This window comes from Solanum lycopersicum, chromosome 10 (genome assembly GCF_036512215.1).
Source record: "Solanum lycopersicum chromosome 10, SLM_r2.1".
In the NCBI taxonomy this organism is placed as follows: Eukaryota; Viridiplantae; Streptophyta; class Magnoliopsida; order Solanales; family Solanaceae; genus Solanum; species Solanum lycopersicum.
Genome location: NC_090809.1, coordinates 16,740,459 through 16,812,547, shown reverse-complemented (window position 1 = coordinate 16,812,547; position 72,089 = coordinate 16,740,459). Strand labels below are relative to the sequence as shown.

At 34.1% G+C, this 72,089-nt stretch overlaps 1 protein-coding gene across 2 annotated transcripts; it reads left to right on the top strand.

Moving 5' to 3' along the window:
* The first annotated feature begins 13,336 nt into the window (after positions 1–13,336).
* On the top strand, positions 13,337–52,759 carry LOC101260484 (coiled-coil domain-containing protein SCD2-like). Of its 2 annotated transcripts, XM_010328985.4 has the most exons (17): positions 13,337–13,747; positions 13,834–13,923; positions 14,004–14,404; positions 14,487–14,562; positions 16,510–16,551; positions 16,639–16,701; positions 16,852–16,901; positions 17,100–17,127; positions 23,092–23,166; positions 23,255–23,302; positions 23,388–23,562; positions 24,333–24,454; positions 24,847–24,910; positions 24,979–25,029; positions 35,685–35,725; positions 38,878–39,004; positions 52,446–52,759. In XM_010328985.4, exons 1-17 carry the CDS (start codon positions 13,541–13,543, stop codon positions 52,562–52,564), a joined length of 1,779 nt encoding a protein of 592 aa, XP_010327287.1. In that variant the 5' UTR covers positions 13,337–13,540; the 3' UTR covers positions 52,565–52,759. The 2 variants fall into 2 exon arrangements, with proteins under 2 accessions (XP_010327287.1, XP_069146619.1); XM_069290518.1 differs by lacking the exon at positions 35,685–35,725.
* The last annotated feature ends 19,330 nt before the right edge of the window (positions 52,760–72,089 follow it).

Below are 72,089 nucleotides of genomic sequence, written 5' to 3'. Positions count from 1 at the left end.
TGGTTTACGACACTGACCTATGGACCGTGGATTGACCTACGGTCCATATGTCCTTTCTGTGACTCAAGACTTGGGCATTTTATTCAACTTCAAAATCTACAACTCTCAGTGTCAATCAAAGAACCAATAGTACAAATCGTAAATCCTCCTCTGTAGCTCCATACTTAGAATCTTCAAAATCAAGTATTGGAAGACCTTCTCTATATCACTTAAAGGACTTGCAGTATGGCCCGTAGGTTGATCTACGGTCCGCCATTTGTAACCATGGTTCAAAACATGGTCAAGAATTCCCTGATTTTCCTTCAATCCTTTCAGGCCCAACTATGCCAACCATCTATAGAGAGTGCATGGACCTATGGTCCTTAGATCACCTCCGTAGATGCCCTTTTCTGCACATCCTTCAGCGGTGTCTCTCAGTTTCGATGTTTGAACATATTTGCTACAAACCTGATAAAAATGAGTTAATACAACTATAAAATGGCCCTAGAAAGACACAACTCTTAAGTGAAATGTATTAAAAATGTCGTAATCTTACAGTATATCAGTACTCAGATAAATCTCAGTACAACATTTTATCCACAAAAATATGGTTAAGCAGAGCGTACCATTCATACCTTAGAGGACTTGTTCAGATATTGAGTGATCACTTTCATGGGTATTTTTGATGATTACCAACCTCTCATAGAGTTCTCCTATAATAATATATTCTCTTCCATTATTAAGATGGCCCCGTATGAAGCACTTTATGGGTGTAGATGCAAGTCCTGATTGATTAGTTTGATGTAGGCAAATAATCTTTGATTTGGCCGAATGTCACGATCGGGCAGCACCTTCTAGATGTAACCAGCATCGTCGTCCTCGAAGATGATTAAAACTAGCCTCTTAGCATTCATCATTACATTTCATAGGTCAAAATACGGAAAAATTTTAAAGTTTATAGATATTGAGGTATTGAGGTATACATAAACCTTTCGCTTACTTAAGATATATATACATATGGAGTTTACTTAGACTCCTCGCATTGGAAGCTTACATAGGCTTCTCATTTATTTAACATAACCAACAAATAAAGAGTTAGCCTAATCATACTATCTCACATTAAACCATGTAAATGGAATACAATATTAGGGCATAGACCTTACACAAGTACATATTGCCACACAGAGTTTACAAGAAATGTCTTGAGGAATAAGGAAGAAATGAATTTCTTTTTAGACTATATCAATACTACTTGGGTAGATCAAAGGCACTATCATCAAACTCGGAGGACTCACCAACTACTTGGAGGAAAAAGTACAAGTATCCTTGCAAAGTGGCCTAGAAGCTCTTCAATGGTCGAAACATATAATGTTGTGGAAAACTTGAAGAAATATGGGTTAGTACAAACCACATGTACTATGTATTGTTCCTATGCATAAAATCATCAATGCATGAGATAAGGCACAATTTAGTCAAAACCAAGCTTTATGTTCAATAACTCAACATGTACATATATGGAACATTATAGGTCAACCCAACATGAAAATAACCCAACATATATGCAACATAAAATAATACTTGTGCAATGCCAAGAATAGAACCTCATAACCCTATCCAAAGCTAAGAATCACATTAAGTCACTTACCACATGCATACACATAATATCATACATAATCATATCATGCTTGATTCATAAGGTCATATAAAGCTTAACATACATAGCATGTAACAAACTTAATCATAAAACTCACCACTATAGTCATCCCTTAGTATCCCACATGTGCAATGAGTATGAGAGGCACGTACCCTTCCTCACCCTATGTAGTAACCTTTAAGAAAAACCCTAATAGTAGTTCACACACTTGACTTATTCTTTTACCTTATTACATTAAGGAAGATAGTGCAATAACTGATATTAGACCATGTGAGCTACATGGAATTCGGTATTCTCCGTCCACACTGAAAAGAAAGGGTTAACACTTGATTAAGGTGTAACCAATCTTACATAGCTATCAAGGTGGATCCACTAAGTTATGGTCCAATGTGGGCATATAGTTAAGGGTCAAGGAGATTGCATCTAGAAATCTTGACTTACTAACGTGGAGGCTTCCATCTCATGAGATAACACATATCTTGGGAATCCAGACTTACCAAACGTGAAAAAATCCATGTGGGAGGCCGTACTTACTAAACCTGAGACCTCCATCTCATTTTCATGCCCTTGCGGTGCTAAACATCTATTCCCTTTAGTAGTCATCATACTCTTCATACAAGATCACATTAGTCACTTCTAGACCTCTATGTGAACAATTCATCATAATACCTCATAGATATTCATTAGAGAGAACTTTCCTTTCACTTCTGAAGACCACATACAAGTGAGTAAACCTTTCACTCAACACTTAATCATAATCATAATAAGTTACTTTCAATCATATAATAATCATATCATAACATACTTGCATACTTGATAGACAATTCAATAGTCTAGGTAAAGGATGAGAAATAATTGTTATCAACATCACAACCACAGACTAGACATAAGAGTATTACAATATAAATAACTCATACTTCATAATTAAATTCAAGAAGAACCAATCTTCATACCTTTTTCAGCTTTCATTGCCTTCGCGCTTTAATTACCTAGAATTTCATATCCAATGCATAAACAAGGTATATTCAAGAATAAATACATAGAAAGTATTATCCTACACATTCATATAATCATCATCTTTCAAAATTACAATAGAACTACAAGACATAATGAGTGTAGGGAAGAACAAGGGTTCAAAGAGGCAATCTTGAGTGATTAAAAACAATGTACCATTAATACTTAACTAAATAATGAAAAAAAAGACTATAATTCATTACAATTGATTAAAAATTTCGTTTTGAAAAGAGAATCCATGTTTAGATTGAAACCCTAGTTTTGGGGAAGTTGAAAATCATCTTTGAAAGGGCCTTTTGGGGATAGGAATCCCAAGAACGAAAGAAACTACAACTTAGTAATGATCTTGCCATGAATTTTAGATTTAAACCATGGTAAATTTTTCCTTGAATTGGATCACTAGTGTTCTTCAAATGAGGTTGAAGTTTGGGGAAGAGAGAGACTAGAGTGATGTTAAAAGGATATGCGTTTTGGGAATTAATAAGGTGTTAGGTTAGTTAGTTGACTTAGGATGCTTATATAGTCATTTATTAATTAACTAAAACTGACCTAAGCCCTTAATTAATTAATTAATTTCCTAACCACCCCTAACTAAAATGTCTTTGGACAGTGAAGTAAAATCTCAATCAACGAGACCCCACTGACGCCACGTAGCTCCATCGACAGCCTGTGCTGGCAAGTAATCGAAGGTGAAAGAGACTTGGTTTTTTGAGATTTCTTGGAATTTTTAAAAGTGCCAACAAAATTACCCAAACGACGGAGCATCTTCCAATCGACGTCTCATCGTGGGTACTCATGGTTGCACACTATAAAATGGGGCAGTTTTGGGGCCAATGGATAGGTCCTCCTCAAGGACCCCTAGGTCTGTCCTTGGGGAGTCGTACTCGTACGTTTCGACCCTAAACACACTCTAACACATTTTAATACCTTTATACCAAGTTTCACTAATTTTCGACTCTTAAAACCCCATGAAACATGCCAAGGCACACTAACACAAATTTCACAATTCAGCGGACGTCATGGACGTTTTGACTCTAACACTTCCTAATTAGTTTAAATACATTATTTTAAGCTTAAAAATAGTGTTTTTAGTCTTATATCATCATGTCAGTCTCTAAACCAAGTCATGAACTTCCAGAATGTTACATTATCCCCCCCTTAGGAACATTCATCCCCAAATGACACTAAAATCATTTGCAGGGAAAGGATGACTCAAGACTAGCAGCCCAACCAACAACATAATAACATTAGGGGTCACAGTCCACATGAGTAATTTACAACTCAAATCAACACATAACCATGACATTTCACATAACATCTCAAAACTCAACTTACCACATATTAGAGCTCTATTTCACAACATGAGGAACTACTTCTCATTGTCAATAGGAACTCAACATAACATAAAGTATCACTTATGAAAAAAATTCAAGGCACATTAAAAATGCTCAATACCTTTTCATAAAAAATAATTATACACAAAATCACAAATAAGTGCAAGTTAAGCAAATGAGCATATTTTCATGAAACCCATTCTAGCATGAACCTTTATCATAATTATGCACATATTAGCAAATCAAGCCAAATTCAATATTATTAATACTTTATTTTAAGAGGATTACTAACCCCAAATTTGGCTTCAATTTTGAGGAAAGAGGTGAGGATAGAGGGACTTCATGTCGGCCTCGGCCTCCCATGATGCTCCCTCAAGTAGGTGATTCCTGACTTTTACAAAGATCACCTCCTTGTTCCTAAACTTCTTGACTTGGCGATCTAGAATTTCCACCAGAACCTCTTCATAGTAAAGGTTCTCATCTACACTTAACCCTTCAATAGGGAGAATGGATACGGGATCATTAATACACTTCTTAAGCATGGAGACATGAAATACGGGGTGAACTGTGGATAGTTCACTTGGTAACTCTAACTCATAAGCCACCTTCCCCACCCGTTTCACAATCTCATAGGGCCCCACATAATGGGGACTAAGTTTCCCTTTTTTGCCAAATCCTATCACCCCTTTCATGGATGAAATTTTTTACTAAACCTTATCCCTTACTTCAAATTCAAGATCTCTCCTTCCATTGTTGGCATACAACTTTTGACGACTATAGGTTGTTTTCAACCTATCCCTTATCAACCAAATTTTCTCTAAGGCCTCATAAATCATCTCGGGACCGAGGAGTGAAGACTCCCTAACCACAAACCACCCAACAGGAGATCAAAACCTCCTACCATAGAGTGCTTCGAAAGGGTCTATGGAAATACTCGAATGGTAACTATTATTATAGGAGAACTCAATCAACGGTAGGTGATCGTCCCAACTTCCCTTAAAATCAATGACACAAGCTCTTAGCATATCTTCTAGGGTTTGAATGGTGCGCTCCGCTTGGCCATCCGTCTGAGGATGAAAAGCAGTGCTAAGCTTCACTTGAGTATCCAACCCTTTTTGGAAAGATCTCCAACAATGAAAAGTGAATGGAGCACCTCTATCTGAAATGATGGACAATGGGATACCATGAAAACTCACAATCTCGTCAAGATACAACTTTGCATAGTCTTCCGCCGAATAAATAAATTTAACGGGAATAAAGTGAGAGGATTTCATAAATCTATCCACAACAACCCATATTGAGTCATTTTGCCTACGTGTAGGAGGCAAACCCACTACGAAGTCGAGATTAATGTCTTCCCACTTCCAAGTAGGAACATTCATTACTTGAGTCAAACCACTTGACTTCTATGTTCGGTCTTTAGTTGTTGACAGTTTGAGCACCTAGCTACAAATTCCGGTTTATTCCTTTTCAAACATTCCCACCAATAGACTTCTTGAAGATCACTATACATTTTTATGGCACCCGGATGAATAGAACATCGGGACCCATGAGCTTATTCTAAAATTTTACCCCACCAAGTTGTCAACATTCGGTAAACACAACATACCTTGGTTCGTGAGTACACCATCCCCTAGGGAGAATGACTCATTAAACTTGCCAAGTACCAACTCCTTCAACTCCATCAATAGAGGAACAAGATGTTCATTAGACTTCACCTCAACCACTAAAGACGATTCGTAGTTATGATGGACCACAAAACCACCATTTGGAGAATCTTCGAACAGAAAACCCAATCAAGCCAACCTACGAACATCTTTTACTAGGTCTTTCTTACCCTCTTCCACATGAGACACACTTCCCATGGTCATACGACTTAAAGCTTCTGCAACCACATTGGCTTTGCTGGGGTGTTAGATAACAATTATGTCATAATACTTCAAAAGTTCCAACCATCTTCTTTGTCGGAGATTCAAATCCTTTTGGGTGAACACATATTGAAGACTTTTATGGTCATACAAGTAATGCCTCCATATTTTCAAAGCAAACACTATGATCGGTAATTAAAGATCATGTGGATAATTCTTATCATGCACATTGAGTTGTCTAGAGGCATCGGCTACTACCTTCCCATGTTGCATAAGGACACAACCCAATCCCACTCGAGAAGTGTCACAATATAACATAAAACCCTTGGTACCCTTTAGTTAAGTCAACACCGGAGAGGTAAGCCTATCTTTCAATATTTGAAAGCTTCTTTCACATGCTTGTGACCACTCAAATTTAACACTCTTTTGGGTCAAGGTAGTCAAAGAAGAAGCAATGGACGCAAACACATCCACAAACCTCCTATAGTACCCAGCTAAACCGAAGAAACTTCTAATGTGTGTTGGAGTCAATGGTCTAGGCAATTCTTAACCGCCTCGGTATTTTTGAATCAACCTTTATACCCTCACTTGAGATAATATGACCAAGAAATGTCACCGACCTCAACCAAAACTCATAATTGCTATACTTTACAAATAGTTGGTGTTTCTTAAAAACTTGCAACACTAACCCCAAATGATTCATATGTTTATCTTCACTCTTTGAGTACACCAAAATATCATCAATAAAGACAATCACAAACGAGTCAAGGTAATCTCGGAAGGCCCTATTCATTAGTCCATGAAAGTCGGCAGGGCATTGGTTAGACAAAAGGACATGACTAGGAACTCATACTGATCATACCTAGTTCGAAAAGTTGTTTTATGTATGTCCTCTTCTCTTACCCTAAGTTGGTGATAACCCGACCTCATGTCAATTTTATAAAAGTAGCTCGCCCATTGTATGATCAAACAAATTATCGATCCCAGAAAGAGGATACTTGTTCTTTATGGTAACCTTAATTAGTTGACGATAGTCAAAGCACATCCTAAAGGACCCATCCTTCTTCTTTACAAACAACACCAGAGCTCCCCAATAACCTTTGTCAAGAAAATCCTTGAGTTTAAAATTATGTTATTTTCAACTCGCCCGGAGCCATCCAGTAAGGAGGGATTGAGATAGTTTTTGTATCCGACAACAAGTTTATGTTGAAGTCTATTTCCCGTTCGGGAGGAACTCCGGACAAGTCATCGAGAAAGACTTTCTTAAAATCTCTCACTACGGGAACAAACTCTAACGGAGGAATTTAGGATTCAATTTCCTTGACCCTTACAAGATGATAAAGACATTGTTTAGAGATCATTTTGTAAGCTTTAAGACACGAAATAATTTGACCTTTAGGGATTGAGTTACCCCCCTTCTATTGTAAGACGGGCTCATTTGGGAATTGGAACTTGACCACCCTTGTTCTAAAATCTATGGAAGCAAAACAAGCAAGCAAATAATCTATCCCAAAGATGTCATCAAAATTAACCATATGAGGTTCTACCAAGTCAACCAAAGTAACTCTATTGGGCAATGATATAGGATAATTCCTAGAGACTCTTCTAGCCACAACGGAGTCACCCACTGGAGTTGTAACCGAAAAAGGCTCCATTTGAACATCGGGTAACACATTAAACTCCCAAGCTACTAAAGGAGTTATAAATGATTAAGTAGCACCTAGATCTAGTAAAGTATAAACATTAATAGAGAACACTTGTAACATGCCGCTGACGACATAGGAAGACTCCTCTTGTTCACCTCTACAGCGGAGAACATAGAACAAATTCTTCTTAGGAGCATCGGAATTGGGATCACTTGCTTGTGCTTGAAAATTTTCTCTCCCTTGAGCCTTTATCATAGGACAGTCCCTCTTCATGTGAACACTCTTGGCACAACCATAGCAATTTTCCGTACATACTAGACACTTGCCTTAATATTTTCTACAACATTTAACGCAATTAACCTTTTTAACATAAGGACCACTACCTTTATCCTCCTTAGGCTTATGTGTACACCATTTACCTTTGTTGACCCTTGGAACGGTAGAAGGAATTTGATTGGGGAACCTTTTCTTGAACCTTGGCTTATCTTGCACCTCAAATCTATTCTTACAAGAAATTCCATCTTTGGCCCTTGTCCTCTCAATTCTCTACCAACATGCTTAAGCTTTTCCTCCTTAATTTGTTCGGCACGAACCATGAGACAAGAGATGTTCATGCTAGGAATCAACATAGACCACCAACATTCACACAAGGTCGGATATCCCCATAACAAATTTACTCATCTTAGCCCTAGAATATGCCACAATAGTAGGAGGATACTTGGATAGTTGAGTGAACTAGAATCTATCAAGTAAGGTTTTCTTGAAATCTCCCTAAGTAATCTAGCCTTCTCTAACCGACTTCTCATCCATCCATTGCTCATACCAAACTTAAGCCACATCTTTGAGTTGGTAGGCGGATAGTCCGCCTTTTCTTGATAAGACACACTCATAGCATCTAATACCTTGAACAGTTCATCAATGAGCCCTTGCGGATCCTCCTCCAACTTGGAGTCAAAGAAGTAGTGGGATTCATCCTTGTGAAATACCTTATCCTTGATGGGGTGGTGCTAGCATTGGGGTTCACTTGGACCCTAGCATCTCTAGAAACTTAAGTAACCAACACTTGGGTCAAGCTATGAATGTCCTCCCTTATCTCAACATTAGACATAGCCCCTTCTTTAATAGAACTTGAGGGTTTTGAGGAGTTGGAGGGGGAACCGCCTCATTTTCATTCTCCTCAACCCTTCGAGCGTTGTTCTTTCTTGTATTCATTTCCTATAAGCACAAGAAAGAGATTAGAAGATAAGGATATTGAGAGTTAAGACTCTAGAGGCACAAATTCAAGAATACCAACAAAGTGAGACTTTTCTAAGCATCACATAGCCCCTCATTCATAATTGTGGCGCGCTTCACAATCATGAACAAGACTCTATTTGATGTGGTTTACTGAGACATCAATCCTAAGATTATTTAACCTCGTCCTCTGATACCAAGTTTGTCATCTTCGGTGAGCACCCCTAGACGTAACTGGCGTGGTCGTCCTCGAAGAGGACTAAGACTAGCATCTTAGCATTCATCATTACATTTCATAGGTCAAAAAGCGGAAAAAATTGAAACTTTATACATATTGAGGTATACATAGACCTCTCGCTTAGTTAAGATATATACATATGAATTTTACTTAGACTCCTTGATTAGGAAGATTACATAGGCTTCTTGTTTAGCTAACATAACCGACATATAAGGAGTTAGTCTACTAATAATGTCTTACATTAAACCATCTAAACGGAGTACTATATTTGAGCATAGCCCTTACACTAGTAAATATTGCCACATAGGGCTTACAACAAATTTCTTGAGGAATAAGAAATAAACTAATGTCTTTTTAGACTATATCAATACTACTAGGCGGTAGATCAAAGGTGCCATCCTCAAACTCAGAGGACTCACCAACTATTTGCAAAAAGAAGTCCAAGTATCCTTGCAAAGTGACCTAGAAGCTCTTCAATGGTCGAAACCTACAATGTTGGGGGGATATATGGGTTAGTACAAACCACATGTACTAAGTATGATTGCTATGCATAAAATCACCAATGCATGAGAAAAAGTACAATTTATTCAAAACCATGCTTTATGTTCAATAACTCAACTTTAACATATATGGAACATTATAAGTCAACCCAACATGATAACAACCCAACACATAAGCAACATAAATAATACCTATGCAATGCCAAGAATAGAAACCCATAACCCTATGCAAAGATAAGCATCACATTAAGTCACCACATGAATGCACATGATCTCATACTTAAACATAACATATTATAAAGCACAACATACATAACATGTAACAACCTTGATCATACAACTCACCAATAGAGTCATCTTTTGTGATCCCACGTGTGCCATGAGTAAGAGAAGTATCATACCCTCCCTTACTCTATGTAGTAACCTTCAAGACAAACCCTAATAGTAGTTCACATACTTGACTTATTCTTTTACCTTATTACATTAGGCAATAGTGTAATAACCGACATGAGACCATGTGATCTACATAGAATCTGATGTTCTCCTCCCACACTGAAAAAAGAGGGTTAACACTTGCCTAAGGTGTAACCAATCTTGCATAACAATCTGGGTGGATCTACTAAGCTATAGTCCTATGTGGGCACATAGTTAAGGGTCAAAGAGATTGCTTCTAGAAACCTTGACTTACTAACGTAGAGTTTTTCGATCTCATGAGACAACACATATCTTGGGAATCCAGACTTACTAAACATGAAGAAACCCATGTGGGAGGCCAGACTTACTAAATGTAACACCTCCATCTCATTTGCATGCCCTTTCGATGCTAAACATTTATTTCCAGTCACAATTGTTTCTGCAGGTCAACACCTGAAACTCCAAAATTTTCAACTTTTTGTACTTTAATATGTGTTTAACGTACAATTATATGTATAACTACATCTATCTTGTATGCCACTTCCATATGTTACTAACTTAAGCTTCAATTTTCAATAATATTTGTTCTAATGTGTTGTTTGTATGTTGGTTTTGTATATCCGAATAAGTTGTAACTTAAGATTTTAAATTTCTTGAACCTTATATATGGTTCAATATCTGGTCCATATATCTAATATTGGGACCTTATATGGACTGCATCTCAACTCAGTTATTCTAACCTTGTTTCTTTCAATTCGTCTCAACTCCAATTGTTTATGCATTTAGATATTGACTATCATATGTGCATGTGCAATATTTATCATGGTTCGAGTCTAACCACAAGCATTTAATGAGTTCAAACCTACACAGAATTTATGAGGTGCTACAATAATTGTGGTTGGTATGATAATTGTCATTGGTGATTGGTGGTTGTTGTAGTAATAGCGGTGATGATAGTGATAATTATTTATAGTCACAAGTGATTGTGATGATTGATTATGCGTGATCGATAGTGGTAGTAAATATTGAAGGTTGCGGTCGTGTGTGATGACAGATACAATTGTGGATGATAAAAGTTGGTGGTGAAATTTCACTTTTACCAATAGTCTTGAATGTATTACATTTTAATGATGTTAACACTTTGCTACAAATTATAACAATTTGAGTCCATTCAAACCCTTTAAATAGTTTTTTAAAAAGTATTTATAACTAAGATATGAATAATTTAGTTTGAGACCTAACAAAACAAATACACTTAGGGCTTATTTGGAAAGTCATCGTGTATTAGTGTAGTATTACTAGACTAGCAATTACCCAACCCAGTTATTAGGTTGACATGTTAGTTTGCCACAGTTAGGAGTGGCAAACGAGCGAGTCGAGTCGAATATTAGTCGATCAAAAAATGAATTAAATAAAAATGGGTAAGTTATCCGACTCGACTCATATTTTAAATTGGTAAATGAGTTTACCCAATGAATAATATGTGTAACCATATTACCCATATTATATTAGACATCTTGTTAAAAGCTTTTTTGAAAAAAAAAGAAATATCACTTAAATCCACCCCTACCAAACCCACCCACCCACCCACCCCGCACCTCCCAAAAAATGTAAACTGTAAAAAAATAAAAAACTTCACTCAACCACTACCACCCCCTCCCACCCCTACCCGAATTAACAAAATTTTTAAAAAATTTCATTAATCTTTTTTTAAAAAAAAAAAATTATCACCCCACCCCCTACCAGCCCCCCACCCACACCTCCTACCCATTGCAGCCCCACCCCCACAACAATCCCGTCCGGAAAAAAAATATTTTTTTAAAAAAAAATTATAACATTTATTTTTAAAAAAATTACCACACCCCCTACCCCCTACCAGCCCCCCTAAACACCCCCAACCCCTACCCCCTAACCACCCCAACCCCTACCCTCTACCAGCCCCCCTCACCCCCCTCAACACCCCATCCCAAAAAAATTAACAAAATTTTTAATTTTTTCATTAATATTTTTTACAGCCCACCTCCTTACCCCCTACTCCCCCCCCCCCACACACACACACCCTCTTACCCCCTACCAGCCTCCACCCCACGCCCTCTTACCCCCTACCAGTCCCCCCCCCCCCCAATCCCTACCAGCCATCCCCCTCCATCCCTACCACCCCCTATCCCAAAAAAAAGTTTCATGTTTTTTTATAAATTTTTTTAAAAAAAAAAAAAAACTTTCTTACTAGCCAACCCTGAATCATTTTATGTTTTGTTTGCTTTTACCCATTTTATCCATTTAACTATCCATTTTCTAATGGGTAATATGGTTATTACTTGTTTTTTATCCATTTCCAAATGAGTTGGATACCCAATTCATTTAATATGGGTAATATGAATGGATACCCATATTATTTACCTATTTTGTCACCCCTAGTCACACTGTAATTATACGAAAATTACAAGTGTATTGTTTGGTTGCACAAGTGTAATCATAAGATTATATTGAATTTTAAAAATAAAATTAAAAATTTATATTAGACAAATAACAGTCTTTATAAATGCTATTGAATTAATTATTTAAGATATACATATTTTGTCTCTTGAAAATACAAATTAATAAACATATGTTCTTAACTAATATTTATAAAAAAATTAATTTACATTTTCCAATTTAGTATATTTTAATTAAATTAATCATAAAAACAAAAAATACATAATTTCTATGAACATCACGAAACATATGTTGACAAAAAGATCAATATTATAAATATAATGTCATAAATTATAAAACATCTGACAAAAAGACAATCTTATCAAGTCTAACTTTAAAAAAAAAAACAGCTTGTAATGTAAAATCTCGAGTCAACACTCATAAAATAAATGAAGTTGAAAATATAATATAAGTTCTAAACTAAAATCAAAAAATTTAGCATACTACACTAATGTCAAATTTCAACACATAACATATATGACTAAAAAGAAAAGGAAAATGTAAGTTCATAACTTTATTCAACAATGAATTTTATTCTAATTTAAAAATTAGAATACGAACAAAATCATACGAATGATTTTCTTTAGAAGATACGAAAAATTGCATGGAATCACATGAAGTAAAAGTTGAGAATAAGAAGGAAATGAAATATAAATAATATTAAAAATATTTAAAAATATTAGAATGATAAGAATCTAAAACAATTTAAAATAATAAAAATAGAAAATACATTAAAACGAAAAAAAATAAAAATAATGAGCTTGTAATTATACTATGTAACTAATTATCAGGAATTCACATCCTTCCCATGTGAACTGGATACGGTAACTACACCCAATAACTTGTTAACCAAATAATTACATGTCCAACCAAACATGACAGAAAATGTAATTACACCAAATTCAATTACAAGGTTAGCTTGTTAATAATTGTTTCATTTTTAATTTTTGAAAATTGGAAGGAAAAATAGAGAATGGGATATAAGATTGAGATATAAATAAATGAGGCATTAATTATGGTTAAAGAAGCTATGTTTTGACTTGTTATACGCGATTTTAGCAGTGCTTGTTACCATAGCATTATTCGCATCTTAGATTTCAACTCTGATCTCATCTGTAAAATTTAAATTTTCATTCAACTTGTTACCAAAATCATAATTTGATGCATTGATTGATCAAAGTTGAGATGCACGGGCACGCACGGTCAGGGTCAAATGCTGGACGTCGTCCGCAAAATGCAAAGGCAGCGGCACAGAGGTTGGCACAGGTAATGGCGTGTCAACAAGCGGATGACGATGATGAGGAAGATGAGCTGTATGAGTATAATCCTGTTGCTCCTTCAACTGCTATTGGGCTTGCTGGTGGAAGGCCTAATAGAAGAAATACTCCCCTGGTAACAGTCTTGTACATGCTTAATTTCTTTGACAAATTAAAGTAAAGTAGCTTTAGTTTTTGTGTTGTTTGTATGTTTTGTATTAGTCAGTTCGTGCATCGATAGAACCACCACAGTCATCGACTACACGTCCAGCAATCCGACCCTCTACATCAACTGACCCTTTGGATCAAAAGGTGAGTACTACTGTTATCTCTTGTATCCAGGTTAGTAAAAACAGAAACAGAAAAGAGATGGTTTGCTTGTTCTGTTTCAGACAGTTCGTACATCATTAGAGGCAGCTGCACGTCCATCATCAATTCGGACAACGTTAGAACCAGCTACTACACGTCCAGCATCAATCCGTCCATCGTCATCTTCAGAGACATTGGACCAGCAGCCTTTGTCAGCTCGTTCAACCACACCTATTAGAACTTCTGGGAGTAAGCTGACATTTCAATCTAGAAACAGTTTGGAACAACCACCATCTGCTCGCACACCTACTACACCTTTGGCTGGCAGTCAAGTTTCAAGTGTCCCGGAACAGCCTCTATCTGCTCGTTCTCTTGCAGCTAATCGCTCCAGTAACTTTGGAGGAAAGCCAATTCCTTCTAGTGTGCCTCTATCACTCAGGCCACCTACAACTGAGGTTCAACCTGAAGCTCGTAAAGATAAAAAGTAATAATGATATATTCTGAATTTGTCATTTCTTAATTTGAATACTACTTCTAAATCTTTTATTTATTCGGTGATTGAGCAGGTTATCAGTTGATTTTGGTACTTTCAAGTACAAGGAACCTCCCATTCAGCCATCTTCTTCTGCTCTACAGGATGAGGTTAGTTCATGACCATAACTTATCAATCAATGCAACTATTTATCAACCTGTAAGTTTAGAGATGAATTTCCTCCATTTCGTTGAGGACTTTTACTAGCTATTTTTCTGACGGTACATAAAGCAAATTCAAGGTGTCACCAGTTACTTCCTATTTTGTCATGTTGAATAAGTGATTGCAGTTTTCTTATCGTAGTACAAGGAAAGTGTACCTATTTTAAGATCCTCTCAGTTCTTCCGATAACTTAATAGACAGAGAATCTCATAATCACCCTATGTCATAACATTAATATTTTGCTTCAGTATTTTGATTTTGTATCTACTCTTTGCTTCTTACGAGTGTACAAGAACTAGATGTAGATTTTTTGTCATATAAAGGTCAAGCTCAATCTGCGTATGTTATTTATGTAGAGGTGAGTATGCTTATGGAAAAGTAAATCTTTCCTTAGTAAACTTAATACTTCTCAATCTGCATATGCAAAATGTGAAAGACAACTTGCATATGAGAAACTCATGGATCATACATAAAAGATAAATGGGTCTTTCAACCAACCTCTGACCCTGAAACCTTTATCTGTAACTTGTGATTTCTTTGAACATGCAATTTTGCTGGCTACAAACCTACCATATCAATTTCTTTCAAGAAATTTAGAATATACTTCTTTTTACAAAAATATTCATCTTTTGTATCTACCAATCTCTATCCCTAAGAAATATTACAACTTCTTTAGATCCTTGATATCAAATTCTTTTGCAATCCACTTCTTCAATCGAGTCATCTCCTCTTTCTAATTTGTCATCTCTTATCATTACTATGTCATCAACTTAAATATTATTAGAGTGAGTTCATGTATTCATGAAGAGGGTGTGATCAGTATCTCTTTGTTGGTAACAGAAAGAGATTATCACTTTGGAGAATTTTGTCAAATGAAGCTCCATGGAACTACTTTAGACTGTATAAGGATTTCTTTGGTCTATAAACCTTTCCCTTCTTTTGTTAGGTCGAAGGAAGCCCTTCTATATACGCATATTCTTCTAAGTCTCCATGAATAAGTGCATTCTTACTTTTCACGTGTTTTAAGTACCAATCATGATCAATTGTACATGACAAAATAGTTTTAATATGTTCACATTTGTAATTGGCGGAAAATGAATCAACTCCATAAGTTTGAGAGAATCTCTGATTAGCACCAATCATTTGAATCATTCAGTTGAGCCATCAACTTTATCTTTCACAGTGAAGACCCATATATAGTCAACCAACTTTTTACCGCCAACTAATCTTTTGTTTGGTATTAAAGTTGCCAAATCTCATATTTTGACGAGACATTTGATCTACAATTACTCAAATCAATTCATGTTGTCAATGAGATTGCAGTAAGTTGTTTATGAAGTCCATATTGATGCTTCCACTCAGGGAGAGTTATATTCTGAGTCATGCCACATGGCCTCTGGTGTTCAATTTTAACTTTTGACAATTCGGACAACTAGCGACAAAATCTGTAATGTCCCTCTTCCTGTCATTCCACCAATAGATATTCCTCATGTCATGGTCTATCGTTGTGGAATCTAGATGAATCGAATACTTGGAATAGTTCTCTTTTACCATAATTCTATCTCTGAGACCATCCACATTCGGAACACAACCTGTTTTGGTATTTCAATATACCATTTCCCCCTTGTTCAAAAGGTATAATGTTTTGCTTATGAACTTATTCCTTTAACTGAAGTAGGATGGGATCATTGTCCTGCTTCTCATAATATTCCATCACTAGGGAGCAATTACTACTATCATATCATGTTGAGTATTAAACACTACACAACCAAAAACTAAAATTAATTAACACAATCAATAATATATTTGATAAATTAATCATGTTAATAACAACTCAATTGAATTGGATGTCATGATGTTTAATTACAATATCAAAGATGTGTTTCAAAATGCAGGTTGACATGCTTCAAGAAGAGAACGAAAGTTTACTGGAAAAGGTATCAACAACTTCCTTGTGATAGAATTAGTTTATCATTTCAATTCATCGCGTTCACGGGATGTGAATCATTTATATATCCTTTCAGCTTCGACTTGCAGAAGAGCGTTGCGAAGAAGCTGAGGCAAGGGCTAGACAGCTTGAGCAGCAGGTTCATTTTTCTCCTTTGCTTTCAGAATCTACCTATGTTGAGAACATTACTTAATTAATCCACTGCTGGCTGACTCGGAATTTTATACAAGGCGTTCAGTTAAAAGTTATAAGTAGACAGAATTTTCTCATTTTTCGTCTTGCTTTTTAGGTTGCTAGTCTTGGGGAAGGTGTGTCAATGGAGGCTCGTCTTATAAGCAGGTAAACGTCATGTTTTGAATCAGTAACTGTTTCCAATTTCCCCCCAAAAAATACCAATTGTATCCGGAAGAGGGGGTACATGTCAAGTATCGGGTTGGGTTCATGACTATTATGGATGTACAATTCAATTTATATTACAAACAAACAAATTTACCCTCATTCTACATTTTCATATTATTTTATTTTTTCTTTTTACAGAAAAGAAGCAGCTCTACAACAAAGAGAGGTACGTATCATACATAGACACTGATGCATTTTTCCTTGTTTCACTTATAACTTCATTGAGTTACTCTCTCACTCCCACAATAAATATCATTTTAGCTTTTAAAAAAAAGTTATTCCAAATAACTGTTAAATTTGTGCTTGTTTTTCAATTATATATACCCTCATACACTATCTTCTTAGAAGTGTTCAATTTTTAAAAGACATTTACTTAACATGGATAGCTTAGTAAACTACATATTATATTTATTAATTTCTAAATGAACGTGATTGTTGTTAAAGTAACATTTATTTTGGCCAGAGAGATTAGTGTTTTCTCATTCATTTCAATTTATGTGATACTGTTTGATTAGGCATGAAAACTTAAGAATGAAATGAAGACTTTTAATATTCTCCCTAGTTCATATTAATTGAAATATTAGATTTTTTTCATAGTTCAAAATAAGTGTATTTTTCGAAGTTTAATAGAATTACTGAGACTTTTTTTCTTAATTACTTCACATTTTTTAGGACACTAATTTAGAAATAATTAAAGAGATAGTAGTAGAAATTAGTATTTAATTTCTGTTCTAAAATATTTTTTAAACATGTATCGTACAATAATAATTCACTTAATATGAACTATAGAGATTAATATTAAACATGAAAAATATATTTGTGCCACAATAAATCTTAAATTTGACTCTCCCCATTAAGTGTTCTCTCAACTTCTCATGTGTATACATAGATCAGTTAGATGAGTGATATTTGTCCAATTCAAGTTTCAAAGATCCAGAGTACATTACCTTAAAAGTATCTTAACTACAAATTAATTAATGTTTTGAGAAAGCAATCGCTATTATTTAGTCCCTCCCAAAAAAAAATGCTACTTTTTATTATAATTAAAAATAATTTTACTTTAAAATATATTTTTTATTCTAAAAAATATATATTTTTCAGCCACATAAATATCTAAGAATTATTTTAAACCACAAGTTTCAAGAGCTTTTTGTTCTTAAACATCGTGTCAAGTTAAATTGTGTCATATAAAATGAGACGACGAGAGAAATTTAATTTACAAATATTATTTTGCAAACAAAAAGATAAAGAAAGTATTGTGTTATCATAAACAAAAAAGGAAGCAATGAAATAGAATTTGCCAAAGTTCAAGAACGGGGCAAAAGGCAGAGGCGGATGGGCTGCACGTGTATTTGTTAATTTTGATAAAATTTATATGTATATATGTTTATCTATCTTGAAAATCTAGAGAAAATAGAATATAATTAACAATGCACCCAAAATGAGCATAGAGTGTTCTTGTGTTGTTGGTACTAGAAGCCTATGAAACCACCTTCGAGATCGTGGTTTGAATCCAACTAGAGCCCTGTTCCATTGTTTTTTTATTTTATATTTAGATTAGAGCTCGTATTTGGTGCAAATGAAGTCTTCAAATTCTGAATTTGCCTCTGTTAATAGGTGTAATGTTTATTTTGTTAGTATGATGGACAACTAAATAATTGTATATATTAATGCAATTATGTATTGTTATAAATTAGTATTATTATATAGATTTGTTGTAGAATCATAAAAATAAATATTGTGATAGAATAGCTGATTTGGAGGGATAGCAAAGCAGATTTAGAGGGATTGAATAACGATTTGTAGAGATAGAATAGTTAATCTCTTGGGATAAAAATGTCGAATATTTAGAAATGTGTAATCTTAATAGTTTATATGTAATGGAAAGACTCTCTCACTTTGAAAGACATTTAATAGAAAATTGACATGGTTTTAGAGCCTTCTCTTGACTGTCTTAGTTCATAGAGTCATCTATGGTTCCTTCTAAAAAAATTAAAAATCTTGATTTTTGTTGATTGTTCGTCAACAATTTGTCTTGACACCTAGGACTTCCATTTTTTGGTCATTGTAGTTGTTCTATTGAGGCATGAATTCACATCACTTTGAATCCTTCAATATTCGTTTCACTAGAAAACAAATATTCTTCTTGGAAGTTTCAATTTCAGTTATTTATCACTGGTAAAGAAGTACAGGGTCATATAGATGGAAGTGGTCGTACTCCTACTGATCTGATCCATATGCTCGGGGTGATGGATGGATTCTAGGGTCAATTGAACCTCTTATTGTTCTTAGTTTCACGCCGTACAAGACAACTAAGGTCATGCGGGATTACTTACAAAGGATTTAAAACCAAGATAATAGTTCAAAACGCTTTCGGTTAGAGTATGAAATTGCTATTACCCTCAACAAGGTCTTTCTGTTTAGGATTGTTTTTCTAGATTTCAGAACTTATGGGCTAAATTTACAGATATTGGCTATGACAAAATACCTACTGAATATTTATGTGATTCAAGAAGTTCATGAGTAAAGCAAGCGAGACCAATTTTTGATGAAATTACTCTCCGACTTTAAGAGTGTTTGATCTAGCTTGATGTCTCCCTCTTTGGATGTTAATTTTAGAGAATTACTTAGTGAAGATCAACGTTCTATCACACAAAACGTTTTCTAGAAAGAAAATGATGTCACTAGTGCATTTGCTTCTCAAGATAAAGGGGAAGGGTGTGATATAACTAGAACTCCATGTTGCAGTTACAAGGAATGTGGTCATATTGCTAGCAATTGTAGCAAAAAATTTTGTAAGCACATTATCAAAGAGTGTCCCACGCGCCCTCAAAATCGTAAGGTCGATGCTTTTCAAGCTGGGATAAAAGGTTCCACCATTCATAACTCATCTTTAGGATAAGTTCTTACTCTTAAAATGGTACAACAAATGATCGTGCCGGCCTTTTCCGCATTTGGATTACAAGGTAATGATGTCATAACTACTTTTTGAATTGTTGATTCAAGTGCTTCCAATCATATGTCCAACTCAACGTGCATGGTAAAGAATATTCGTAAGTATCAAGATCCATCACAAATATAGATTGTCAATGATAGTAATTTATCAATTACCAAGGTTGGGGACATTACTCCAACTTTCAAGAATGATTTTGTTTTAACAAAACTCTCAACTAGTCTTATTTTAGTTGGACAATTGGTACATACCAATTGTGGTGTGAATTTTTCTCGTAAGGTTTTATTGTGTAGAATAAGGTGTCGGATAAAATAATCGTGAAGATGCTTAAAGTTGAATGATTGTCTCATATATACTTTTCTATTCCTCCTGTTCTATCTTTTGCTTTTACTTCTACTGCAAGTAAGGTTGGAGTTTGACATAAGCGTCTAGGACATCCAAATTATGTTGTGTTGTCTTATTTATCAAATTCGAATTTATTGGGAAATAAAAAATATTTTTCAGTTGCTTTCTTTGATTGTTCTACTGTAAATTAGGCAAAATAAAACTCTTTTTTCCTAATTTTCCCAATTATTTATCATGCTCATCTCAAATACTCTGTGACATTCATATATGCTTATAGTCGATTTACATGGGTGTATTTTCTTCGATCTAAATTTGTGGTATTTTCATGTTCAAGACATTTTTGGCTTATAGTGAGACATAATTTTCTACATGAATTGAATTATTAGGATCTGATTCCAGTGGAGAATATATATTTTATGAAACACTTAGAACACTCTTGTCCATATACACCACAACAAATAGAGTTGTTGAGCGTAAAAATCAACATTTTTTAGATGTCAGTCATATTTTATTGACTGAGTCATTTATACCATATTAATACTGGATGGAATCTACTGTTGTCTATTTAATTAATAGACCATCATCTTAATTGAATCTCCATATTTTTTTTAACACCACAATCCTAACTATAGTTATTTTCATATATTTGGCTGTTTTTTTTTTGTATATTTGCCTCTTTCAAAGAGCAATAAAATTTATGTACTATCTACAAAATGTACTTTTATGGGTTATAATACGTCACAAAAAAGTTTTATTTGCATGATCCATGTTGTTTACTTTGAGAATATGTATTTCTTTTCTACTATTGTAGATTCATCTTGTTTATTTGCATGATTCGTGTTATTTGCTGACTTTATCTCACCCTGACACTAATACGCTACCTAAAATTGCACCACAACTAGGATTTGAGAATTCTTCAAGATCCTGTCCTCTTGAACCTACTCGATAATCTACGAGAGTATCTCGTACTCCCAACTGGTACAACTTTTTCTCTACTCTATCCAATATTTCTGTTCCAACTTGTTACTCACAAGCTTTCAACGATGAATGTTGGCATAAAACAATGGAGGAATCTTAAAAAAAATGACACATGAGACATTGTTTCATGTCCTTCAAATGTCCGCTCAGTTTGATGTAAATGAGTTTATTCAATTAAACTTCTTATTGATGAAACTCTTGATCGGTAGAAAGTCTGATTGGTTGTTCTTGGTAACAAACAAAAGTATGGAATGGACTATGAGGAGACTTTTGCACCGTAGCAAAAATGACTACAATGCGGATTATTGTTTTCATTTTTTACTTTGCAAAATTGGTCTCTTTATCAAATGAATGTCAAAACGTTTTTCTTCATGGTGATCTTAAAGAAGATATTTGTATGAAACTTCGACTTGATTTTTTCTCATCGCATATATGCAAGTTGAAGCGGTCTTTGTGTGGATTTAAAAAAGCTCCTAGAGCTTAGTTTGATAAGTTTTAGTCTAATTTGTTACCGTTTTCATTTGAGTAGAGCAAACATGACTCATCTTGTTTCTTCGGAATACATCTACAGATGTTGTTCTTCCTTTGGTGTATGTGGATGATATTATTATCACATAAAATGATTCTTTACTAACTACTAGCCACCAACAACATCTTAAATATTCTTTTCATAAGAAACATCTTAGTACTCTTACATATTTCTTAGGTTTGGAAGTTCATAATGATGTATCAGGTTTGCTTCTAAATAAACACAAATATACTCATGAACTGATTCCTTTATCTAATCTTCAAGATTCCTCATTCATAGATGCTCCATTGAAATTGAATGTGGAGTATTGTAATGAGGAAGACGATCTTTTTATATATCCAACTATATTTTGACAATTAGTTGGGAGACTAAATTACCTTACTAGTACTCGGCCTAATATCTCTTTTCCAGTTCAACAAGTTAGTGAATTTATGCAAACTCCCCATCATCTCCACTTTGGTGGTTGTTCATCGCATCATTCAGTATATTTTAGGAACATCTACTCATGGATTGCTCTTTCCAAGTGGTTCTTCTATTCGTCTTAATGTTTTTAATTATCTAATTGGGCAGGATGTCCTAATACTTATCATTCATTCATTGATTGGTGCATGTTTTGTGAGAGTCGTTGATATTTTGAAAGAGTAAAAGCAAGATCGTGTGTCAAAATCTTCAACAGAGGTTGAATATTGATCCATGTGTATTACTTGCTCCGAAGTTATATGGCTTCGTGGATTACTTGCTCAGACTGGATTTTCTAAATCTCTTCCTACTCCCTACGGTGACAATAAAAATGCTATTTAGATTGCTACTAATCTAGTTTTTGTGAGAGGACCAAACACATCGAAGTGGTTTGCTATTATTTACGAGAAGTTGTAGATAAAGGAGTCATTACTCTTCCACATGTATCCAACGATCTTGAAATAACTAATGCGTTTACAAAATCTATGGCACGACAACGCGATCAGCTTCTAGTAGGCATTTTGATGCTTCTTGATTCACCAACATCAATTTGAGGGGTGATATTGTTAGCATGATTAACAACTGAATACTTGTATATATTAATGTAATTATATAGTGCTATAAATTAGTCTCATTATATAGATTTGTCGTTGAATTATAGAAATAAATATTGTGATAGAATAATTGATTTGGAGGGATAGCAAAGCAGATTTAGGGGTAATGAATAGCAGATTTGTGAACTAGAATAACTGACATTTAAGGATAATATGACGGATCTTTAGAAATTATAATTTTTTCACTCTCTAAACTCTCACTTTGAAAAACATTCAGCAGAAAATTGACATATTTGAATCGAAAATGGACAGGCTGCTCTAAAAGTTGCAGCACAAAGTCATGGTGGAAAGGGTGACGAGCTTGCAGCACTTCGGGCAGAAGCTGAGGTATATATACATATGTATATACTTATTATTGGTATAGATACAATATATAAGCTGTTAATTTTTTGTTTTGCAACTATGTATGTTATAGTCTCTGCGAACTATGAGCAGAAGAATGATACTGAGTGAAGAGGAGATGGTATGTAATTATTTAGTGTCCAAATTCCTATTGTTATTTAATTTTGTTTTTGCATACTTATGTAATTCACAGTTTGATACTTTAGGAAGAGGTTGTTCTCAAGAGGTGTTGGCTTGCACGTTATTGGACTTTATGCCAAACTTATGGCATTCACTCTGATATAGCTGCAGCTAAACAAGAATACTGGTCATCCCTAGCTCCTTTACCATTGGAAGTTGTGTTGGAGGCAGGACAAAAAGCTAAAGATGACAACTCATCAGGTGAGATTATTACTCTTTTCGTCCAATAATAGTAGTTTAGTATATTTCTTGAGTTTCATTTTGTGTGAGGCAATTTTGATTCGGTATATAGTTTAAAAAAGAAATGAAGATTTTTAAATCTTATGTTCCAAATATATGAGGAAATTTTTTATAGATTAAATCATTTCATGAAGGGTAAAATAATTATTTTATATTTAAATTGTTAGTTAATATAAAAATATGTCATTCTTTTCGAATTGACTAAAAAGCAAAGTAAGTAACATAAAATTGACACTAAGGGAGTACTATTTTGGAAAGTTCAACAATACTTGTCCACTTTATGAAATCAATGGATAATTTTGCACTTAGATCCTAATTTACCCTTATCATTTATTATAGCCATTTCCTTATTATTATTCTTCTATTTAAAGTTTTTAAGAGGTGCATCAAGTCAATATTGGACAATTATTATTAAATAGAGAAAATATTATTCTCTTATCATAAACTAGAGATAATAAGGAGAAGTCTGATCGGGAACAAGTTATCTCAGGATTAGTTATTTCGGAATTATTATCCTGGGATAATCTATCCCACCATGTATATGAGATTACTTATCCCACCACTATAACATAAAATGGGATAAGATATCTCAAATGTGACGACCAAATAAGATATCAAAATTTAATCTCAGGAATATTTTTTAATCTCAGAAATATTTTTTTATCTCATGGATCATGACTATTTATTCTTATCCTTCACACCAAATGACCGCTTAAAATATTAATTTATAGTTTACAACGATGGAGAAGATAGAGAAACAATTGGCAATGATTTGAATGAACTTTCCGGAGATAAGAATGTGGAGAGCATGCTACTAGTGGATAAAGCTCTTCGAGAACTCACATCACTCAAGGTACATTTTTACACCATTTCAAATATCTACTAGAGGCATTCAAACTTTTTTATATTAAGATAACTATGATAACTTTAGTTGTACATACATGAAATATTTAAATTTGTATAAATTGAACAAACAAACACATTTGTTCTACATGACACCTTACATAATAATTTTGGATTTCTACATGGCATTCTACGTGTATTATGTCATGTAGGACATGTGTATATACTTGATCAATTTTATATAAATTCAAGTGTCTATTTATGCATTTCAAAATTAGAGAACAGAGTTGTCTGTTGAAGTTAAACTAAAAATCATGTTTATGTATTATGTCAATATATAATGTGAATAGTGTGGAACAAGTGCAAAGTTGTAACATGTGTATATTCATCATTTAATAAAAGGTAGATGGAGCAGTATCCCTTGCAATGGCCCAACAAAGGCGCCCAACTTCACTGAGAGCTACAGGTAACAAAAATCATATTTCTCAATTTGTCATATCAATATTAATTTTTGTTGACTTGTTATGGCTGCAGATGACATGATCAGGCTACCAATTGAAGGACAGGGCTTTACAGAATCATATGGTGAGTTTATTAAGTCACTGTCAGTTACCAAACTCAACGTTTTAGGTTAGGTTAATTCACAAAACTTAAGCAATTCTAATTATAAGACATGTGCGTGATTGGACAACTTTGTTAGAATTTGTGCGTCCACAGCAAATCAATGGACCAGGTCCCTTGACACACAAAAATGTAATAGCTGTAAGCAAATTCAGTTTAATGACGCAAGGAGTTTTATGTGAAAACCTCCTTGCTCAAGGAATTAAAATCACAACCTGTCTCATAGGATTTTCAAAATCGTTTCCCTAATTTTCACAAGCAAAAGAAAACCGGTTACACAAAACGCGAGAAAAAGTTTTTAATCTCACTATCAAGCAATAGCTCTATTGCTTGATGAGCCTAAGTAGATATTATTCCACCCACTAAGCTATTACACTAGACAACTTAGGATTTTCTAAGCAATCTTACAGACTGCCCACTAAACCATCAACCTACTAATGATTTAGAATTTTCTAAGCAACACACAGGTTGCCCACTAAATTAGTTTAACTAACTAACTTAGAATTTCCAGATCAAACCACACTGATTCCTTTATAGTTTTAGGATCAAAACATAATGTAAGATAGGAAGAAAGTATTTCTAAATAAATACACACTATGTTCGCTTGAGCTTGAGTTGTTTGGAATATTTCTTCTTCTTGATTTTCCAAGACTTTGCAAGAGTTCTTGAATGTCCTTTTTCAAGTTGCAAAGATTGAGTGAAGTGTATGAAGATGTTGTCCTTGTATAGAAAGGTCGCTCTCCTTAAACCCATGCCATTGGTTAAGATTTATGACGTTTCTGACGCTGTCGGAACTTGTGCACCAACTATTTGTACTTTCTCTAGCTGGCAGTCAAAAAGCAGTTTGAGCTGAGAACCAGGTACCTTCATAAGGTCCCTGTGTTTTGTCAAATCATCAAAACTTCAAATAACATTTTCCCCCTTTTTGATGATGACAAACTATACTCCAGACTTCAAGACAACATCACACACTATCACAATTTTTATTGTTCCCCCTGAATTGCTTGTCCATACACCTGAAATGAAGAAAACTCACAAAACCAGAGACCAGCTGTAACACACACCAACACACCAATGTTGTTCCCCTGAAGCACACATTTCCCCATTCTCCCAGAATCACCCACACATAAAATTCCCCCTTTTGGCATCATAAAAAAGAGACACAGCAAAACCAATATTTTCAATAATACAGTCAGGTAAGATCATAGCCTTTAGGCAATCAAGCATAAAAGAGTCTATTTGACAATAGACATTGGCAAGAAAAAAATAGGAATAAGATTAATAGAAATCCAGAATTAACATTCAATACATTAAAATTAAACTAGGATTCAAAATACTTGGTAGAAAAGCCACACAAAAGACATACAGGGAGATTATAGGATAGACTATGAAGGAGGAGCCTTGTGGGAAAGGGACTGAATGATAAGAGTAAGTCGAGCATTAACACCATCATTGTCCTTGATGCTTTCTCTTGTAAAACAACAATCTTGGCCCTCAGTTCTGCATTTTCCTGCTTCAGTTCTTGAACTATAGAGGTACCAGGTCTCTCAGTCTGCGCCTTGAGTAGCTCAACCTTAAGAATAACAATTTCTGCATCCTTACTACTCAACCTCATAGTCATCTCTTCCACCTCACGCTTCAGTTGATCCTGGTCTTCAACAAGTTGAGCCAATTTGCTTTTAAGATTTCCCTTCCATTCTATGCATTCACATTCAACCAAAGTAGACTCGAAGAAAGATTGCTTCACATTACCAACTTTTCCAACATAAAGAGAAATGTTAAAGTGTTTGAATACTTCTGTTTAAAAGTATCCATAACCCATACCATGCTTTCCTTTCCGCTCAATGACAATTTTGTATATGTGTTCAAGCATAAGTCCTAGAAGATCCAGTGATTCAAATTTGCACAACGACTCCATGATAAATAAATCAGCATAAGCTGCTAAAGTTCCTCTTTTCAGTTCTTGGAAGGAGGATTTTGTTGACAAACTCAAATACCAAATGGTATTCACTCTTCATCAATTTCTTGAATAGTCCAGCACATCGGTTAGTAGGAAGCTTAGAACAAATCTTTACAAAATCCACTGAACAAGCCTTTCTAACTACGGACCTGATACCTCCTCGAGGTACTCCAAGAATTGTTCCCAGTAGGTCTTCATCAAGATGAACATCAATGTTTTTCACTCTGGTATGTATACTACCATCTTCCTGAAATGAAATATTGTAATAGAATTCATGGACCTCTTCCCCATGAAGAACGGGAGACTTAAAGTCAAATAAATGCATCCATGATTGAATCTCTAAGATATCATGAAGAGAGTCCATTCCAGGTTGATTAACAATGTTCATGTCAAACACCCTACCAACCAAGACAGTTTGCTTACTCAAATTATCAACAATTTCTTGCTTGTTGACCAACCCTTCATCCATATACACATGAGGACCAGGTCCTTGTTCAGGCTTCTTAGTTCCTCTTGCAGATGTCTTTCTCTTCTTTTTTCCTTTCCCTGCCACCTTTGTGGGTTTCATTTTTTCAGACTTATTTTGTACACTTTGTTTCATTTTTCCTGAATTTTTCTTACCAGATCCCCCTTCAGACTCTCCTCGAGAGACTTTCCACCACAACAGAAGAAGGCATTTGGAATTTTGACACTCTGAGGGTTCTTGCACTTCGATTTTTGGTTGTGGATTTTGCATTGGCTTTCATAGAATCAACTAGCATTTTCTTCGAGTCGGATCTGTTAAACGGTCTTCGTATAGAATCACCTTCAATTACCTTTTCCTTTCCCTTTTTAGAGACATTTCTCATCTCTCTTCTGAAGCAACCACTGAATAGGACGATTGTTACCCTTTGTGTCATAAGAGTCGGAGGAAGGATATCTCCTAAAGTCTGGAGTTTTGTCAAAAACAGGTTGGGTTTATCTGATGTCGTTATTCAAGGGGGGATTTCACACTCCTCTAGTCTGGCTTCTTCTCTCATCAAAGTGAGACTCTCAATAACCAGTTCTTCTCTCGCAGCCAAGATATTTGACTCAAATGTCTTGATCTCTGGTAAGTCACCCTCAAAAATGGTATCTGATAGCATTTCTAGATAGGGACCAAGTCCAAGAAGAAGACTAGGACTATTTAGATCGATAGAATGAAAGGGGTTTTGAGGATTATCTAAAGAAGGACTGATTTCGGAGGTTGTTGGAACTTTGGATTTTGAATCTAAAGATGATGGAGTGTAAAAAGATACTGGGTCAATCTTACTCAGAGATGCGAGCATCTTCTTTAATGAAGATGATGGTTCTGACATGCTTATCAGTCAAGGAGAGAAGAAGAGTAAAGGATCAACAACATAGAGAAAAGAGAGAGAGAGAGTATTTTAGGGTTTTCAGAAGAGAAATCACAATCAAGTATGAAGAGGTTTACGAAAGAGAAGGGATGTATAAAAAGAAGTGAAATTGTGTTAGGTCCCTATGATTTGACGCGTCGCTTGGAGTTCAAGTGATGGGACTAACGATCAGAATGACCGATGACTGACACGTGGCTATATCAACGGTCTCTTTAAGCCAGTTTAAAATTAATGTAAAGAAAGCTAACTTCAGTAGGGACCAGGTCCCTTAATGCAACTTAAGCACCATTCCTGAATGGTTCTGGCCATGTTTTTGCTTTTGCCAATATTTTATGAATGTATACCTGCAATAGGTACAACATTGATCTAACTGAGACAAATTATTAATAAAGAGGATACATGTACTACAAATTTTATCCACCAAGGAAATTTCATGCTTGAATGATTTTGAGATCAATTTGAATTCACTATGCCCAACTTCAAACTGTTACTCTCAAACTGATCTTTGCTGAGAGCCTTGGTGAAGATGTCTGCAATTTGTTCCTCTGTTGGGCAGTAGGTCAGCACAATATTTCCTTTTTCAACATTATCTCTCAGGAAATGATGTCTCACATCAATGTGCTTGGTTCCCTTATGGTGAACAGGATTATTTCCCATACTTACAGCACTTGAATTATCATATATAAGAGGTATTGACTTGATGCTTACTCCGAAGTCCTCTAAATGTTGCTTAATCCACAACAGTTGTTAACAACATGCAGTCATTGCTACATATTCGACTTCAACTGTTGAAAGAGCCACTGAATTTTGTTTCTTCGTTCCCCAGGAAATAAGAGAGGATCCAAGGAAATGTGCCATTCCTGAAGTGCTCTTCCTGTCTACTTGATATCCTGCAAAATCAGCATCTGCAAAGCCTACAAAGTCAAAAGATTCACCAACTAGATAGAAAAGGACCATGTCCCCTATTTTCTTCAAGTATCTCAGAATCCGTTTGCCAGCCTTTAAATGTGAATCTCTAGGACATGTTTGGAATATAGCACACATTCAACACTGTATATGATGTCAGGTCTGCTGAAAGTCAGATACAACAAGGATCCAATGATTCCCCTATACATGGTTTGATTCACAAGAAGATCAACTTCACCTGCTACAATCTTGGAATTTGTTCCCTTAGGAGTATTTGTAGGTTTGGAATCAAACATGTTGAATTTCTTTAGCAAATCCTTTGTATACTTCACCTGACTGATTAACATTCCCTCTGATGATTACTTAATTTGTAGCCCCAAAAAGAAAGTCAGTTCACCCATCATGCTCTTCTCAAACTCCTTTCCCATTATGATGAAAATTCTTCACATAAGTGCTCCGATGTAGCTCCAAAGATAATTTCATCCATATATACTTGTATGATAAGTAGTTTCTGTTCTCTTTTTATTAAGAACAAGGTGTTGTCAATTTTCCCCCTTTTGAAGCCATTTTTCAACAAGAATTTTGACAATCTTTCATACCGAGCTCTGGGGGCTTGTTTTAACCCATACAAGGCCTTATTCAATTTGAAAACATGATTTGGTGGCTCGACATCTTCAAAACCAAGAGATTGTTTTAAAAACACCTCTTCCTTTAAGTCTCCATTTAGGAACGCACTTTTGAAATCTATTTGATACAACTTGGAACACTTTAAATAAGCAAAGGCTATAAGAATTCTGATAGCCTCCATTCTTGAAACTGGTGAAAATATCTCATCATAGTCTATGCTCTCTTCTTGATTATATCCTTGAACAACTAATCTGGATATGTTCCTTGTAATCACACCATATTCATCAAGCTTATTTTTGAACACCCATCTGGTTCTTATAATTGGTCTGTCAGTAGGTCGTGGGACCAGGTACCATACCTTGCTTCTCTCAAACTGAAGTAGTTCTTCTTGCATTGAGTTAACCCAGTCTACATCACACGAAGCCTCTTTTACATTCTTAGGCTCGTTGATGATATAAAAGCTGAAAATGCAACTAGATTTTTTGTTTTTGATCTAGTATGGATCCAGAGTTCATAGGTGAAATGAGATTATCAAGTGGATGAGATGAACGATGTTCCATCCTGGTCTTGATGTCAACGGATGTAACTAATCAGTTTCCTCCTCTTCATCGACAGAATCCTCATTTTCTGGAGAGTGAGTGATATATTGATTGGCGTTCTGAACGGGACTAGGTTCCTCTTTAGTCTTATCAACTTCATCAGTCTTTTTAGATGAACCTTGATCAGCATTTTCAATCTTCAACTGATCACCTGTATCATCTTTACTTCTCTCACTTGCTGAGCTTGAAATAACTCATTTAGCTCATCTTGATCATGTGATGCTTTCCTTTTTAGATTTCCATCTTCATCGAAGACTACATAGACACTTTCTTCAATACATTGAGTTCTCTTATTGAATACTTTGTATGCCTTACTTGATGAAGAGTATCTTACAAAAACTCCTTCATCACTGCTAGGATCAAACTTTCTAAGATCATCTTTACCATTGTTCAAGACAAAACACTTACATCCAAATGCAAAAACATAGCTCAAATAGGTTTCCTGTTGTTGAGTAGTTCATAGGGAGTCTTATTTAGCAATGACCTTATCAAACATCTATTTGTGACATGGCATGATGTGTTGACTGCCTCAGCCCAAAAATTCACTACTCAGTTTTGCTGAGGAGTTCTTGGAGCTGATAAGTTGTGGTTGATGCCGTTTTTCTGACTGAATTGATCAATTTTTGAGTTTTCAAACTCAGTTCCACGATCATACCTGATCCAGCTATCACTTGATTCAATTTTGTTTGAATCATTTTGAAAAACACTATAATTCATCTGGTGTTTCTGCTTTGATCTTAAAAACCTTGTCCATATGAACTTTGAGTGATCATCAACTATCACCAGAATGTATTCCTTTCCATTTCTACTTTGAACTTTCAAGGGTCCACATAAATCCATGTGCAACAGCTCTAATACTCTTGATGAGGTAACTTGCTTCTTTGACTTGAAGGACGTTCTAATTTGTTTTCCTTTTACACACGCTTCACAAATTTTACTCTTACAAAAATTCAATTTTGGCAGACCTAGTACCAGGTCCTTAGAAACCAGCTTATTCAATAAAGATGAGCTCACATGACCTAGTCTCCGATGCCACAGATCAACATTTTCACTCTGAGCTTTTAGATATGTTAGATCATCTCCATGAGATGTAACTAAGTTTAACAATACATGTTTTTATATCTTTGAGCTGTGAGAATCACTTTCTTTGTAGTCAGATTAACTATTGTACACTTCTCAAATGTAAACTTTACTTCATTTCCCTTGTCACAAATTTGAGACACACTCAGAAGACCTTACTTCAACCCACTGTCATGGTACACATTATCAATGGATTCTTCAAAAGTTTGTCCCACTTTACCAATACCTAAAATATACCCCTTCTTTCCATCACCAAAAGAGACACCTCCACCTTGAAATGCCTTCAGCGAGAGGAAGTTTTTTGTATCTCCAATCATATGTTTGGAGCATCCACTAGTCATTTACCAACAATGACTGCTACTCCTCTTACTCACCTGCAACAAGAATCACTTATTAGACTTGGGAACCCATTTTAATTTGAGTTTCCAAAAGGCATATAAAGGAGTAATCAAGCTATTTCTTGCCAGGTGAGGTAATTTTAGATTCTTTTTGATCAAGAGCTTTTGAGCAGGACCAGGTCCCCTTTTTTAAATCCTTTTATTTTATGTATAATTTGAGATCTTTCATGACTCTCTCCAAGTTGTACATTCCCTTTTTAAATGCTCGTTTCTACCACAGTGAAGACACAACAAATTATCAGACACAAATGCATATTTGTTGTGAAGATTGAAAGGAGGAGTAATATTCAAGCTTCCTAAACCCTTTTTGTTGTAGTTGCTTTGATTTGTCATATTTGAAAGCAACTTAGAGGATTTTGTCCATTTAAGGGAATTTGCAAGTTCATCCTTAAGTTTGCCAATATCTCTCTCTAGGCTATTGTTCTTTTCCAAAGCTAAAACAAGGTTAGTCTCAGTATTTTTCAATTTTTCTTCCATTTCAACTGGTAAACTAGTAGACTTTTCTTTCTGTTACTAAGACTTCTCAGTCATCAGATGCAATTGTTTTTCGAGTTCTAGTTTTTCAGATTCTAGAACAATCATTTTTTCTTTAATTAGTGATATCTTCTTACCCATTTTATCTCTGTTTTCATTTAGACTTTCAAACTCAACATTCATGGAATCTCTTTCAGAAGTTAAATCAATCATAGAATCAATCAAAACATTTTGCTAATTTTCTCAATCTTTTAAGAGAATAAGTATTCATATTTTGCTTAAAATAAAAAAGAGTTACCTTATCCTCATCATCTTCATCATCTGACTTAGCCATGAAAGCAGACATTTCATTGAATATATTATCCTCATCATGAACCACCATCATTGATGCATCGTTGGGTTCATCAAAGTCTTCTGATCACTCGAAGAATCTCCCCATGCAGCAAGAACTTTCTTGACCACATAATCAGCTGCAACTTTTTGATCATCTTTATCAAGTACCAGGTCCTTGCACTTTTCTTTCTCGCCTCTTGGTCTGTGATATTTTTTTTTTCCAGTTTTGAGTAATGGACAATCTCTTATAAAATGTCCAGCCTTTCCACACTTGTGACATGTATCATTTGGAGTTGCAGTTCGTGGAACATCTGCTCCCTTTCTGAATCCCTTGTTTTTTCTCACAATCTTCTGAAACCTTTTGATGAGGTAAGCCAGATCATCTTCACTGGAGTCTTCTTCAGACCTGTATTTCAGGATTAAAGACTTATCCTTCTTGGCTTCCTTCTTTGACTGATCATAACTTCGATTCATCTCATGATTCTTGAGATTTTCAATAAGAGCATCCATTGTCAACACCTTCAGATCCTTTGCTTCAATGATGGCATCTACCCCCAGGACATGGGAAGGATTCGAAGAACTTCCCTTACCTGCTTGCTCATACTGATAGGTTCTCCAAGACTTCTTAACTCATTTGTGATTGATGATAGTTTAGTGAACATCTCATTAAAGGTTTCACCTTCTCTCATTTTGAAATTTTCATACTGAGAGGTAAGCATATCAATCTTTGACTCTTTTACTTATTCAGTTCCTGTTGTTTTCAAGCAATACCAAATGTCCTTTGCTGATTCACAAGCTGAGATACAATTAAACTCATCAGGACCTATACCACAGACAAGCAACTTCTTTGCTTTGTAGCCTCTTTCAATCTTCTTTCTGTCAGCTTCATCGTATTTATGTCTGGGCTTTGGAACCAGTCTAGTGATTTCACCATTTTTTTCTTCACACATTGGAACAAATGGTCCATCTAAGACGATGTCCCACAGTTCACTGTCTTCAGCCATAAGGAAATCATGTATTCTAACTTTCACCAGCTATAGAAGTGGTCATTGAAACAATGAGGTCGAGTCGAAGACTGACGCTCTTCCAGATTGAGTGGAGCATACATTCTAGAACAGGAATCACTCTCTTGGTATTAACCAGATAGAGAGTACCTGCTCTGATACCACTAGAATTTGTGCATCCACAACGAGTCAGTGGACCACGTCCTTTGACACACAAAAATATAATAGCTGTAAGTAAATGCAGTTTAATGACACAAGGAGTTTTACATGGAAACCTCCTTGCTCAAGGGAGTAAAACCACGACCTGTCTCACAGGATTTTCAAAACCGTTTCACTAATCTTCACAAGCAAAAGGAAACCGCTTACACAAAATTTGAGAAAAAGTTTTTAATCTCACTATCAAACAATAACTCTATTGCTTGATGAGCCTAAGTAGATATTACTCTACCCACTAAGCTATCACACTAGACAACTTAGGATTTCCTAAGCAATCTTACAGACTCCCCACTAAACCATCAACCTACTAATGATTCAGAATTTTCTAAGCAACACACAGGTTGCCCACTAAATTAGTTTAACTAACTAACTTAGAATTTCCAGATCAAACCACACTGATTCCTTTATAGTTTTAGGATCAGTTCACAATGTAAGATCGGAAGAAAGTATTTCTAAACAACTAAGCACTATGTTCGCTTGAGCTTGAGTTGTTTGGAATATTTCTTCTTCTTGATTTTTTAAGTCTTCACAAGAGTTCTTGAATATGTTTTTTTAAGTTGCAAAAACTGAGTGAAGTGTATGAAGATGTTGTCCTTGTATAGAAAGGTCACTATCCTTAAACACTTGCCATTGGTTAAGATTTTTTTACGCTTCTGACGTTGTTGGAACCTGTGCACCAACTATTTGTACTTTCTCCAGCTGGCAGTCAAAAAACAGTTTGAGCTAAGAACCAGGTACCTTCATAAGGTCCCTGTATTTTGTCAAATCATCAGAACTTCAAATAATAAACTTCTACTACACTACTGTACAATATTCACTTTGTTTCAAAAAGAATGAACTAGTTTTCTTTTAGTTTGTTTAAAAAACAATAATCATTTTCTTTTTTTTGGCAACACTTTAACTTTAAATTTCCACGTGACTTGTAAGGTCACGAGATTAAAGGGTCTTTGATACATTTGATATAACTATAATTTAGATTCACAAGATTAAAAAACTTTTCTTTGTTTTCTTAAACATCGTTTCAAATCATATTAAGTCATTTTTTAAAAAGGAATGACATATTATTTAACAAGGTTTTAGATTATATGTTGGCATTCCATGAATTCCATTTATCATTTTATCTGCAATTTACACTATATTTTTCCATGAGTAGTAATCAAAAATTTTCATTACAACTTTCTTTGCTTCCTAATACTCCTTCCGTTCATTTTTTCTTGTCTACTTAGATTCTTTGCACGTTTTTTAAGAAATAACAATTAATCTAAACATTTTTTACCACAATATTTTTTATATTAATTGATGTATAATCTTAAATTTTGAGAAATTATATACTAAATAAGTAATGAATGTTAATAGTAAATTAGATTAAAAAATATTATATTTTTTTAATATGCTAAAAATGACAAATAAAAATATGAATTTATATTTTTAAAATAATAAACAATTATATGTGAATGGAGAGAATATAAAAATAGATTAAAAAATATTATATTTTTTTAATATGCTAAAAATAACAAATTAAAATATGAATTTATATTTTTAAAATAATAAACAATTGTATGTGAATATAGGGATATTAATAATATATATTCTTTTAAATGAGGTGGCAACACTTCATATAACTAATCATATTATCTATACCGCAGAATTGAGTCCAGAGGAGTCGGAAGATGTACAATTTAAGCAGGTATTTGACTCTTTGATTAATTTTTGACATTGATCTTCCCTCTCTTCCTCCTTTCTTCTTCCCTTTCTTTACTGATTCTCAAACTTTTTTTAAAATGTCAATAAATTTGTATCAAATTCTTTGAAAATAGTGTGTTTTTAAAAAAATCCGACACGAATACGACATAAAAAATGAGGTGTCAGTGCAATTTAACCATCAGGATATTATTCAGTTGAATTTGAGGAAAAAAGGCCTCTTCCTATTTTTGTATGTTTCTATAAATTATTATAAGTGAATCCTACCTAACTAAGAAAAGATAATTATAATTAAGATAGAATATTTTTCCTATAATTATGCTAGGAAAAAGACAAGGTTCCTAAAACCATGCTAATTAATTATATGCAATGAACATTCACCTCAAGTTGATGCAAAGATATCACACATACCCATCTATTAATTATTGTTATATTCAATTTCATGGAGTTTGGCAAAATGAGTTGGTCCAATACAACCCTAACGTGTTAGAGAGTTAAACAGGTTGGGGTGGGATGATCTTTTTAATTAATGGGCATATGAAATAGCAGTCTAATCTATCCTTAAGCGAGCCACAGGTTGACCCTTCATAAAAAAAAATTAATATTACTCTCTTAGAAAGAGTATTAACATTGACGTTTATGAACACACCATCAATTTATACAAAAAATTATTTAAAAATCAAACGCTTCGGTGAATACAAAAATACATTTATAAATCACACACTTCGGTGAATACATACAAAATGCATAATAACCAGTAAAATTTAGTGGATAAATGTTAATCATTCTATCATTTCTCCCACAAAAAACTAGGTGGTTTTAAAAGATTTCCATCAACACAAGGCAACTCAAATACTTAACAAAATTAAATTTCTAAATATTACATGACTCATTAATTAAAGTTTTACGGCTCCGCTTCCGCCTCCACCATCGATCATATTTGAATTAATATGTGATATTATTTCCTTAAGAAGTTCATCTTCATTTGATATTGCAAAAGACTTGAATTTATATTTTTCAAAATATTTATTGATAAAATATTTACAAATAAAAGACCATTAAAAATATATATAAATATTTTTCAAAATTAATAGCCCACGGGCTGACCTCTGAGGCATGCGGGCTGAGCCTACAAGGCCAACTGCCAAATGGGGCAGGCTAAAAAGCTTCCTTCCTAAATGGGCCAAAAAAATAAAGTTCAACCCCACTTATTTCAATGATTGGGTTGAACTGGCCTCACAACAGGCCAAATTCATATTGACGGCTCTATGGCCATGCCCCAATACAGTACCAGCAGCAAGTTGTCTCTACATTCATAGGTGAACTCAGAATTTAAAAAATCCATGTCCACCAATATTAAGCTTGTTCTACTTGGGATTGAACCGTGGTTATTTGGGTGAATCAAATTATACCACTGGTACAAAGTATCATTTCATACTTCTTATGGGGGCATTATTAAATATTTTAGTTTCTGTCAGTTTTTTAAAATAAAATATATAATTATTTTTGGAAGCTAACGAGTGCATGTACATCCCACTATAGCACGTGGGTCCTACCTATGTATGTTAACATATAACAAGAGTTTATTATCTTAAAATGGGGAAATTGTTGAACAAAGAGCTACATATGATCTAAAAATAGTGACAAAACAATGACCGAAAGAAGTAATAATCAAATATGATTCCTAGCATTCTTCATATCAATTTGTTGCACTTGGAACCTCTTCCCGTTTCCTAATAGGACAACAATTTTTTCTTTTTATTTTCATTCATATTAGCATCAATGATACCCAAAGGTATGAGTTCTTTGGGAGTTTTGATAGAGTAATGGTGTGCTCAGAACTTATTAATATAAACTACACAAAAACAATCTCAAACCAACATCTCTTTTAGCATTAAACATATATGAAGAAGTGTGCTAGCTATTTTCTCTTTATTTTATTGGGAGTGGACTACAATTTCATAAGAAGGTGATGAATTTCATGAAGCTGATCATAAAGTCATCAATTTTTTTTTGAAGTGAATGCACCTCTATTATCAAGCCTAAAAGTTTTTATATCATCATAGCCTCAATTTTTTATTTTCTCATACTGTATTCCATTTATTTATTTAAAGTAATCACATCATCTTCTCCCTCTTTGTTGACGATCACAACCTTTGAATGCTTGGTGACTTTTATCTTTATTCTTGAAATTGTTGTCATAACTTGTTCCTTTTTCACGGCCTCTTCCTCATTAATTTTCTTTATAATTCATTTCACCTACATTATCTTCTTAAAATCAGTCTTCATTTTAATTAAGAAGATACTCCGGTGGCTCTTCTTATTTCCCATTGATGTTTTAGCGGGCTCGTAAAGACATGCTCTACCATTATAGAATTGGACTCATCAATAACACACATCATATAATCAAATTTAAGTGTTAAAAAAGCAAAAGAATCTTTTCTTTACTTTCTCCCTATACCTTTTATATTGATCACAATAGCCATCACTTTTTGAATAGAAATCCGAAATGAATTTGAATACTTTCATTTATAACTTACAAATAAGTCCTTATAGTTTGATGTTTTGTCGTTTTCATATTATCAATTCACTTGTGAGAATCTCGTAAAATGTACTAATGTTATCCACATTAAATAATAAGAACAAGAAGACAACAAGGACACCAAGCTTTTTTTACATGGAGAAAATAATACTCGAGCGACAAAATATAACATAACTAAAAATTTAGTATATTTCATATTCTCAAAAGACTACACAACACTAGAAAGGACCTCATTTATTTTAGATACCTCATTATAACATGCTCACCACTCAATTTTCCCTTATATAGACCTATATGTCACGAACTTAGAGTCTCACTGATATTCTGTGCGACACTGGACAACTTACTCATGATTTTAGTGGCGGGACATGATAAATAACTATCTATGTTTGAACGACTCTCAATTCTCACTATTTGTTTCATTTTTGTTTGTCAAAATAAGGAGATGAAGATCTTCTTTTATTGTCTTGCTTCAACTAATCACAACCAAATTGCTTAATTAATTCTTTTCAATATATCATTTTTATAGTTGTTATACCTAATTTTGGATTTTGTTTCCAAATTTAATTAATTTTGGAAGATTAATATTATATTAGGCATGGCTGACATACTTTTGGAGAAGGGCAAAAAATCACGAAGTGGAGGCAGATATTGCAGAAGAGAGATTACAGTTTTGGATCAACCAAAGTGGCCAACCTCTCACTTCACATGATGCTGTTCATGGTAACACTTTACCTCTATCTTGCTTAAGGCGAATAAGTTACTTTTCAATGCACGCTCAACTTATGAAAAATATCGCAAACTAAAAGAAGAAGAAAGAATGACCCATTGAGTGCTTTGGAGCTATTACTGTCGTTAAACAAAGTACAATTTTATGTCAATTTATATGAATTACTTTTCTTTTTAGTTTTTCCAAAAAAAAAGAAGAGGTATTTCTAAGTTTAGTAATAATTTACCTTTAAATTATTTATTTATCCTTAATAAAATGATTTACATCAATACAAACATCTATCACTTATTTTAGACAATAAATTTTGAAAGTATACATTTTCTCTTTAAACTATGTGTGAAGTCAAAGTAACTCATATAAATTGGGTCCGAGGAAATACATGTTTTGGTTGGCAATTTCATATTGTTGTTTTAGATTAAAAAAATATTTTATTTTTAGGGTTAAGTTTTTCAACAAACTTTTGGAAAAACAACTGATATCTTTTTATTGTACGATACGTTGTTTTGAATTTATGTTAGGACAATACTGCCCTTATTAAAAATGCACTTATCAAATATCCATGTTGAATGGACAAAATATTAATTATATGCATTATGGACAGCACGTCTCTAACTTAAGTCTCATAAACTTGCACCCTCTCAATTTTGGAATTTTAACTAATATTAAATGATGAAAATCAATAACCCATATATGACTCGCATCATATATGGTTAAAAATCTTATTAACATACTCTTAGATAGGGTATACATGGTGCGGATTTTTTTTTCAAATGGAAAAATGTACAAATTCTCCTCAATCTATGCACGAAATCTCAGAGATACTCTTATACTATATTAATGTCCTATTACCTTCCTAAACTTATTTTATAAATAATTTTATACCCTTTTCGGCCTACGTAACATTATCTCTGGGTCCAATGCGTGTTGACTTTTTTTCAAGCTAGTGTCGTAGATCGAAAATGGGTAGAAAATTATTTATAAAATAAGTTCGGGGGGAGGGGTAATAAGACTTTTGTATAGTATAAGTCTGTCTGGTGGGATTTCAGACATAGATTGGGGGTTATTTATGCATTTTCCGTTTTTCAAGTATCAAATCAAATCATTTGTATTGGGTTTGAATCTATAAACCAAATCAAACTAATGAAATCCAGGTTTTTCAACCTTGGGTTTAGAGTTTCACGATAAAGTATTCCTACAAACATATAATTTACTCGTACTTCAAATAAATTTTACTCCTATGAAAATACAACTATCAAAGGTTTTCTCAAAAAGATAACACAAAATATGATAAGTGGTAACACTAAAATATTCAACAAAAAATAATAATGAAACCTCATAAAATAAATATTACAAATAAATAAGTCATAATAAAAATAATCATAATTTAAAGTACTAAATTATACTAAGATAAGTCTAATAATATTAATTACATGACTAAATATTAAAGAAAACTAAAATTAAGTTATGTATTTTAATTGTCAAAAGCAATGTAAAACTAAGATAAAATGGTCTAACCACCACCCCCAAAAATCTATATTCGAAATTTCAACTACACACTTTAACTTTACGGATGTCCTATGACCCCCTTAAAATATTTTAAAGCTAAATTATTTGTTTCCTAAGCTAAACTATTTGTTTCCTAATGCTGACGTGATAAAGAAAATATGATTCACTGAGTGACAAAGCAATTTTTTTTATTAAAACTTTAATTTTAAAAGTATTCCCTTTTTCATATTAACTTTATTATTTTCTAAATGTTTTAATGCTACCTTTTACTCTAATGTGTTATATTTATTGTTGTTTATTCGTTTCTTTCTTCTTCTTCAAACACTTTGCCGAATTTAAGTTGACGGAAAATAAAAGAGATTATTCCGATAGAAGACCACGATCCACAATATGTCTAACTGCATTTCTTAGTGCATATATTTCACAGTTTATAGCCCTAATTGGGGGGGGGGGGGGGGGGGGGGGCGGGGGGAGATAGATTAAACTTGATTTTGTAATAAAAATTATTTTCGCTTGACAACCTGCTTGATACTTGGTCACTGCTTTTTATTTCTATGACTTTGGACGAAGCGTGCAACTCAAAAAAGAAAAAAAACAAGGAAGAGGAAAGAAATGACCAGTCAAAGAAATCCAAAGGTGGTTCCATCTTTGGCTATCTTCAGGGAAACGAAGGAGAGTACTGTAAAAATGTTGCGTGTTAAAGGAAGTTACCAATAAAACGGACAAAAAAAAAATATCAACTACAATAAACAATTGAAAATTTTGTTACAATATAGGTAAGATTAAGAAAAGTAAAAATCTTAAGGTCACAAATGAAACTTACAATTACACTTTAATGGCACACAACTTTTCTGATGCAAGAGAAAAGAAGAAAAGGGTTAAAAAGAAAAGCAAAAGACTATAAAAACAAAAATAGAATAAAGAAAAAGAACGATAATTCTCTCATTAGAAAAATGATATATATTAGGTGGCAGGAGTACGTGCATGTCACTGCCTAACCCAAATTTGGGTTTGACATTTTAAAGGGGTATATATATAACTTTTTAAATTTTCAAGGGATAAAAGGACATCCCTAAAGTATAAGTGTGTAGTTGAGAATTGACTAACAAGTTGGGGGATATTTGACAATTTTCTCTAAAACTCAAGAACACATATTCGATGTTATTGTCATTATTAATGTTGAATTATTATTCTTTTGTTATCGGTAATATTTATTTGAGCTTCATTAGAGTTACTAATATCGATGGAACGTAGCCTAGAACTTCTAAGCCAAACTTGACATAATATGTTAGTAAAAGATAAAAAAATATAAGAAATGTTTATAAATTGTATCAAAATAATACTTTTATGTATGATTTAAAACTGATATATAGAATATGGAGTTGATTTTGTCACGCCCCAGCCTACACCCTAGGTGGAACTGACACTCGGTGACCATTGCTAGCCTCGAGAGAACCCTTGGCCTGACTTACCAGGGGAATACTTAACTTAGCTAAATATAACAATAAAGAACATTGTCAAGGGGAAAATACTCAAAATGTAATAATCTAGCCAAAATGACATTTGAGTCTCAAAGTTAAAGCATCTGAAATGTAAGATAAAAGAGACATCAAACTGAACAATCTAATTGACTATCTGTCTATGAAGCCTCTAAACTGACTGAGATGAATGTTGGGGAAAATCCCACAACATTCTATTGAACTAACTAGAAAGCAATAAAAAGATCCTCCGTAATGCAAGGAGGCTCACCACTGACTCTAGAGCTCAAATTGGATCAATGAAGGATGTGTGTTAATCATGGTTACCTGCGTCTGCATCATAAGACGATGCAGGCCAATTGGAATCAGTACATGAATGTACGAGTATGCGAGTTGGATTGCTAAACACAACTGTAATGCTTGAATGGAGTAAGAATGAATTTACCTTGGCTCTCCTTAACTTAAGAGTCATAACTCAATATAAAGCGATAAATACATATGCAATATAAGAAAAACTTATAAAACAGTGTAAAAACTTAGTTCATTAAAGGTAAAACAATAATAAACTCAATTTTACTTATATATGAAAGTAATATAAGTTCTAGGGGTGATTCTCTAACCGACAGCTATCACTATGAGCCTTAGTAATGATACAACGTATAATCTCATGTTGCAAGAGGAACGCTCTATACATTTCCGTTGGTATACAACCTGAACTACTACTTGGATCCACTAGTCTATGCTAAAAGCACTAAGGAATCATCTAAAAAGTATAATCCTTTATATCTCCATGTTGACTACATGGTTTATGGAGACTTGAGTTAATATAAACTCGCGTCGCCAGATCGGTGTCAATACTACTCCCAAAATACTTAGCTCATATGTTTTTAAAACAAATTCTTCTCTAACTTGAGGTAATTGTTCAAACTTAGCTTCAAAAGCTTTCTTGGAAATCATAGTTTCCTTTATTTTTTACTAAAACCAGCCATGAGATCTGTGGAAGTCTAGCTTCCTTTCTTTCTCAAAAGATTGAAAACGTTTTGTTTAAATTCTTAGGGACTACTTAGTTCCCCTATAACTCTTGAGAAGTGAACTCAACTTATTACTCTTTGCTTAACTTGAAACTTAACTTTTAGGAAATACTTAGTTCCCTTATAGCTTTTGAAAATTTAACTCAACTCTTTTACTCTTTGCTCAACTCTTTTGTTGAACCTTAAAACAAAGTAAAAATGTTTGTTTAAGACTCTTTAATGCTTAGGAACTTATTTTGAATTGCTTCTTAACTTTTAGACTTGACTCTTAACTTCTTTGACTTTGATCTTAACTTCCCTTGAATTGAATTATGGATTCAAGGATCATGATCTCATATTTATGGATAATTTAGTGATGTTTAGATTTACTTTAGAGTGTTGGAACCATCTAGGAATAATAGGTACATCACTTAGGAACTAACACAAAAATATAGGGGAGAAATGGGATCTCCAGGTCACCCTGGCGCTCGAAAGGCGCGGGGCGCAAGGGCCTAATGGACAGAGTATGTCGTGAGGGGCTCTGATAGGCGAGGCGCTCCACGGCCTGTCAGACGGGTTTCCGACTTTTCTTCTCTGGTTTTCAACTCTAAACCTCCCAAACTTGCATGGATCTTACCCCAAAAACTTAGGATCTCTAATATTCTCAATGTGCAATAGTTTAGGCTCATAAAACAGCCCGGAAACACGAATCACAAACCACTAAAGTTACACTACGGTTCTACCAACGAGATTTCAACAATTGTTCATCAAGAACTTCAAGATTCATCATTTAATCAATACATAACTTGATGAATTTAACATATTGGTGTATGCATGAACGAATACACACAGAAAGAACTCACATACCTCAATAGAGATAACCCCCGACGAATTCCACTAGCAAAACCTTAGTGTTGTTGAAGAATTTTTTATTTTCCTCTTCTCTTCTCTTTTCTCCCAAGCCCTAAGCATTCTCAACTTTTCTAAAACTGATACGGGACTTGGTTTTATACCTAATAAAACCCTAAAACGAGTTAGGAAATACTAGGGTGAAAAAACTAATTTACGCTTACTAAAATCCTAATTGGATTTTTCCTCAATCCAACAACCCAACTTCCAAAAGGCATACCTCCCTCATACGACATCGTAAATGGGAAAATTTGATGTTGTTGGAAAGATCTTCCCAATGGATTTAAAACCATATAAATAACTCAATTTAACTCCTCCTAATATGAGAATTATGACCATTTGAAAATGACCAAAAACTCACTTTTATACTTAAGAAATTTTCCAAATTTCCCTATTTATTTCCAAAAATTACTATTCTTGGTTTCTTAGCTTATTATTAGTTATTTCAATTTGCGAGATGTTATATGTCTGATCTTGGGTTGACTGTTTCAAGTTCAAACCAACTCAATCCAAGTATTCAAATTTTCTTTCCAATACTAAATCACAGATTTTTTCTCGACATACAGCTTGGTGCAATTTTGTGTTCGATTTTGTTCACCCCTTACCCTTACAGATGATCACCCAAGCTTGTAAAGAGGTATGAGAAACATATCTAAATTGATAGGGATTCCAAGTTTTCTGCCTTTTTTTTTTTAAAAAAAAAGCAAGCTTTCCTTCAAGCTTCAAGTATGGAGAAGTGAGATTCCATGACCTTCCATGGTGAAATAAAGTTAATATAAAGAGGAATTTACTTATGTTGACCTTGTGAGTGATTGAAAGGAGAGAATTTGAGAAAACAATTATTCTAAGCACAGTCCACATGTTTCGTGCTTCGTACGCTCCACTGCATAGAACGAGAAGTGTTTCATGATGATATCTAATTTACACTACCAGTAGGTAGCAAAACCCCATAGTCCGGAACCAGAAGTAATGTGCTATCACGCGTAAGAAAACACAAGGGGAGTAGGGGACCATATAAAAATAAAAGGAGGAGAAGTAACAAATATAAACATACAAAATAACCCCAAAACCTCACATTAGTTGGTATAGGAGTATAAATACAAATACATATAGAACTATCTCCGAATTTAAAATAATGACCAGTTTTATCCAAGAGAGAGGGAGATCAGCAACTCTGAACGTCACGGGTTCACCCTAGCTCTGAATCCTAAAAGTTTCTTTGCACGAGTCCCAAATAAATGGAAAAAACTTGTACTATGATCTGCAGGATGCAGATGTGTAGTATGAGTACCAATAAGTGATACTCAGTAGGCGCAGACCGACTAAGTTCCAAAGATAAAGACAATATAAATAGCATGTAAATAAGGAAAGTGCAACACAAGTAACTAATGAAGGAGTATCATATGATAATACAAGTAACAAAGATGTAGAAATGTAATACACTGACTAAGGGACTGGGACAATGCAGTATATATGGAGGTGCTACTCTAACAACCTAATCACGACAAAGTCTCTTACGGATGCTAACTAAACAAGGATACTAATGGTAAATGACGATACTCAACATAATCACCCAAAAGGTCAATCAAATCTAATCGAATAAAAAACACCAAGATAGGAAAAATACAACTGATATACATAACTACCATCAAATCAACATAAGATACACAACCATATAATCGAACACTAACCTAATCAATCCCCCATAATCATGGAAAGTATACAACAACAAACATAATCCAGTCGACCTCTGTAAGACCAGTTGGTGCAAACAACAATCAATTATATTGATGATGTACAATGAAAATGAATGCAACTTATGTGATAGAAACCAACTAAGCCATCAAAACCATGTACCTCACAAACAAGTATATGTACCTACCTCCTACCCTTGACAACTAGGTAGGACTTATGCAACTAACCTTTTGCTGATCAATGTGTCACATGATCAGAGGGATCATAGGGGACTCAAGAAGTTTGTATACACTTTTGATCCCGATTCATGACTTTCAAAGCTTCTGTCACGGTATCAGATCTTCTCTATCATGGTATCGAAGGTAAAAGTAGCCAAATATATAGAGAAAGGCTATTATAAGTAACTAAAATCAGGAACAATTAAAAAAATACCTCCATTAACAAGAAGCTAACATTGAAGAAGAAGAGCTAAAATTGAAAGAGAGAAACTCTCATTGTTTGAGTTCAAAGATAGAGCAATACAGAGAAATTACATCAGTACTTATAGTTCACAATTTTACAATACGTAAACTACATTCTAGAATCTACTAACAGAGGATTAGTTATAACTAACTCTAGGAAAAAGACTAATATATCCGTTCTTAATCCTAACAGTTTATTTTTGTAACTGTTGTTTGTCAGCTCATTTCTCAACACTCCCCTTCAAGATAGGAAGTGTAAAGATGTTCAACACACCTAGCTTGGATACTAGATATTCATGTTGTGGCCTTGACATCCCTTTTGTCAAGAAATCTGTTTGTTGCTCTTGTGTAGGTAGATAGTTTATCTTGATCAAGACTTATTGTAGTCTCTCCCTTATGAAATGGCAATTTATTTCTATATGTTTTGTTCTCTCATGATATGCTGGATTTTGCAGTAATTTGTATGGCAGCTTAACTGTCACTATATACTTGCACTGGTAGCTTAACACCAACTCCAACTTCTTTCAACAAGCCAAGTAGCCACACTAACTCTGAAACTTTTGATGGCATACTCCTATATTCAGCTTCAGCTGAACTCTTGGACATTGTGGTTTATTTCTTTGCTTTCCAGGACACCAATGACTGATCTATCTTGATCATTTACCCTGTAACTAACCTTCTAGTTAACGAACATGATGCCCAATCAGCATCACAAAATACATAAACTAATTCATCAGATGAACTAGTTAGTAGTAAACCTTGACCAGGTTCTTTCTTCAAGTATCTCACTATCCTCAATGCAGCATCCATATGGGACCTTTTGGGTTGCCAGAGAAATTCACTAAAAGTCTGTGTGCTGTAGGAAATGTCTGGCCTTGTCATATTAAGATATAGCAGTTTACCAATGAGTTTTTGATACATTGTCTGATCTGTCAAAGGATCTTCAGACTCATTTTTCAGATTAACTTGCTCATCATACTACCTTGATGTTAACTTAACATTGACATCAATAGGTATTCCTGCAGTCTTGGTTGTTGTCATACCAACCTCAACTATAAGCTCAAGAGCATATTTCCTCTGATGCGTCAATATGTCATCCTCTGATAAACTGAACTCAATCCCTAGGAAATCCTTTAGTTCACCTAGATCTTTCATCTTGAAAGCCTTTTGTAAAACCTGTTTAGTGTCTTCTATTAATGCAAGAGTGCTGCCTATGATTAACATGTCATCTACATAGACTAAAACAATACAAATTCCAGTTGTTGACTTGTCAATAAACAATGAGTAATCATACTGACTTTGTTTGAACTTAAGGTTAACAAGAGCTTCAGTAAGCTTGTGATTCCACTGTCTTAGAGCTTGTTTGAGCCCATACAAGGACTTTGTCAGTCTACACACTTTCTCCCCTTGACTGACAAAACCTTGAGGAAGTTGCATATAGATTTCATTCTCCAAATCCCCATGCAAGAATGCATTAAAAATATCCATCTGATGAACATACCAATGCCTTGAAGATGCAAGAGAAACTATGGATCTCACAGTCACCATTTTAACAACTGATGAGAAAGTTTTTGTGTAATCAATGCCCTCTTGTTGGCTATACCTCTTAGCTACTAACCTATTTTAAACCTTTCAACTTCACCTGTTGATTTGTACTTAATCTTGTAGATCCAAAGTGTGATTTGATTGTAATGCTTGAATCTCAGATTGCATAGTAGCAACCCATCTAGGATCCTTGACAGCAACTGAACAAGAACCAGGTCTTCGCAGGGATGAGGTAACAGCTATATAATATTGATATGTGGGAGAGAGATGACTATAAATCATGTAATTGCTGAGAGGATATTTGACATCCTTATTAATGTTGAGAGATATAAAGTCTTTCAGCCATAGTGGTTTATGAGTATTTCTGGATGATATTCTAGATGCAGCAGGAAGAACCTATAAAGATTCTTCCTGAACTGTAGCAGGAGCCTGTGAAGAGGTCAAGACATCAGGATCCTTTAACTCAAGTGTATCCTCTAACTCAGTTGTATTATCATAAGGAGAAACATCAGCTTCAGTACAACTAGGTGATACAGAAACTTATGGAGAGATCCATACATAGAAAAAACTGGAGGCTGCAAAGTATCTACAAACACTGGTTGTACATCATGAGAGTCTATTTGTGGAAAAGGGAAAACATCTTCCCTAAAGGATACATCTCGATAAACAAAAATGATCTAGTAATAAGATCAAATAGAATGTACCCCTTCTGTATTTCTGAGTATCCCATATGAACTGCAGATTTTGACTTAGGCATCATCTTGTCATGTTCATTAAGAACCTTGGCAAAACACAGACAACCAATAAATCTAAAGTGAGAGAGATCTGGTTTCTTACCATAATACCTCTCATAGGGAGTCTGAAAGTTAAGCACACTACTAGGTAGCCTGTTGATAATATGTGAAGCAGCTAACACACAATGTCCCCAGTATGTTAAAGGAATTTTTGCCTGAAATCTAAAGGCCCTTGTAACCTCAAGTAGGTTCTTGTGCTTTCTCTCAGCTACTCCATTTTACTGAGGAGTGTAAGGACATGTTCTTTGGTGCACAACTCCCATCCCTTTAAACATAGTCTCACAGACATAATTCACAAATTCAGTACCATTTTCAGTCCTAATTACTTTGACAGTTTGAGAAAATTAAGTCTGAACAAATCTTGGGAACAATTTGATAAACATACTCACTTCATATTTATGCTTTAACATACACAACCAGGTCATTCTGAAAAAATCATCAACAATTGTAAGGAAGTATTTATTTCCATCAAATGTAGAAGTATTATAGGGACCCCATAGATCAACATGAATTAAATCAAAGATGTGTAAACTTATTATGTAGCTAGAAGGAAAAGTAAGTCTTGTCTATTTAGCATAAGGACAGACTAGACATTTAGACACTTTACTTATACTTTGATCATTCACATCAAACATCTTATCAAGAACTCCTGAGGACACATGTCCTAATCTTCGATGTCACACTTCCATATCAGAGACTGTTTGAGCAACTTTCAATACAGGTACTCTTTTCATCACAACTCTCCTTATCATCAATATGTTTTTGTGTATACAAACAGCCATCTTCTTTATCAATCTCCTTCACTTTTCCACTGCAAAGTTCCTGGAAAACACAATAATTAGAAAAAAAAAAGTGACTGAACACCCAAGTTCTTTTGTTAATTTGCTCACTGGCATCAGGTTGTACTTGAATTCAGGTAGATAGAAGACATTGGAAATGATACTTATAACTTATAAAGCACATGAACCAACATGAGTTACTTGTGTAGTGTTTCCATTAGGCAAGTATACACTCTTAGAAACTTCTAACTTGATCATAGATCCTCTTATAAACATGTCCAACTGAGAGACCATGTGATTTGTGGCACCTGTATCTACGATCCACACTTCACTATTTTCATAAACAAAAAAAGTTTTACCTGCAGTGTGAGCAGCATGTGCATGATAACAGCTGAAGTAGTGGAATCAGTCTTGTTCTGAAAACCTGAGAGAATATGATCATATTGTTCCTTGGTAAATGTACAACCTTGAAGAAGTTGTTTTACCTTCATCTCAGCTTGATTCACTGTTTTAGATCCTATAGATTGTTGTATCACTTCATCAGTACCCTGAGTAGTCTCTGATTTCCTTCCCCATCCAGGAACAGGAACATTAGTATTCATACCATATGAGAAGTGTTCTAGCTAATGTTGATGAGATTCTAATAAACCTTGTACCTTTCTTTTGTACTTAAATTCTGGTGGGTACCATACAATTTTATAACAAAATTCTTTGCTATGACCCTTACAATGAAAAAAATCACATATCAATATGGAATTCCTTTTGAACCTTTGAGAAGATCCTATGGAAGTACCAGTTTTAGAAAACATTGCTACAAATTCTCCTCCAACTGAATTTAACCCCATATTTCTAGAAACTGATACCACGGCCTTTTGATACTCATCTCCCACTATTATAGCATATGCATGGTTAGTAGTTGTTAAGAGATTCATCATTAAAATTTGTCTCCTAACCTGATGATAAGACTCATTTAACCCCATCAAATACTGATATAACCTTTGTCTACTCAGAAGAGTAACAAACTCTTTAGATTTATCACAGTTACAGCATGGAGCAGGAACTAAAGCCTCAAAATTCATCCGATAGAGTTTTGAGTTTAGTATAGTATACAGACACAGAATCAGTACCTTGATGTAATGAGGCAATATCCTTAAGCAAACTGTAGGTTCTAGATCCATCTACCCTGTTAAACCTTTCTTTTAAGTCATTCAAACTTGAAAAGCAATGGATGCAAAGGCAATATCACTCAGCAAACTCTTCGATACAGAATTCATCAACCACGAAAGTACAATTGCATTAACTCTTTCCCATTGTCCCCATAGTTCTTCACTGAACTTTTCTTTCATACAACTTCCATCTACTAGGCCTATCTTGTTCCTTCCTAGTAGTGCTAGTGTAATTGAACGATTCCAAAGAGTATAATTCTCAATGCCAATCAGTTGAAATGAAATAATGCTAACTCCATTATTATCAGCTGGACTAACAAAGAGAGGATGATTATAATTGATACCTTGTCCAGTTAGTGATGTAACCTGAAGAAAAGTTGGAGTTGATGTATTCTCATTCTGGCCATTGTTGAATGCTTGATCCAAATCTACAGATGCTCTGTTAGTCCCCATTTCTCTGATTCTCAATCACCAATCAATCAACAGTTTTGGAAGCAAGTGCTTAGCAGTAGAACAACAAATCTCAATCCAATTCAGATCTATGATTCTACTTTGAACTCAATGAATTTGTGAATTGAAATCTCAATTTTTTTTATCCAAACACCAATCGCCTTTCACAGAGATTACTGTGAATGGCTCTGATAACATGTAAATAACTAAAATTAGGAACAATTAACAAAATACTTCCATTAAAAAGGAGATAACATTGAAGAAGAAGATCTAAAATTGAAAGAGAGAAATTCTCATTGTTTGAGTTCAAAGACTGAGCAATACAGAGGAATTACATCAGTACTCATGGTTCACAATTTTACAATACGTAAACTACATTCTAGAATCTACTAACAGAGGATTAGTTATAACTAACTCTAAGAAAAAGACTAATCTATCCTTTCTTAATCCTAACTGTTTTATTCTTCTAACTGTTCTTTGTCAGCTCATTTCTCAACACCAACGCACTGACTGATCAAGTGAAAAGTGAGAACATCCCAGATGCCTCTAATGTCTAAAAACCAGTTTTTCAAGTGATCCAAGTGGTACGACTTCCATCAAAACAAAATTTAAAAGAGTAAAAGTGTAAAAACAGCATTGTCAAAATAGTAGTAAATATCCAATGCATGAACCAGGGTCGTACCACAAAACAAGTGAAATTGGTATCAAATATAATGTATGACATTACTAGTATTCAAACAATAGATGCTTAACAACTAGATAAACACTACTAACTACCACACTCCCAAAGCATAAAAACTACCCTTAAGTCCAACTGGTGACAATGGCCTCGATTTCAACAATCTACCAACATCCTCAACAATAACAACATAACAAGGTTAGTAGTACTCATGAAACAAATGAATCAATGAAGATTTCTACAATCAAAGGGGAGTGAATAACTCAATTATATGGAGTCAATTGTGAGTTTACGAGCTTGATGATTGTAGAGCGCATCCAGAAGAATAGACTCAGTAAACGTCCAAGATAATCTAATGTCAAGAAGCTGAGAACAATCTTTCAGCTAGTCAACAATTTTTTTAATAATAACAGTCGATTGAGATATTGTGTTTTCTAATTTACTGCTATTGACTTCCTTCCAGAGTTTTCAAACTGAAAAAATAGTAATCATAGATGTGACATAGCCAAGTTGACATAATTTGGAATCTCATGTGTTGATTTGTTTTGCTTATTTTATTTTATTTTTTGATTTATTTGCTGCCCCAAGCTGTTTTGTTCTTGCATTATTTTATATTCTTTTGGTCAAATAGAAAGGGAAAGTTTTGACTTAGGTTTTCTTCCGCTATCGCCTCGTGGTACACATTTATTTTGTGCTTCCCTTTCCCAACACTTGGGTGGGTTTTAAGATCTTCCTACTAATAAATCATAAAATGTGAAGCTATAAATATTTCTGGTCAACGAAAACTGTTTACGAAAGAAATTATTATTTACCTTTAATCTCCTTATAATTTGTTGTGCCCCCCCCCCCCCCCCTCCCCTTTTGTTTAAGGAAATAACCCATATTCACTGAGTTCTTATGCTTTCCTACAATGGGAGGGTGTCAAAATGTACATATTGTTTACTTTTTCTTCCACACTGCAGTTGAGCGAGGCCTCATAGAGCTCAAGAAATTGGGGATTGAAACCCAATTATGGCAAGAAACTCGCCGGTCAATAGATCCAGAAAATACCAAAAAAATGCAAACGGAAAATGATTTTTGACAATGAGTTGCTTCTCACTTACCAATTAGTAACTTTTTCCTCATCCCGTTTTGGCATTTCTTAGTTCAATTATTTATTTATTATTATTGCTCTTTAATAACTTTTGTTTCAAAGTTTTTATTCATGTAATGATAGAAATACTATAAGTGCTGACTGAAAGTTTTTATTACACAATGCACAATATTGTAAAATATACTAATGTGAATGTTCATGCAAATATGAAATTATTTTAAGAGGAGAAGTTAAATAGAAATATATAGACAAATTACTATTATATGGTGATATGTCCAAATTATGCCTCCATAAAATAATATAACACGATTGTTGTCAAATATAAAACTAAATTAGATTGGGTTGAACCAACTGGGAATAAGATTATTTTTTTTAATTTTCGAAGGAAATGGCAAAGTTTGTGAGAGTTAACTAATGATTTTCGGTACCAATTTGTAACTTGTAACTTTCAACAATATTACTTAAACTGAGAATTTATAGAGAGAAAAACCATGATTGTGTTTACTAGAAGTGTTTACCTTAATTCAGGTTAACATATAATATCACTTTGTAATGCTAGCATACTAGCTTATCAAACCCATGCTACATTTAACTATTTCTCAACCAAACTAGATGCATATTACTTTTATTCTGGACTAAAAGTGTTTATCTCAAATCAATGTCATTTACTCTGAGTTGGTTAATCTTACTACATCATAAATCATTAGACAATTTTTGAATCTGAAATCTACGTTTAACTCATTTCCATGTTTTACATTTTTTTACTCAAAAAAGTTAAATCTAGGGAAGATTATAACATTTACAACCATTAGAAATCATTAATTTGAAAGAGATAATAAGGTATACAATTGCAATACAAAGTTTATTCCATAAAAAACCTTGTTTAGGTCATGTACTCATGGATATACTTTTGGTTGTGTAGTTTTTCCGCTCATGATAATTGATACAAATAATGTAATTTCATTTATTATATAATAATTTACTTATAAAAATTAGAGCAACCACACAAACTTTGATTTTTAAAAAACTAATGAAACTTCGAGAAGAGAACTCATTCAAGCATATTCTGTTATTCACTAAACATAAGATCATATCATATATCATATATTATTATAAGAGAGAACCAAAAAAATTAAAAGTTGAATTACGATTTTACCCTTATTATAAATTAAAATAATATAAAAATATTTAATTATTTAATTTAAATATTAAATTAAATTATTTTATTAAAAATGTTAATGACTTTTACACTTCTTTAGAATAATTCTTAATTAAAATATCTAATTTAATTTATTTTCTTTAAATTTTTTACCCTTTAAATAGATACATGTATATGGTTTATCTTCTAAATTAATTTTATGTTCTTAATTTATATTTTTCTTTAATTTTTGTAACACTTGACCTTTCAACTTTGTAAGTGAATCTTCATATTCCAAAGCTATATTTTTTTCTATAAATACAAATCTTTTAACATTAAAGATTCATATGTGATATAATTTTTGTATGTGGAATATTAGAGAAGCTTTAAGCAAATGAAAAGAATTTCAAGGCAAGAGGATTTGTATCAAGATTACAAGGCATAATGTGATTATAGGAATGAATAATACTTTAATTACTAGAATAACGAAGCTTGATGTATTTATTTATTTTTACATATTTGTCAAGATCATAAGTATGACAAGGCCCCTCTATTTATATAGTTGAATATCATTTCTATTAACTTGTCTTTCAAAGATTTTAATTTTTTTTATGGCCAAAAGTTGAATGCTTATTATTATAACTTTGTTTCAATTTGCATTATCAATAAAAAAAAACAGGAAAAAGATTGTCTTAAAAATTTTCTATTTTTCGTTGGTAGCCTTATGTTAAACTTGCTCCTATTATGATTTTATTCTTTGTATTTGTAATTTTATTTTAAGAATATATTTGATTGAAGGGTGTGTTTTTTGCCCATATACTAGTAATAAAATAAACCCTAACAATACTTTTTATAATTTTAAGAAAAAATTGAAATTAAAAATAACAAAGCTAACTGGTGTTGTCATGCCCTATCAGAAATTGTGTCGGAAAAGCCTATGAGGTGGTTTGTCTGGCGGTCCATTATAGGTGTTACGGCTTGTCAGGTGGACCACAAGAAGCTAATTTTTCACAATGGTTTTGCTTGTCTCTGACGCTTGCCTTAACGACTCGTCACAAGTGTGACATTCTATCAATCCTGCCGTCTGGGCTCTCTTTTGCCAGATATAACTTCTTTTTGCTTCCTTTCCCATTTTGACTAATTTCCTCTATAACACCATAAAAAATCATTAATATACACTATAATTTCATAATAACTAGTATTATTCATTATTAAAACCATCAAATGTTGTAATAACCCTCCAGGTCATTTATTTTTTTTTAACTTGTTTTCATCATTTAGATCATTCTTATAGAGATATCAAGTCATTTATGACTTGCTGAGAATGATAATTCGATCACCTGGTTGTTCTTTTGATTTTTGTATACGTTTTTTGTTTTGAAGCTTTTGATACTTGAAGGATTGACGTTGGTCAAGAGTTTAGAAAGACTACATCAAAATACAATTTTAACGATTCTCTTATCTCTGGCACGCCGATTTTTGTTTGGAAGGACCTTTGGTGCGGATCCTGAGGCTCTCAGGATAATCCCGAGCCCCTTTGTGGATGATTTCGTAAAATGGAGTTTGGGTGTGAGACCCATTTTTCATTGAAACGAGATCGTTTGGGAGTTTGACATCTCTATTGAGTCCAAAATACTGAAATTTGTAAGGTAGCATACTCATTTGCATGAACTGGGTTCTGAATAAATTCCGAGCAGCCTATCGGGGATTTCAAGTTGGTGGGAAACTATTTGTGTGCATTAGCTGGTGCAGCCTCATATTACTCTTCCCATTCACTAGAACCTAGACATATTCGTGGTGACTAGTGGTACTAGTCTTCGTGTTCGCAGAGACCTAGCATGATGGTCAGCGCATTCGCGAGCCTTATGTTATGATCACGTAGGTCTAGGGGGCCCAATCATCTGCGATCGCATGCTAAAAATCACGTTTGCAATGGCTTAGATTAGGGTCAACCTGTGGCAATCACAAACTGGGTCTCGCGTTCACACATGTCATTTATTTGGTCATTTAACTAAGGCTAGAGACGCGAACTAGCCTATTCTTGAAATTTCAAAATGAATTTTATGAAGCTATACACCTTCAAATAAGGTGATGCAACTTGTTTTTTTCTTTTCAAAAAGTGTGTGGCTTCTTGTTCGAGAGTTTGAGAGAGTGCACAGAGCATTAAATTGAGGTAATTTTAATCCTATAGGGACTACCTAATTCCCATTAATGTGTTTTTGATTCATTTTTTGCATGATATTTTTGAGCTGGTTTCAGAGCTTGAATTGTGTTCCATTTTGAGACACAAGTTTAGTAGGCTATTTGGAACCATTTAGCAGAGTCAATTATGGGATTCAATAAATGGGACCCATAATTCTCTTTTGACTCAATTTTAGGTATGTCTAATTGCCGCAACTTTAATATTTGCGTCTTTATTGATATTGCGGTTATGTTTTAGATAGAGTAGCAGTGATCATAAGCCATTTTAAAAGGCAAAGTTCTAGAATCATGATTAGGGAGTGTGCACGGTCAACTTATAAGGTAGGCTATGACTTACGATTTTAGATGAGCTTCTATCGGTAAATTCACGTTGATTAGCGAGCGCTGGGATGAGTTTCTAGGTTGTTTCACGTTCGATTATTTATGTTTTAGGAATATTTTGTGTAGTTTCAGGTAAATTGAGCAAACTTATCCCATTGTAATGATTCTTTCTTGCCTTGTATTATATCTTGGGTTAATCATACTTTTATTAGTATTTGGTTATTTTCCTTAGCATAGACATAGGCTAATGATACTTTAGACTCGTGTATTAGAGCCAAAAGGATTAATAAATTATCTGACGTCACTTTGGATGACTTAGACAGATATAACAGACTAGTTCTGATAGTGTGAACCTTAGTCAGGCGTTAACTCAACTCCAATGACCTTTTAATCTATAAATCACATGTTCTTACATTAGTCTCGTAGTTTTGGTTGTGATTTCGCGCTTTGTTTGTTAATTCATATTCAAATTTGGTTCAAGCTTGGAAGTGATTTGATGATATATTTGGGTGGACATTTATCCATTGTGGCCCTATGATGGTGATAGTTTGATATTGGATTTTTTCGCTGTTGCTCGATGAGTCGTGGATTTAAGGTCCGGGCATATTGTTCCTTTAGTCGCAAGGCTTGGGAACATGCACCTTTAATCCAAATTTGGGCTCATTACTTTCAGTTAATTTGATTTATATCGGCATGGTTCTAGTAAGTTCTTTGGGTATCTTATCACCAGTTTGAGGTTCGGGATATCATCTAGATTCTAGATTCACTGGTTCTCATACTTAATTAATAGTTGTAGCTCTTTTGTGTACTCATTGGTCTTATGGGGGTGCATTCAGGTTATTTAATTAAACATGTGCATGAGTTTACCTTCTGCCTTATAGGGTTCCACTTAGGTTATAACTAGTTACTTACTTTCTTTTCCGTTCGTTCCTCAACGCATGTGCAGTCCAGTTAGATTATTGTTATCATTCCGCTCTTTTGACCTCTATTAGTGTGATTTCTCGCTTTTAATTATTTTCTTTAATTTCCAAGCTCATTCGATTTATAATGCACATTGGGTACCTATTGTTTTGGTACTCATACTACACTTTATATTTGTTTTATGTTGCTGGTGTGAGCACCAGTCACCAATGTTGATATCGAGCTGATTGCAGGACCACTGGCAGGGGGAGCTTCTGGTATCTAGCCTATCTCTTTATATTGTAGTTTTCTTAATAGTCTTTACTTATAAAACAAGCTTATATATTTTGGTCGCCTTTTAAGACTTGTACTCTTTTGTAGGGACTCTGTACATGTGACTATCAGGTTTTGGGTGTTCATCTCTTTTCTGATTGTATATATATTGGATTTTGTACCTATATTTTATTGTTTCCCTTAATGCATTTCCAGTATCTATTTTTTTTTGTTTCTAACATGTAGGATTGTTACTTGTTGTTCTATATGTTGTGAGTTGGCTTACCTACTGATGGGTTATAGTAGGTGTCATCATGGCACTGAATTTTACGTCATGACAAGTTGGTATCAGAGACTCAGGTTCACTGATGTTTGCTTGTTTAGAGCTAATGTCTAGTAGATGCGTGCACATCAGTGCAAAGACGTTTGTATCCTATCTTTGGGAGGCTACAGGGCATCATTTGGAAGACTCTCTATTTTTCGTTCATTGTTGTGTGTTGTGTGTTGTGTGTCTTATTTTGTTCCTATAATCTCACTTGTTTCACTCTTCTACAGGATGACCATGTGGGGCTTTATGGCCGGGGGTGATGCATCCAAGCTAGTAGATTAGCCTATGTGATACGCTCAAACTGCGCTAAAAATAATAAGAAGAGTAAGCGGTCTTTAGCAATAAAAATACCTAAAAAGAGAGAGTTGGGGTAGGATCTCACAAGGAATGATATTGTGCAAGGAATTTGATTAGAAAATTAAGATGCAAACCAATTCATCGTATTATTTAGAACAAGTGGGTGGATGGTTCGACCAAATTAATGAAAAAGGTTATGGTATCAATTATCACAATTAAACATAAATCGTGAATTCAAACAAGAGACTATATAGGGGTATGGGGACTAGTATTGATGTAAAATGGAGGTACATGTGCTTGCTCAATATTGCTAAACAAGAACCCAACTACAATTGATCCAATTCTAAGTGTAGGCGGCTAACAAGTATACACTCAACTAAGATTTGGGATCGATGCTACAGGAAGTGATACAATAGAGAATTCGATTAAGAAGTAAAATTGTATCCTAATTATTTACAGAAGTATAGGTTTCGTAACATTAAAGTAAATCACAAAGTTTCAATGATCAATATAAAATGGAGTGGGGAATTAGGTAACCAATTTATGACTTCTAAAATGCGATGTTTACAAATAGAGAGAATTTCGTGGGAGTGTGATAAGTTGAATACTAATATCCTGTAACGGGTGATTACAAGTTAATCAAATGTGTTGAATCTATGTGGGTAGGCCAGGTTTTGAATGCAATAACTATTTCTAAATAAACTATTGTGAATCAAGTGAGTTCTTTCGAACATCAACAAGCAAAACACAATTGAACAACCAAATTCCTTAATTAATCCACTTTTTCAAGCTCAATTTGTAAGAATGTAATCAAACCCACTTTCTCAAGCTAGATTCTTAAAGATGCAATTAATACAGTCATCAACTGATAGTTCACCTCTAATACCTCTTTCTCAAGCAAGTTTAGAGTACTAAGAATTTCATTTGCAGCTATAATTCCTCATTTAATACAAGAACAATTAATTGAACCCACTTTAAAATAACAATAAAATTAGTAACTAACAACACTAATTAGCTAATTCATGCATTCAACTACATAATCACTCCCCCTAAGAATAGGAGTTTTAGCCAATCATAGTGAAAACAAGAAATTGCTACCAACGAAGTTTCTCATTTGATTTGACAACAATTTGCAATTCCCAACTGCTGAAATTTAAGCTAAAAATCTCAAAATATCTACTCAAAAGTGTAAAAACAATGTTCTAGAATGTTAAAACTCAAAAGTGTAAAAACAATGTTCTAGAATGTTAAAACTCAAAAACCCAATAGTGAACAATGTAGGAACTCCTTCTCTTCCTTTCAAAATTGCATTTATACGTTCTCAGAATTTAAACACGGAGTCAACTCGGCGAACTAAGTCGGGCTCGCCAACCGGTCATCTATGCGCTGCGTACTCCACTTCTTACCCTTTTGGTGTGGCTTTCAACCAAATTGTTATGTAAATTTCGGTGAAGAAAGTTCGGCTCATTGAACTGGTCAGTGATTCACCGAGTGCTCCTCTTCTCGCCTTTTTGGTGTGGCTTTTCACTAATTCTTTTTGTGACTTTTGGCGAGAACAATGAGCATCGCTAATCTTTTCGACATGTCAGTGAATCACTTGTCCGCTCACCAAGTTGGGTTTGTCCATAGGCTGGCATGCTCTTACTTTAGGTGAACTAAAGGTCCACCTAGCGACTATCCAAGTGGCTTTGGCGAGTACCAACTTTGCTTTCCTTCAATTTTTTCAGCTCTTTTGATCCTATTTGCCTCATAGTGTCCTTGCCTTACTCTCTAGAGAATCAATCAAAGATATATTAAGTTTGCAACCTTATCTCATAAATTAGCCCCATGATAAATAACTCAAATCAATAAAGAAACAACACTAAAACAGAACAAGACACAAGATCGACTAAATTAAATCAACACCCAACCCCATAATCATACCCCTAGAATCAGGCTTTAGCCAATTATCATAAAAGGAAAAGACAATATATCAATTATGTTCCAGCCACTGCACAGTTAAAATTAAGCAATATTCTTCAATACCCACTTTGATTTGAACCCTCAAGTCAATTACAAGGTTGTTAAAAAATCACAAAAACTAAGAATATTTTCAAAGGTAAAAGGACTACAATAAGAAAATCTTAACACAAAAAACAGATTTCTAAAACATCATCCATTTTCTCTCCTTTGGCCTATTTATAGTTTCCCCAAAATTTCATTTTTGACCCATTCGACAACATTAGTCAGGCTCACTTGGGTCTTGATTACCTCTCATCTCGCCTTTCTTTTGCTTCAGGCTTCAAGTTTTTCAACCTCAATTGACGAACTCAATCGAGTCAACCTTTCAAATTTGGCGAATCACTGATCACCACATTGTTCCCACTTTCAACTTTCATTTTTACTCAAGAATCTATCAACTTTGGCAATGGATTTCTAGTTTGTCTATTCAGCTTTGAATAATCAACGTTTCATCATTAGTTCACCAAACTCCATTGAATATTTTCAATTGTGAACACTGGCAACTTCAACAAGGTTAGGCCAATTGGGTGATCTGCTCTTTTGGCTCGACTACCAGTTGGGAGTTTAAACTCCTTTCAATGTTTTGGCCTCTTTTTTATGATTCACTATTCCCTTATCCTTTAGCCTTCATCTACAAACACCAAAATATTATAAGCATAAGACATAAACAGGCATTGATGAGACTAACAGCTGAACTAAAAAGACCTCAAATGAGTGAAAATTTACCTCTCATCAACACCACTAACATAAAATTTTTGTTTGTCTTCAACTAAATCAAAAACACAATTAGTCGATTAGGGTGTCTAGAACAGTTTTTAATATGAATTAACATGCAAGTGCCACCATAAGATTACTATTAAATATATTCAACACTCAATCATACTCAAAAATATTCAAATGGTGATTAGCCGATATCAATCCAAGTGCAAGCTAATCCGTGCTTCCTTTCTAATGCAAAACCATGTTTCAACAAAAGTAGTCAAGTGCTCTCACATAAAAAAATTATCTCATGCTTTCACAAAGCATATCAATAAAGAATTGAGGAATCAATACAACTCTTACTCTCTTAAAGAGAAATACATGCGAGCTCTATGTCATAGGTTTGCTCATGTTTTACAATCATCATATAACCTAGCTTCTGCAAGATCTTAAGGGTCTTTCTAGGCCTGTAACGGGGCTGAGGGTAAAGGTAGGCTCTATTTGTCTTAGCATTTCAAAGCACTCTTATACTCATTTTCATATCTTCTCTGTTCTTTCCAATATTTTCACTTGGAAACCCAAACCAAAAATTTCTCACTCAATTTATTGGATACCCCTTTTGTTTCATCACACTTTATTTTTCTTTCCAATTTTCAAACTTTTGCTCACCTTGTTTTTATAAATAGGAGTTCCTTTCTTTTTTTGGCAACAAACTTAAAAGTATGAATAATTATGTTTCCTCTCAAAATTTATGCCCAAGATTTACATTACAAAAGCTAGACAAGAAAAATTCTAGGACTCAACAAACATGTTTTCAAGTAGGACCTCACCATACATGGAACTTCCAACACAATCATTTAGCATAATTCTACAAAATCAAAATACTTGTGTAAAATTTTCATTGCAAATATCACATCAATATGCATCTAGTCAACACAAGAATCAAAAGGATCAATAAAAAGCGAAGCCACACTAATTTCTTCTTGGAACATTAACACGAAACACATTTCTTATAATGAGTACTATTTAAGACATTGATAATGGACACAATTGATCCTCGAACATTAATAAAGAAAACACAAGCATTCTCAATCAATTAAAAACTCCAAAATCATGGAGCAACTCGTAGAGAGACAAAATGAATTATAACCATCAACTATCATAAAAATAAAATTATATTTGAAAAAGCAAAATGCAATCCAAAAAAGGGGACTATAGGCACATGTACCCTCACCCCATAAAAAACTAGTAGTTTTCGATATGCTATCAAAAGTAAGTATGGGAGGAAAATGATAAAAAAACATCCTCTTGACAAGCTATGCATATGAAGCACTCTAATCTGTAGTCTTAGAAGGGATGACATTATCTCAGACATTAATATTCGATATTGAAACATCAGGCTGCAATGCAGCACCAACCAGAGCATCAGTGCCCTGCACATCTATAAGAATAGTCGAGTCTGAAGTAACCCTACTAGTGTCGATTGTGGAAGACTCTAGATAATATCTCTCCATCACCACATGCATTATCAATTCCTCGATGTCCTGCATCTCTTTCAAGGTCTTCGTTATCCTCTTATCATCCTCTCTCAAGTATTTATCCCAATCTATCTCCTCAACCTTATCATCACCACCAACATTATCATCCACATCGGTTGGTTGTTCAACTATGTCACTACAACATAGATCTATGAGTGGACCTTAACTGGTTCACATCATTCCTTAGGATAACAACCTCTCTCTTTAACTAAGACAAATCAGAGGAGCTTCCCTCGCTCTTCTTCTTAGCCTCCACTCTAGTTGTGAAGTTGTCCAACCTCTTCCCATATGATGCTATAGTGGTCCCATAAACCACAACATCAGCCCTAACCGGTCACATTGATGCCTCAATAGCTCTCTCGATAATATTATGCATATTTCTCTCTATTTTATATGCCCTAGAATTCGTGGAATAGGTAAAGTTTTCCATCTTATATGTCAAGTCCTTGGTCAAGGGAGATGAGATACAGGGGTAGGTGTAGATGAGGTAAAGGGTGTGTGTGAAGTAGAAGGCATGGAAGGGTATGTAATGTTACTTAAAGGCTTCACATGTGCATGATGAGCAGGAGCATCAATCTCAAGGGTAGTGGGGTCTATTACTTGAGTGATGTCAGGTGGAGGTGGCTTATTCCTTGCAGCAGCATCTCTCAAGTAATATGACTTTATGATTTGAATTTCATGGAAGAGACATAGGTAACTCTAACGTCTGATTTGTCCTTGTATGGCACTCTGGTGGCCTCACAATGTTGTGTGATCAAAATTGTGAAGGTCTGCTTCTGGCTAGCTCTCATCAGTATCTCTTTTATGATAATGGAACCCACATTAATCTTCTCCTGATCAATGATATTACCAACTACGATTGACTTCAAATATCGAAGGATGGACTCATTCTGAGATGACATGATGTTGTTATTGATGAACTTCGACCAGTATCAAGCTCCACCATTGATATCCTTCTTCTCTATTAATTATTACCTTATTTACCATCTACGAGTAATGTCATCGACTAGAGTTTCCAATCAACACTTCAAAGCATCAAGATCATGAGTTGTGCCTCATATATCATTACCGTACCTAGGTGGAATTTCACATGCTTTTATCACACTTTGAATTCATCGAAGGGTTTCCATACGACTTCTTTTCTTTTCTTGGTCATGGCCTTGTCATAGAATGCATATAATTCACTCAGCCAAGCTAGGACATAAGGAGGTATAGGTACTTTGAAGCGCTCAAACCCATGGAACTTTTTCCAAATGATGGGATAGTCGTACATCACATCATCAATTGAAAGTCATATCTCCTCTACAATAGTACATTCTCCTTCCGCTTTGAGCCTATTAAGGGCCTTTGTCGCTATAATAGCGGCAACTTAAGAGGTACGTGACTAGGAGGTTTTTAGCACCTTAGACTAGATTCCCCTTTTTTCCACCACCTTCTTTTGATCCACACTCACGCCTGTAGAGGAGTGCGAGTGGTCAGTTGTTGAGGAGCCTTAGAGGGCTCATTAATATTGATCCCCTTATTCCCTTTTAAATGGGTGGAGGTGGAAACTTTCCATTTGACTTGGTCATTTCCTAAAAGGCACAATAATTCACAAAAAAAAACATTAAGTGAAGGTTAGTTGAGAATAAGATAAATAATAAACACGGTTAAAAACATGTTCTAAGACTTACCGGTAAGAAGGGTGAATAGCCTAACAAGTTAAGGAGCTTAGCTAAGCTCACCAAAGTTGATTATACACACAAAGATTCAACCCATGCATGAAATAAAGAGTCAACTCTAACTCGACGATCCACCAAATTGGTTTTTGGTGGGCTAAGACAAGCCCATAAAAAATGACAATGCAGAACATTTCGGGACGTGTATAAAGGTCAATGTTCATTCCAACACGGTGATATGTTGACTTAGTTTTGGCAAACTAAGATAACCCCGCTGAATGTGAAAATACCCGTCACATATTCAAACTCAGAAACAAATTAGGGTTTGCTCAGCAATTTGCCTAATCACCTTTTCGAGCTAAGATTAGCTTATCAAACAGGTAATTTCAGCCCAATGCCTTTTTCACAAATTTAACACTACCACACAACAATAACCATTACTCAATAAATTTTACAAGCTACTCACATGTTATTCTACCCATGGGTACTTGGACTTCCCAAAATATCACAAAGTATTGCCCAATTCCATGATTTTCTTTTAAAAAAAGTTGTTATTCTATCCATCATTAGCAAATACAAGTCATCAGAAAAACATTGTACTAATTAGTACTCAATTTAGACAAAACCCATTCGATTTAATACGATAATTTCAAAATTTCTAACCTTCACGGTCAAGTTCAACAATTTCAGGCACAATATAATCTATTCTAGCTCATGGGCATAGTTCAATCGATAACATTTAGCATCGCCAATTAAATAAAATAGAGCAACACTAGCATACATTAAAAGTTTTCTCCAGTGATATTTATGCTTTTTTAGACCGAAGTGTTACCTTATTGTTTATGAATTTGTATGTTGTTGTAAAGTTTGGTTTCAGTCCTAAGAACTCCTAATACCATTTTTTATTTCTACTTCAAACGGAGAGTCAGTGTTGGCTAAACTAACGTATTGGAATTTCATTACCTAGGTCCTTCATCAAGACAACACTGTTGATCTAGTAGAGTTAGATATGGTAGACTTTGATATTATTCTAGGCATGGACTTGCTACATTCGTTCCATGCCTTAGTTGAGTACAAAACATGAGTAATTAAGTTCCAATATCTTAATGAGTCATTCTTAGAATGGAAGGTTAGTTTTATGTTACCTGAGGGTCGTTTTATTTCTTATCTTATGGCCATGATGATAATCTCTAAGAATTACATTTACCATATAGTTCAGGTCAAGGATTCCAATCGTGAGACCCCATCTCTTCTATCAATTCTTGTAGTATGTGAGTTTCTAGAAGTCTTTCCAGATGATTTTCATAAATTTCCTCCCGAGGGGGAGATAGACTTTGGAATACATACTCTTCTTGATATGTAGCCTATATTTATTCCTCCACATAAATGGAATGGAGCTAAAAGAACTGAAGGAACAGTTAGTCTTCTAGACAAGAGATTACTAGACCTAGCGTTCCCCTTGGGGTGCCCAAGTCATTTTGTGCATTATAAAGATGTATCTCTTAGAATGTGTATCGACTATTGTCAGTTGAACAAGGTCATCATTAATAATATGTATATTATTCCTAGAATTCATAAGTTACTCGACCAGCCCTAGGGATCCACTTATTTTTCTAACATTTTCTTAGATTTGGGTACCATCACTTGAAGGTTGGAGAGTGTGACATTCCAAAGACAAATTTCTGAACCCAGTATGGCCACTATGAGTTTCTGTTATGTAATTTGGACTAACCAATGATTTTGCAACTTTTATAGACCTCACAGACAAATTGCTCAAGTCGTACTTCAACATGTTTGTTATTGTGTTTATAGATGATATCAAGATCTACTCCCGTAGTCCAAATGCTAGTCACCTCAGGATTTTTTTACACATAGAGGGATAAACAGTTATTCTCTAAATTCTCTAACTGTAAGTTCTTGTTGAGGTCAGAAGAATTTATGGGCCATGTTGTATCTAGTAAGGTCATCTAAGTTGATGATTAGAAGATTAATGTAGTGAAGAGTTGGCCTAGGCCTACCACTTTGAAATTAGAAGTTTTTTGGGCTTAGCTAGTTATTATAGAAGGTTTGTTTAAGGGTTTTCATCAATTTTTCCCCGTTGACCATAGTGATGCAAAAAAGGTCAAATTTCAGTGGTTTGAGCATTGTGATAAGAGCTTTCAAGACCTAAAGAGTCGATTGACTTTGCTGAGTACATACATTTTTGTATATTGTGAAACCTCTAGAGTTGGTCTTGGTTGTATTTCGATGTAGGATGAAAAATTTGATGCTTATTCTTCTAGAAGACTTAAGGTTCATGAGAAGAGTTATCCCACTCATGATTTGGAGTAAGATGCGGTATTGTTTGCTTTAAAATTTTGGTTTCATTACCTTAATGTGTGCATGTGAATGTTTTCACGAATAACAAGAGTCTACTATATGTTTTTGGTTGTGAGGAACTAAATCTTCGTCAAAGGATGGGGTTTGAGCTCCTCAAGGATTATGATATGAGTGTGCTCTAGCACCCAGGTTACGAAAAATTGTTGTGAATTCTCTTGGTAGCTTAACATTGGGAAGTGTTGCTCATATTAGAAAAAGGTAAGAAAGATCTTGCGAAGGAGATGCATAGACTTACAAGTTCATCTCATAGAGTCAGATAAGGGTGGTGTGATTGTGCAAAATGGTTATGAGTCTTTATTCGTGATTGAATTTATGGAGAAACAAAATAGTGATTCCATATAACTTCATTTGAAAGATGTAGTTCACAAGAAGATAGTTGAAGTCTTCTTTCTCGGGAAAATGAGATTCTCTGGTATCAATATAGATTATGTATTCCAGATATAGATGGGTGAAAGAATGAATTTTGAAAAAGGCTCATAGTTTTACATATTCCATTTACGCCAGTTCCACTAAAATGTACCATGATTTGAGAGAAGTATTCTTGTGGAACGGTATAAAAAAGACATTGTTGATTTTGTAGCAAATATTCCAACTATAAACAAGTGAAGGTAAACATAAGAGGCCTGATGGTAAGGCTCAACATATAAGCATTCCTATATAGAAATGGGAGATGATTAATCTAGATTTCATAAGAGGCCTACCTCATACCCACAGACAACATGACTTCATTTCGATGATGGTAGATATGATAAATAAGTCGGTTCACTTCTTACCAATTGAGACTTCAGATAACGCTGAAGGTCATGCTAGACTGTATCTCTGAGAGATAATTAAGCTTCATAGGGTTCCTTTGTTCTATCTGACAAAGGTACTGGGTTAAATTCTCATTTCTAGAATTCCTTTTAGAAGGATTTAGGGACCCATGTTGATCTTGGTACAACTTTCCATCTTCAGATCAACAATAGGTTGAACAAACTATTCATTCTCTAGATGATATTTCGAAGAATAAGTTAGTATTGTTATTATTGTGAGAGATTTTTGCTTTGAGAGAGTGTTGTATTTAATGAGGAAGAAAGGCAACCAAATAAGAAGAAAAAAATAATAAAGTTATTAAATAATAAACACACATATCAAGTGTGCGTAAATTACCACCAGACAAAACTAATCATGATTTTTTATTTAGGGTTGAATTAATTCCACTTTTAAATAACTCGAGGGTGATAAAAATTTCATGAAGTATTTATGTGTAGTTGAAAATAAGTGGATAAATGGATGACTGAATTGACATATTTTGAAGGGAAAAGAGTTCAAATCGTAATTGATGTAACAATCTTAAACTTTGGGCAGGACCTATTACCCCCTACACTATTTAATAATGTATTTTAAAGATATATAGGTGTCACATGGACATCATAACGCTTATATATCTTTAAAATATACTACTCCCTTTGTCCCTATTTACTTGTTTATATTTCCTTTTATATCTATCCCTATTTACTTGTCCATTTTAACAAATCAAGAAAGAACAACAATTTTTTTCTTAATATGCCCTTATTTAATTCTAGAAAAATTTCTAGTACTACTAAGTTGTAATGCATGTTTTTTGTTTCCCTCCAATTTATTTCACTTTGATTCAAAGAAGTGGCAGTAATATTGAAGTGAAACGTTGTCATATGTACTGTAAATAAACTTATGAACTTCCTGCCAGAGCATTGATTAGTTATCTTGAGTGATATTTTGGAATTGTAAATTGTACTGTAGGGTAAAATTTTAACTAACCTATGATAATAATTGGTGCCTTAATATGTGTGTCACTTATAAAGTGGACAACTAAATAGGAAGAGAGGTAGTATTAAATAGTGCATGGGGTAATAGGTCTTGCCCAAAGTTTGGAATTATTACAACAAAATCAAACTTATTATTTTATGACACCTTATGTTATTCCTCCTCTTTTTCTATATAAAGTCATACTTGTATCAAGAAAAAATTCAAATGGTTTAGTGGACCCTTATAGTAACATTTTGCAACAAGAAAGAATGAAGTTTAAAAATTTGGAAATAGTTACTTTTGGAAAGTATAAGGAAATCTAGAAAATTTTAGGTACGTAAAAGTTGAGTTTTGATCAACTCCAAACGATCATAACTCCAAGCTCAGTATGAGTCAGGTGTAGTTCCAGATATGGTTGGAAATCTATTGTAATAATCTCTCCAACGCCTCCAAGTATGTGCGATTCTGAGTTCGTAGTGAGTTATTGCCCTTTGAAAGTTGGATAGTTCGAATAAGGAAATACCCAATTCAAACTTTTGAAGGATAGTTTGATTGTTTCCCTACCCAATTAATTAAATTTATTTTTAGTAAATTAATTGGAATCAAAATTGAGTTAGTTCCGTTTATGCTTATGAAAAATAGTGTTAGGAATTTTGGAGAAAGAATGCAAGAGAAAGGAGAAGAGGAAAAAGAAGATTTACCAAGAACTATCAATTTTGGTTTGTTATTCGCCAAGGAATTAATCATACAAGGTATGTGAGTCTCTCACATAGTGTTGGGGTCATTCACCCACGCACCCAACATATTTAGCTTAGCGCAATTCGTCCTAAGAGAGTTTTAAAGTTAGATGTTCTTGACATGAATTGTTGAATTCGAATGTTGTTCTTGAATTGTGTTGAATTGTGGAGTTTCTGAGATCTTTACATTGTGTTTTAGAGTTTTTTTGAGTTAGGTTCTTAGTACATATGTTGGGTATCGGAATTTAAAATGAATTTGAGGAAATATTTGAGTTTACGCGAATTGAGGCTGTAATACGAAGAAGGAAAAAGTCGGACAAGGAACAGTTGCTTCGCATCTCGGAGAGGATGCGGACTCCTCTGGATCAAAATTTAATTTTGCGAGCATTAATTTAGGAAAATCTACGCGTTTTTGGACTTGTCCAAGATAGTGATTTTGTAACTTTTCTCAAGTTTAGCTATTCGAAATAATTCCAAAAATCAAGAGACATTTCCTATCATAAATCATAAGCCTTGAATCCATAATTCAATTCAAGGAAAGTTAAGAGTCAATTCAAGAGAAGTTAAGAGTCAAAACAAGTGAAGTTACCAAAGTTTTCAAGGATCTTTTACAAATGTTTTAACTTTGTTTTAAGACTAAAAGTTTCAAGTTAAGCTAAGAGTAAAGAGTTGGGTTCACTTCTCAAAAATTTACAGGGAATTCCCAAGGAATTTATAAATGTTTTCACATTTAAGATAAAATGAAACTGAGATTTCCAAAAGAGCTTTCAAAAATAAAAGAGAACATCGATTACAAGAGAGATTTTAAGCTACATGTTAAATAATTATCTCAATCCAAAAAAAAAAGAAATTTGTTTTAAAAACATATGAGCAAAGTATATTTTGGGAGAGTATTGAGCACCGATATGGGAATGCGAGTTCATATTAACTCAAGTCTCCATAAAATCATGTAGTCATCATGGGTAGTAAAGGATCATACTTTTTAGATAACTCCTTAAGTTAAGCTAGTGGATCCACTAAGTTAAGTAAGGTCCTATGTTGATAGCAAGGTATAGGATGATTTTTGGCATCGTGAGGTAAAACGTTGTAGTATCACTTAGGCTCATAATGGTGGTTGTCAGTTAGAGAATTTTTCGCAGAAACTATATTACTTTCATATTTGAGTAATTGTTTTATCTTTACCGAACTAAATTGTCTTTCAGTTGTTTTATAAGCTTTACATATATTGCATGTGTTTTCTTGATTTTTATTGAGTTGTGTTATTCAGAAGTTGACAAGAAATAGGGTAAGTATTTCTTCATAATTTTTTCAAGCCTATATCTTGTTTTAGCATTTCAACTCACATACTCGTACATTCAATATATTAATGTCAGTTGATTTGCATCGTCTTATGATGCAGAGGCAGGTAACCTGGATCATCATCTAGCACTTCGTTGATCCAACTTGAGCATTCAGAGTATGTTGGTGAGCCTCATTGCATTCCGGAGGACTCTTTTATGTGCTTTTTAATTTAGTTCATTAGGATATTTTGTGGTTTGTCCCAACATTCATCTCAGTTGTTTTAGAGGCTTCATAGATAGTTAATAGTTCAGTGGTCTTTACATTTTCATTCGCATGTTAAAGACTTGAGTTGTCATTTTGACTAAGATATTATCTCTTTAATGTTAATGCATGAGTTTTATTTCTTATGCCTAAGTTTTCCGTTGAGTAAGTAAGTCAGGCCAAGGGTTCGTTGGAGGCCAACAATGGTCTACGAGTGTCAGCCACGTTCGGGGTATAGGCTCGGTGCGTGACACTTATAGTTGACTCTGATTGTAAACTGGACCCTTCTACTTCACATAGTTTCATCTGGACACTTCAACTCAAACAAAATAGAAATTTAAATCTCCTTCGGCCATTGACCAGTCTTAGGTGTCATTAATTTAATTGAATTAGAAAAATATGTGTTATCCACGAAAAATATGGCCGTGAGTTGATCTAAAAAGTTAAAATTTTACATAAAAAGTAAAACAAAATTTACCTAACTTTAAAAAAAGGCAGAAAAAGAAAAAGAAAATTTCTTTCTTTTATCAACTCATCCATCCATCTTTTTGAAAATAGTAAATCACTCACCTATTATATCCATATCCTCTGTATTATCGATTATTTTTTCTTACAATATTTTTTCTCACTTTTCAAATGAAAACTACACATTCATCAAAACTCCGAAACAAAAGTAATTGAAAACGAAAGAAAATAATCCTCTTCAAATTGAAAGCTCAAACCGAAATTGAAGATGGATTTTTGCAACTACTACTTGCTTTTTTTTATCTCTTTAGAGACAAAACTTCTAAAAAACAAAAAATAAATTGTCATCTCTCTTTTGAATTGTAGATACAACTTTGAAATTTTTAGTTCTTTATTTTTTCTCCAAGTATGGATTTTTCTTTCGATTTCAAATTTTTTGGTGTCAAGTTTAGTATTAAGAGTAGTAAGGTTAGAGTGTTTTCTTCTGTTGGTGTTAATATTAGTTTTGATGAAATTGTAAGCTCAAACGGGGTTGTAAAATGTCAATGAACTTTTTTTTTAGGGTTCTTGAGTGTAAAGTGAAAAAATATTTTTTTAATACTAATTATTTGTTTAATAAATAAAGGTCTAACCAATTGGTAGCCACCTAAAGTTGATATCAATTTTCACTTGAACACCTTAAGTATGCCTTATTCATTTTAAACACCTTAAGTAGGGGAATGTTGGGTCATATTGACACGTTTTTGACAATAAGTCAAATATATAGGGGGTTGTATTACACTCGCCGATGACGTGTCAAAGTAGATAATTAAATAATGACATGTAGCATATATATTAAAAAAATATTTAAAAATATAGGAAAATATATTATGAATAAAAATCCATTTTAAAACTATTTAATTAATTAATTACTTTAAAATTACCTTTCAATAAATAATAAAAAGGAAACAAATAAAATCTACAACACCTTTATTTTTCTCCTCCACCATTTTCATCCTTCTCCATTTCCACATCTCCTCCTCCTCTAACCACTATTATTATGATGTCTTCTTCTTCAAGTTTGAAGATTATCACAACACTCATATTTTTCTTCAAATCTATATAACCAATTTGAGTCATAAGCAAATACCCATAATCCAAAAACTATCATATTATTACCATTTCTTCGATCCTTCAAATTCATCTTCTTCTTTGTTTTTCTTCAATCACCTTCACCACTGGAATTGCTCGTTTTGAAAGTTTCAAAGTACTCCAAAAAAATTTATCCA

What these genes read in the sequence shown, in the direction of transcription:
- LOC101260484 (XM_010328985.4), top strand. Translation starts at nt 13,541, where the DNA reads ATGCACGGGCACGCACGGTCAGGGTCAAATGCTGGACGTCGTCCGCAA. An exon ending in GAGAACTCACATCACTCAAG is followed by an intron (nt 24,455 to 24,846) that starts GTACATTTTTAC and finishes ATTTAATAAAAG; the next exon opens with GTAGATGGAGCAGTATCCCT. An exon ending in AACTTCACTGAGAGCTACAG is followed by an intron (nt 24,911 to 24,978) that starts GTAACAAAAATC and finishes TTATGGCTGCAG; the next exon opens with ATGACATGATCAGGCTACCA.